We start from the raw sequence: 71,656 nt of genomic DNA on the forward strand, positions 1-71,656 counted from the left end.
ATGCATAGAGAATTGAATTCAAGTGGCAAATTCAACCTAGCTAATCCATTCATCACCAAATCACAGATCAAATCCATCCAGATATCCAAGACATATAATAAAAAAATTATGGTTTAACTCCTTTCATAAGCAGTGTTCGAGAGAAAAAAAAAGAACTCCTTTGCATAAGCTTTTCACATAGACACTGCAGCTAGTAAAAACAATTTTCTTCTCAAATCATGCATTTGCTTCCACACCAAGAGCCCTGCAGGTAAACAAGGAAAAACATTAGTAGGTAGAGACATACCTAAAGTAAACTAATCTAGTGCTGCTAGGATACATCAACTTGAACCAAGGATAAACATGTGGCATACCATAGCAAATACTGTCATTACTACGCACAATAGTATTCATAGGTAAAATAGCTTACAGCTAGAAGCCTAGAGGACTAATTCATAGGTAAGTGCTCAAAACATTGATGAATACCATACCCTAATTTATTAGTAAACTTTGCTGAAATGAAATTGGATAACTTTGTACAAGGAAGAAAATATTGCTGGTTCAGAAAAGGAAAGTGCTCAGAACTACGTAGATGCTTAGATAAATAACAAGTGTCAACCTAGGCTAACAGAAATACAGAAACAATGTGTTGCATGACAAATCTAGTTAAGGGAAACATCAATTAATTTGAGGATGGTCATAGATTAGTGTCAACAATTGTAGTCAATATCAAGCTGTAAGTTGACTGCATCATCTAAAAATCTTATTCACTGAAAGTAATCAATATCTGAAAATCAGTACATGCTAACAGAATCAAACAGTAGATGATAACTCAGTTCACTGAAAGTCATTTAAATGTAAATAGAAAAAGATATGTACTGAATTAATCACAGAAACGGATATGAACTATCTCATAGCTACCAATTCATGATTCACAAAAAAAATGACTACTCCTACTCATATATGCCAATTCATGACTGCTCATATATGCCAATTCATGATTCACAGAAAAAAAAATCTCATAGCTTTAAACATCTCATAGGTTACACTCACTTCACACTTAAAGCACCATCAACAGACTTCACTCACTTCACACAACCTTAGTTCTGAGTGAAGTCTTTGAGTGATTCCCTGACAAACTGGTACAGGTCAGGGGGCGAAGCCTAGTGGTGGCCAAACTGGGCTCCCGCACCCCTTGCCATGTGTGAAGTAACAATGAATCTGCATGTCACCATTCATGCAAGGATTTCATGCACAGTTTTCTCTCTTTCCAAATTAGTTGCCTATTCTTTAGTTTTAGCAATTGTGAAGTTTTTTAATACACTTTGATTATGCTTTCATGTGAATTGTGCCCCCCCTAATTCTACTTCACCCTATGCAAGCCTACAGCGGAGCACATTGCCCTATAAACCATCAATCTCAACGGACACATACTATGCAGCAGTACGTACGACTGCAAATGGTCCCTGCTGCCTCCCCTCTTCTGCCCTCCCTAGTCCCCACAGCTCAAAAATTTTCCACTCCCATAGTCCCATTACCTATCTCAAGCAGTACGTGTCCTCCCACCAGTGAATGATGAGCATTTTTGTTAGAGTTTTGAGATTTGAGGCTTGAGTTGCTTAATCACTTCTCAGCCCCTGCTACCATTTACCATGATGAACATCATTGGAACCAAATGCTCCTTTCACCTAGGCTACCAACGTTTGTCGACTACACAGCATGATTTGTTAATTCACAGAGTCTATCAGGCGCAATCATCTATTCAAACCATAACAAAACCTGCACATGCATCTTCTAATCTTAGCATGCAACCATCAGCTCACATCAAATTTAAGCACATTCGACCACCACAGCAAGACTAACCCAACCAAAGACAGAACCAGGAAAAAGGTCAACCAAACTACCAAAGCAACGCAACCAGTCGAATTTTCCAAAGAGGGCAAGGATGCTACCCAACCACCACCGGATGTCAACAACACACCAATCATTTTACCCAGCTCCAGTCCATTCCATTCCATTCCTTCACAAACATTCAAACTACACTGCTCGTGTGCCTCCCAACAACTAGAGTACATGTATTCACCCAAACGGCAATCTGCAATTACACATCAGGCGCACAGTAATGTAAAGCAACAACAGCTCCCAACAGCAAGCACAGAGCAACAATATAACGCAATGCAAAGCAACATTAGCTCCCAACACCTACATTTTTTATAGATGTAGTTTTACAGAACTCAGAAAACATGAGAATTGGTATATGGTACCCAGGAATACTTGAAGGGCTTGTAACACTAGTTTTAAACTTGGTATATGATTCACAAAGAATTCACAAAGAAAACGTGAGAATTGGTATATGATTCACAAAGAATTCCCATTGGCATATCTGAAAACTTTAAACATGTCATAGCTGCCAATTCATGACTGCTCATAAATGTCCTCTATCTCTATCTACTCGTCCATCCCTCCTACTCATATATGCCAATTCATGATTCACAAAAAAAGGGAAAAACACAAAGGATAAGCAGATAAGTTTTCTGCTACAGATATGTTAATTATCCACACATATAGAAGCAGCAGTAGCATACTACCGATACCACTGATACCACTAGAGAGAGCATGCTCTTATCCTAGCATGCTCTTAGGAGGAACACGCTAGGAACTTTCTGAAAGTCAATGGCTGACTTTGAGAAAATTCCTAGCATGCTCCTCCCAAGAACAAAGAATAGCTCAACTAGTGATATGTGGACCCTAGGAACAGTTAGAAATTTCTCAATAAGCTCCTGAAGTACTGCACTTGCCAATACACAAGAAAACTCGGTGCTGTATCTGAACTGTAAATAGCAGGAAGCTCGCGGCTGCTACTGAAACTGACAAAATTAAGAGAATAGCAACACTGTGGTTTTTTACTAATAAAAGTAGAAGTGTGAACGACTTACATTTTTTTCATATTCAGTACTATCATTATAGGTGTAGTAAACACAGTACAATTTACTTGCATGTGACCATCACCTATTTGAAGTTATATATGGTTTCACTTATGAATAGATCAATAACTATTCGTTCATATCAGACTGGAAGGACTTTAGTAACCGATAATTTTATTCAAGATTATTACAGAACAGTTGATTTATTTAATGTATTTCCTGTAAAAAGAACACTGCCAATTTATTGCTAATTCAAGTCATGCGAGCAAATAAGACTAATAACTCCAATCTATCTCAGATAACACAAGGCAAAGTGGTTTTCAAGAATTGGGGTTGGAGTACAAAAACATTATTTGCTAGGCAATCACCATCAAAAGCACACAAGTTCAACAACTGTGTTAGCGGCTGCTTGCTAAGGTAGTAAGATATGCAAATGAGCAGATCCCTAACATTCAATCATCGAATCAACAACCAATTTAACAGATGCACACACAAAATTTCAGGATCCACAAGAAACGGTGTGACAAGAGAAGAAGGGGAGAAACCTTAGGTAGAGCAGAGAGATCCGAGCGAAGGGCAAGAGGTGGTGACGTGTAGCCGGCAGCGTCGATGCTTCTCACGGGCGGCACAATGGGTAGCAGTAGCGGTGTCCTGGCTCGCGGATCTGCAGCTCCAAGATCCATGAAAAGCAATGGAGGTGTGGGTCAAACCCTAGCGGATCCAGAAACTACTGCAACGAAGGAGATGAGGTGCACTGACCTTCGAGACAGATGGCAATGGCGGTGGAGATGGCGACGACGGATGAGGAGCGAGGCGGCGGCGGTGGATGAGCTAGGTGGCTGCGGTGGAGGAGCAGCCTGAGAGCGACAAGCGAGGTGGAGGTATGTCGCGGCGGTGGACGGATGCCGGGGCAGGGGCGGTCGGATGCTGTGGTGGCGGCGGCCTCGCGACTGGGCGGCGTTGCGAGCGGAAGAAGACTGGGCTGGCCGGATGCTGTGGTGGCTCACAAGTCGCACGGGGAAACCCTCCCGGCCTAACGAGTCGTGGATTTCTTCCGCGCGGAAAACGCAGGGAAGCGGGCTGCGATCCGCACCTTGGTGGGCTGTCAAAGGGCGCACAAATTTGGCCCAGGGGAGGATGGCACGGGGTAGATTAGCCCAGAAAAAAGGCCAGGATGCCACTGGAAAATCTGGGCTGCCAAAGTAGGCCTAAGTGAAGTGATCATGGAAACAATTTTTTTTTTTAAAAGTGATCACGGAAACGGAACAGATCCGTCCATTTGATGATATATGGAGCGAGAAAGGCTGCTTCTTGCAAGCCCATTACAGAGGCGCAAAATAGAATTAAGCCCGAATATCCTGTTTATCCGTTCGCAACCCGCTGTCTCTGTCAGAGCCCAGTGACAACGGGCTGACAGAGACACTGACGTGTGGACCCACACTAAACCACTTCGGCACTAGCAGATGCCTGACACCCTGGCCCTCCACCGAACTCGACGTCTCTCTCCCCCCTCATCCATCTTCCTTTCTCACCTCTTGCCTTCTCGCGCTCGCCTCCGTGTCGTGTCGGCTCGCTCCGCTCTCACGTGAGATCGAGGAGGTGGTGGACTTGGGATTGTTGTGGCGTCGGCGGCGAACCGCGGGGGGCTAGGGTTTCCTGGTTCGGATCCGCGCCCTGGCCCATGGGATCCGAAGGCTTTGCTGCCGCGTGCCCCTCCGCCGCCGAGGCCTTCCTCAAGTACTACGGTGAGCTCCCCGCCGTCGAACTCGCTTGCTCGCGAGTGTTCCGGTCGATCCGTAGGTCCAGGGTTCTTTCGGTAGCCGCTTGCGGGTTTGGAGCAGATGCTTGCGGTTTTTAGGTGGGTTTAGCGGGTAACTTTTTTTTGGATTTTGGTCTTTCTTTTTGCGAATTATCACGAACCTTGTGGTTTTCAAGTTGGGAATTCTGCTAAATGGGTCGGTTCGAGTACTGAATAAGTGATCTTTAACGTTAATCGGTGGTCAATTGTCTGACTTCTTGACGAAAAATGGGTGCAAACTGATATGTTGTTCTTTACACTTCGAGGCCGTACACTTGATAATTCTTGTGCAATTCGATCATACCATCTTTCTTTGGCACCTAGAGTAGACAAAATTCTCAGGAACTAGAACCAAGCCTTGTGCATAGTACAAAAGTTTAATGTGCAGTAAACGGTTCTCGTGTTCACATTGTTAGTTCAGATTGTTTTTATTGGGGCACTATATCGACCTATTGGTTCTTTTGGCCTTTGTTTTGCTAGGTATCGTATCAGGAGGTACAAGTGGGGAGACAAGACAAGGATTGGTTGAACTTTCACTAGCTATAGATGGAATTGAAGGAATGAGGTTTGCATCTTTGAGAGTTCTTTTCATTATGATATATATCCTGCACCATAGGTGAAACTTTATGACAAGATGCATGCTTTTGTACTTCTTGCTTGCATATGTAGATTTGAAATATGAAACCTTGTCTGAGAATTAGAGAAATCTATTGACCCTTACTACTTTCTGTTTAGAATTTGGCTGAGGTGTAATTTGACTAAGATTTAAACACGAATTGAACAATATGTGAATATAAATAGTTGTTGTACTTGTCTCTCTAAAGGGGCGTACCCAGTGCAAAGAGCTCCCGCTCTGTGCGGGGTCTGGGGAAGGGTGTCAGTGGCAAGCCTTACCCTCGCCTGTGCAATGCGAGGAGACCGCGACTCGAACCCAGGACCTTCTGGTCACGGGCGATAAATCTTTTGGAGCTGATTTTCCTGTGTTAATGTTACCATCACATTGACATTTAACTGTTTTTACTTGGAAGTAAAAAAAATTATCATGGTGGTTATTCAATGTTGCAAACATCATGGCCTTTTTCATTGCTTGTCGCTCATATATCCTGACCAAGACACAAGCACACATCCTTAATCAGCCCTGATCACATAAACCTTCATAACCTCCATATCATGTGAATGTATGCTTCTCTTTTTGTATCATGTTTGGTTCTGTTTTATTTTTCTCATCCTATGTTTGCCTTTCACATGATTAAACATCCTAATATTGATGCAGGGACGTGATTTTTGCTGATATCCCAAAGCTCATTCCATTTATTGATTTGGTGAGTGATGCTTTCCAAGCTGTTTGAGATTTTTTTTGTCGATCTTTACTACATTACGTTAATTGAGAGCCTTCTTCACTACCTAATGTTAATTGAGAGCCTTCTTTTTTAGGAGGATATGGGCCTATTCAGTTGCTTCTACGATTTTGTCTTCTTCATCTGTCGTGAAAAGGGGCAAAAGAGTATCAGTAAGATCCTCTATTCTCAATGATGTCTGGACGCTACTGGTATCCTAGTATATACTTCTTATACCAATAGAACACTAACTAGGAATTCCCCTTTTCATTTGTATAGCTATTCAGAGAGCTGTAGCAGCATGGAAGATTGTTCTGAATGGAAGGTTCCGTTTGCTTGATCGATGGTGTAACTTCGTTGAGGTATAGAAATTGCTCTGCTTGGCCATGATATGACATCTCCATAATTCAACTCCAATATGTGTTGCACATTGACATTCTGCAACTTGTGATTGTTTATTAAAGTATTAGTAGTGCTCTATTCTTATCCAGTTACCCTAGAGAATAATAAAAGCAAGGTTGACATGGATATTCTATAGTTGTCATTCTACCAACATTTACTAAGACATGTCATATATATATGAAGATAAGCACTTCACTCTAGTTGAATGGCTGGCTTATGCTGTAAATTATATGGTTTGATACACGGTGACTATTGACTAAACAGAAATGTTAGAATATTGATGCACGTGGTAATTATTAGATGTTTGGTTTCCAGTTGTGCCATTCTGGCTAATACTTATGTCCTTGTCAAACCTAAATTTGTGTTGCAAGATGCATAATTTAGTTAGCACTCTCGCATATTGCAGAATGCATAGTTGCTTTAGTTATCAATTTGGCATCTTTTGCTGGGAAGAAATGTTGAAAACCTAAGGGTTGAAGTACTATAATACTGCTTTGCAACAGTTCAAATCTTTAGTCCTCAATAAACCATTAACATTATTTTTTCTCGAATATTCCATTTTTTTCCTCTTCAGAAAAGGAAATTAGCTTCATCACTTACACCCCCCTTTCCTATGATGAACAGTCATAAATACGCTTCACTGTTTTTTTCTTAGCTAAAAGCCTAAAACTATAATACTCTTTCTCAGAAGTACCAACGCCACAACATATCCGAGGATACTTGGCAGCAGCTGCTAGCTTTCAGCAGGTGTGTAAATGAAGATCTGGAAGGTTATGACCCACGAGGTACAAATTCTTTCTACATGACTACTTCGATTTTCAATTCTATATCTGCAGGCTGCAGCTGCCTTTATAGCGTAGCTCCATGCTAATTAAGAAAATTTCTTAGTTCCTGTTCCCTGTGTCTTTTTTCAGGTGCTTGGCCTGTTCTGATTGATGATTTTGTGGAGCAAATGCACAGGTTTGCTGCCACAACATGATTATATTCTCTTGCAGTTCAGTTTATATATGTTCTTCCTGTTGTCAAACATAAAGCATAATCATTAAATGGATAATGCAAGCATATAATGATTCTCACCAGTTTTCATTTTCTTTCCACTGATTGACTTTCTGCTGTCAATTTCATAGTCAGTAAATCCTTTCTTAAATTAGTCATGAAACACAAATGAGACCTGTTTTCTTCCACTACAATACCCCTTGGATTTCCCCTATTATAAATGAATAATCAAAATTTAAATTAGGGAGTGCGGAAAGGTCTGCATGTTGTCCAAGGCTAAGCTATTTTACTCATGGAAGATTTTGGGAAGATCTCAAGATCTATTTTACTCTTGTAACATTCTATTGGAGTATAGGCCTAGATGTGGCTTGCTTTGATAAACTACTAGTAGTTTTTTGTAGAATTGTTTATTTTGCAAAGCTTTGTGTGATTACTGTCTATTAGTGTCTATTCAAAACCATAGTGACAATCTATACCGGGTAGCAAGTTAAAAAAAGAAAACATTGCAGAAACCAGATTGGCTTTGTAGAAATTACAATAGGACGGGGCTCACAGAAGTTGCTGATCAGCGCTGATTCATCCATAGCTGTTGCCTGTCAGTTCTTCTTTTGAATGTGTAATGGGAAGCTTCTCGCGGGGGAAACCCTGGCTTTCGCAGAGAAAGAACGATTGGAACGTTTGTTTTATGCAATAGCTAATTAGCTATACAGTTTTAGTGAATTTATTCTTCATAATAAGCTAAGTTAGTCTTGTTGTCTCGGAGAGTAATGTTTCTTCCTAGTTGTATGCTGACTTATGTGTCTCTACTTGGAAAATGTAGAATTTATCACTCCACTGACTGCAGCAGTGCGATGGAATCACAGTGTAACATTTCCAGTACATTTCAAGGTATTATTATCATTATTATTTGGACCAGTGTTATTTTACTCAACAACAACAACAACAACAACATAGCCTTTTAGTCCCAAGCAAGTTGGGGTAGGCTAAAGTTGAAACCCACCAAGAGCCCCAAGTCACGGTTTAGACACTTCAATAGCTGCTTTTCAAGTATTTCTATTCAAACATAGATCTCTAAGTATATTCTAGGCTTTCAAATATCTTTTTATTGCCTCCCTCCATGTCAATTTCGGTCTTTCTCTATCTCTCCTTATGTTATTAGCTTGGCTTAGGACTCCACAATGCACTGGTGCCTCTGGAGGTCTCCTTTGGACATGGCCAAACCACCTCAACCTGATGTTGGACAAGCTTTTCTTTAATTGGTGCTACCTCTAGGCGATCACATATATCATTGTTCCGAACCCGGTCCATTCTTGTGTGACCGCAAATCCATCGCAACATACGCATTTATGCAACACTCAGTTGTTGAATATGTCGAATCTTTGTAGGACAACATTCTGCTCCATACAACATAGCCAGTCTAATCGTCGTTCTATAGAACTTGCATTTTAGTTTTTGTGGTACCCTCTTGTCACAGAGAATGCCAGAAGCTTTTGCCACTTGATCCACCCTGCTTTGATTCTATGGCTAACGTCCGCATCAATATCTCCATCCCTCTGTAGCATTGAGTCCTAGATACCGAAAGGTATCCTTCTTAGGCACTACTTGACGTTCCAAACTCACATCTCCCTCCTCCTTTACAACTTCGTCAAAGTCGCATCTCATGTATTCGGTTTTAGTTCTGCTCAATCTAAAATCTTTAGAGTCAAAGGTCTGTCGCCATAACTCTAGTTTCATATTTACTCCCGCTTGGCTTTCGTCCACTAACATTACATCATCAGCGAACAACATACACCAAGAGATATAACCTCATCCATTACCAAGGCAAAGAGATATGGGCTTAAGGCTGACCCTTGATGAAGTCCAATTTTAATCGGGAAGTAATATGTGTTACCATCGTTTGTTCGAACACTGATCACAACATTGTTGTACATGTCCTTGATAAGGGTCACGTACTTTGATGGGACTTTATGTTTATCCAAAGAGCACCACGTAACATTTCTTGTTATCTTATCATAAGCCTTCTCCAAGTCAATGAAAATTAAGTGGAGGTCCTTCTTCTGCTTTCTAAACCGCTCCATAACATGTTTTATTAATAAGATTGCTTCTGTGGTTGACCTTCCGGGCATGAAACTTGGTTTGTGCGTCGTTCCTCGCAGGCGCTGCTCGATGACTCTCTCCCATAACTTCATAGTGTGTCTCATCAACTTAATTCCCTGATAATTAGTATAACTTTGGATATCTCCCTTGTTCTTGTAGATTGATACCGATATGCTTATTGTCCACTCCTCAGGTATCTTGTTCGATCGAAAGATATTGTTGAACATCTTGGTTTGCCATACTATAACTATATCCTCGAGACATCTCCACACCTTGATTGGGATACCATCAGGGCCCATCGCTTTGCCTCCTTTCATCCTTTTCAAGGCTTCTTTGACCTTCGATTCTTGAATCCTCCGCACAAAGCGCCTGTTAGTGTCATCAAACGAGTCGTCCAGTTGAATGGTGGTGTTCTCGTTCTCACCATTGAACAATTTATCAAAATACTCTTGCCATCTATGTCTGATCTCATCCTCCTTCACCAAGAGCTGCTCCATCTCATCCTTTATGCACTTGACTTGGTTGAAGTCCCTTGTCTTCCTATCGCGAGCCCTAGCCATCCTATAAATGTCATTATCACATTTCTTCGTACTCAAACGTCGGTAAAGGTCCTCATAGGCCCGCCCCTTTGCCTCACTCACCGCTCGTTTTGTAGTCTTGTTTGCCACCTTGTACTTCTCTATGTTGTTTGCACACCTGTCATGATACAAGCGCTTATAGCACTCCTCCTTTTTTTAATAGCCTTTTGCACATTTTCATTCCACCACCAAGTGTCTTTCGAGTCGCATCCGCTCCCTTTGGTCACTCCAAGCACCTCTGAAGCAAACTTCCGAACGCATGTTGCCATTTTCTCCCACATGCTGTTTGCATCGCCTTCATCATTCCAAGGGCCCTCTTCAATGACCTTTTCCTTAAAGACCTTTTGATGTCCCCCTTCTAATTTCCACCTGTGTTATTTTACTATATTTTTTTATCGAGCTTCACATTACACACTGTTCTGAATCTGGTGTTACAGGGCTGGATCCTCTACCTGGATCAAAGAGGAAATGTCCTCACTTCAAGTCCAATGAAGAGGATGTAGAACTTTCAGATAGTTTTACACGTTCTGTCCATCTTACCCCAATAAAGCGACTCAAGGAAAGTCATGATGCGAGATATGGAGTGAGGGAATCCCACAAAATTACCCATTTCTCTAATAGTTCCTCAGATTACCACGAGGATATGCATTTACACAACTCAAGAGGTTGCCTTCAGAACTCCCCATGTAATGTTGAGGATGCCCTGTCGAAAGGGTTTGAGGGCTGTATTTCGATGAAATGCCCCTTCTGATGTAACCAGGAATGAATAGGTTAGTCATTCTTGTGGCAGCCCAGAAACTATACATTCCCACTAGCTCCAAAATCATCTTGTGTGTATTTAGTCAATATTTTTGAGAGGTCATATATCCGTTTGTGCCTGAATGATCGATGATCTGTAACCCGCAACGGAGTATATGCAATTCACGTCTATTACCCCCATTGAATGTATTTTTTTAATGTTTTTTACTGTATTAGCATCAGACCTGTTTTTCGAGGCATCGGTGTGAAGAGGGCAGCTGTTGGTTGTGTACTTGTGTTTGCTTGACAGCATATCCCTCCCATTCAATATCCGATAAAACAAAGCACTTTCTGAAAATTGCCGTCACAACGTTCACATCCTTAACTTTGTGATGACAGTATTGTATTACAAGATCTAAATCACTGCGAGCGTGCAGAATAATGCCATCTTTCTATGCATCTAAGATCTAAACCATTTGAAACGTTAGGAACGCATGCCCAGAAAATGATTATAAAGCAGCAATTCATACAGCTTTAACATGCTGTCATTGGCAGCAAGAACAAGTGCCAGTGAAGTTAAGCCCTAGTAACAGAAATGCTAATCCCTGAAAGTACATATATAAGTAGTAGCTTGTTTTCCCATGGAACACCAGGTTGTATGATGCACAGAAGAAGAGAAACACCGAAAATCCAATCTCAAGGAAATTGACTCTGCAAGAAAGAACAGTATCAGTAATGTATGACGTGTAGTGTCGGCCTGCCTGCTACCCTTAATAGTTTATACCAGAAAATCTTAGTTGCGAGTTTTCACCTGTCCCTTAGCCTTTTCCGGGTTTTCTGAAGCAAAGGAACGTCAGTGTCCTCGACATCATTCCCCACCTTCTTTGTCACAATCCACTGGTTGAACCCTTCTAATTCCAGCAGTCCAGTCAGTGCAGCTCTCATGCGATGCAATGTCATCACACTCTCAAACAAAATCCAAAATGGCATTATGTGTAGATTTCTGCAAAGACAAGTTGAAGTTCATTAGCTTCAGTTCTGGTGAAAGGACAGATGAGCAATGTTGTTCTAGAACTCACAATCACAAAGAAACTTACTTTGGATGTCTTATAGCTGTGACTATGGTAAGCACCATGGGAATATAGGCAACACCCCACACTGGTAAGTAGAGCTCCGGGACTGTGACTGAGATGGGGATTATGACATTGAAGAAAATACAGGCAGCCGTCGGCGCTACAACTCTCCTCACAAAGAAGAAGCTATAGAGCATATAAAACTTCTTGACGAGTGATATATCCTAGTGGAACAACAAGTGGGGCTAATTTTCAGATCTTTTCCCCCAAAGACATGATTTGCCAGAATGGAACCTGGGCGGAGATATGCTCACCTTGGCAACCAAAACATCCTTTGCCATCTTACGGAATAAGTTTGCACCACCACTAGACCACCGGAATTGCTGCCGACAGTAGGCCTTGTAAGTGGACGGCAGTTCACTCTTGACCTGTGAATTGCATAGTCAAATGATCACATCAAATATATTTACTTTTGACAACACTGTTATATGTTAAGATTCTACTCACTCTAACATCCCCAACATATACAAATTTCCAGCCCTTTAGGGTTGCTCGAACCGCCAAGTCCATGTCTTCAACTGTAGTTCGGTCCTTCCAACCTCCTGCGTCTCTTATGGCTACTGTACGCCACACTCCAGCAGTTCCTAGAATAGAAATGCCATTAGGGAGATTGTAAGGTTTTGAAATTGAAACTCTGGGGTTATTTACCCCTCTTTTCGGGAATTTGTACTCTTTAGAGGTTTAAAAAAGATGTGTACCATTAAAACTGAAGAAGGCAAAAGTTGCTGATCCTGCTTCTTGTTCAACTTTGAAGTGGTAGTCATAAAACATCTTCTGTACCCTTGTCAACAGGCTTGTGGTGTCATTCACTGCAAAATTCTGTCAATTAAGAATTGGACCGATCAGAGTGAATAAAATATTATATTGCTTGAGAAGTTTAGCATTTTTCATGTTATATTATATTTGAACAGTTCTATGCCATCTTTCTGGCATCATCATGAACCATTGGAGAATATGGAAATGTATTTTAATGTCATCATTATGCAAGGAGATGTTTATTTTCTGAGAGGCCAAAACAGTGAGGTTGTTTGTTCCAAGTTCCTTGTGCTAGTCGCAAGGACTACTTGTGCATGTTAGAGTATATTAGTAGTTTAGGATATTGTAATCCCGTATTGCCATGTGTATCGAGGAGTCATCTTGCCCACCAAAGCCTTGTACTCTATTTATACCGCCCAAGGGCTCAATGTCATACAACCCACACATTATATGCAATACTTCACATGCAACAACAACCTCGTCCTTGGAGAGTCGACGAACGGAAATGAGCTAACAGGAAATGGAGTACTTACCGAAGGACCACCGAGCTTGAACAAGTGCAACTTCCGGATTGTGCAGAAGGAATGGGACAGTTTGGAGCAGAAAATCTGGTTCAGGCTGGAAATCAGCATCAAATATGGCAATGTATTCGCTTTGCCTTGCATAGTCACATTCCATTCCTTTCTTCAGAGCTCCTGCCTTGAATCCCTTGCGGCTGGTTCTTGTGGCATACTTAATATTGACACCTTTGTTCGCCCAGTGCTCACATTCAAGCTCCACCAAATTCTGCAGCAAGAAGTAATCCCAGTCATCATATATTTTTTTTGTTAGACCCAATAAGTAATATTTTAAATTATCTAACCCACTACGATAATAAGATGGTTGAACTCTTGTGATGGCAGTTCAGATACTGAAATGGTAAGCAAGGTTTAGTTGTTCGCTATCTGAAGATAGGTTGGCAAGTAGCTGCTATGTCAACACAAATGGATAAATCTGATGGCAAGAGGACTGTCTTCTATTTGCTTGGAAGGCCATCGGTGCTTCATCAAAGGTTCCTTGTGCAGCTGTGCTTGCCAACTACTACAGCTCCATCGCACTAAACCAACCCATTCCCTAACACAATTCAATCAAACCAGATAGATCAATCAATATTCATATTTACTACTGCCACCAGAGAGGAATGGCATGGACATCATTTTCCTTTTTCATGATATAATTTACTGGCTCACATTTTTGTTTGAAACTTCACTTCCTGAAAATGGCGCTTCATGAAAAATTGCAACAATTTGGATGAACACAGATCATAAATTTTGATTCCTTGTCGTGTAAACAGATTGGACTCCATAGGAACAGTGCTTGATATGCATTATCTAGCAGGCACCCCAAATTATGAAGTGAAACTTTTTGAGAGGTGAGGAAGATCCATCCCAAAGAAGAATATGCCCACCAATCATTGAATCGTTGCCTCAGATCTATGGTTCCGAATAAACAAAGACAAGTGAACAGAAAGGCAGAGAGGGGGGCTCATGATGCTGTGAAATGTCAGGAGCCAATAGTTATTCTCATGTGGCTGTACCATATGGCGTGTGCAGATCTCGGTACCTGAAGGTTCAAGGGCCAAACTCCCCATGGTGCTCCTGACAGACTTTAATGATACTGTTAGTCCAATACCCCACATTGGTTGATATTGTTAGTTTTGGTATGGTTACTCAGTTCTAGTAACGCTGTTTTCGCTGGAATATTATCTTTACATAAACAAAGCTGCAAGCACCTAATAGACGACGACGACAACAAAGCCTTTAAGTCCTAAACAAGTTGGGGTAGGCTAGAGTTGAAACCCAACAGAAGCAATCAAGGTTCAGGCACGTGAATAGCTGTTTTCCAAGCACTCCTATCTAAGGCTAAGTCTTTGGGTATACTCCATCCTTTCATGTCTCCTTTTATTGCCTCTACCCAAGTCAACTTCAGTCTGCCTCTCTTCATGTTACTATCCTGGCTTAGGATTCCACTACACATCGGTGCCTCTGGAGGTCTCCATTGGACATGTCCAAACCATCTCAACCGGTGTTGGACAAGCTTTTCTTCAATTGGTGCTACCCCTAATCTATCGCGTATATCATCGTTCCGAACTCGATCCCTTCTTGTATGACCGCAAATCCAACGCAACATACGCATTTCCGCGACACTTATCTGTTGAACATGTCGTCTTTTCGTAGGCCAACATTCTGCACCATACAACATAGTAGGTCTAATCACCGTCCTATAAAACTTGCCTTTTAGCTTCTGTGGTACCCTTTTGTCACATAGGACACCAGATGCTTGGCGCCACTTCATCAACATTGCTTTGATTCTAACAACAGCAGCAAAACCCAGACAGCTGGGTCCGACCTGCAGTTGGCCATATGTGAGTGTATGGTCCAGATGACTATTAACCTTTGTCCTCATTCTCAGCCTCGTCTCTTCCTTCGAGTTGTTTTCTTCTACACGTTCTGCATTTACCTCATCAAAATATTTGATCATTTATCCCTACTTGGATGATGACTTGTGATTGCGAAATATTTTATCAGGTGAGGCAACCATTTCACGTTCCCTTTATGCCAAATGCTGAAGTAGCTTTCATGTAACTAATCTCATAAAAGCAGGAGCATCTGTCATGCTAGCTACTCACTTCACAATGGAAACATTCTCTCTGCACCCACTCAACCGGCCCAAATGATTAGCATGCTCCTATGAGGCTATTGCAGTTAGTCTCGTGTCAAAACTTTATCATCCTGCTGGTATTGATTCCACAACAGGTCGAGTTTGAGCACTCGTCTGCTATAACAAACCAGTTTGATGTTTCACTTGTTCTGATAGGATCTAACAGTACCAAAATTAATAGTTTCTCCACCAAACAAAGGGTTCTGTAGGAATAATCCCCAACCATGAAACAAGGAACTAGGAGAGGCAGGTTACCTTGATAAAGGGATCAGTGGAATCGTCCAGCACTTGAACTATTATCCTGTCCTTTGGCCACTGCAGCTCACATGCTGCCGCTACTGACAGCTTGTACACCTAAGAGCCCATACCACACACGGAAAAACGCACCACATCAAAATAATATTTAATCTCACAAAGCAACAAGAGGAAGAACAATTCATCAAATAATCAGTGGATGAATAGTTAAAAATTTCGATACGACATACGATTTTAGCATCTTTTTTGTGGTGGTCTGTTCTCACCTCCAGCTCATTGTACATGGGTATCTGGACCAGGACCATAGGGAAGTGGGCGCTCCCCTTCTCCTCGTCGGCGCCGTCGAGAGGCTTCCACTTGAACCTCCACTCAGGCCGCCACCCAATGGCCTTGACGCCGAGGCTGACGACGCTGTTGTACACGGCCTCCACCACCAGCATCACAGACATCACCATGCACGCCCACACCGCCACCTGCAGCACCGGCGCGATCAGCCCGGCCCGCACCGCCACCCACGCCCCGTACACATCCGCCGCCGCGGTGGACGTGCCGTCGAGGATGCCGATGAGCCAGGACACCGCCCCCTGGAAGTCGAGAGGCGCGCCCGCTGCGGAACGAAGCAGGACAAAACCAACGGGCGGCGGGCGCAGCCGCGCAGGCCATGTCAAATCACGTAGCTGTAGCGCGGCCGTCCGAGCGAGACGGGTGGGGGAGAGAGAAATAGAATGGGTGGGAGCAGCGAATGTGTGTACCGGTGAGCGGGCGGCTGAAGTCGACCGCGCCGACGGACACGGCGACCGCGACGGCGGCGGCGACGGCGAGGACGAAGAGGAGGGCCCCGCCGATTTCCCCAGCCTCCATTGGGGGTGGTGCAGTGGTTGCGGGTCGCTGACGGAAGGGGAGGTGGGGCGGAGCCGCGGGGGAGCCGAGGACGACTGCGCGATGCGCTCGATGCCACTGGGGCTTTTCTTAAGTCCACGCCACTCTTGCACTCCTTTTCTTTTGTTTTAGTTGTGTTTTGCATTGAATTATTAATTGACAGCGTGTACGCGTGTTGAGATTAAGATCTAATCATAGTTTTGTATTGTAATAGCAACTTTCTTAGTGGCTTCATTGTATTTTAGCATACGACACATCAAACAGATTATAAGAGGGAGAGATTCGGTGCAAAAGGATGGACAACAAGAATTTTATGGGAAGAGTATTGGGTTTATGAGAACAGGATGAGTAGGAAGTGAGCTGGGCTTAACTGATTATGTGGGATATGTGGTCATGCATCCATTTGCTTATGTTCCTATTTAACTCAAATTTAGGTGTATATTTTTCTTCTTAATTAAAAAATGTCAAGTTGCTCCCAAGTTGATCACAATTTCTGAAAAGAAGGTATTTGTCTTGAATTCGGATGTTACACGAGAAGTGGGAGATACTTATCCCATTATAATACCAAAAAATGTCAAGAGGCTTCCATTATAGTTGCTCCAGCAAATTATTCATCCTATCCCCAGTTTCTAAAAGTTTTAAGTAATTACTCAAAATCTATCTCCCTTTCCTTCAACCCTAGGAGATCTCTTATCTCCCCTGTCTACTTTAGAATATTGACAATTTGTTGGAGGAGAAGAAGAAAAAATTACACTACTGTCATAATAGAACATCTATATAGACTTTTATGAGATGAGAATTAGATAATCCTAGAGATGCTCTAATCTTTTAGGATTATATATGGTACATGCATTAAATGAAGAACATTCTATGGGTTATAGGCTCCGTTCACTTCGCTGAAAAAACAAGCCAAAATACTGTTCCGGCTGATTTGTTGCGAGAGGAAAACACTGTTCCAGTAAAAAAAAATAAGCTGAAAAGTACGGATTATAAGACAAGCGAACATGGCCTATAGTTTAGATTATCATTTAGGATTATATATGGTGCATGCATTAAATGAAGAACAGCCCCGTTCGCTTGTCTTAAATTTGGCTTGTTCGGCTTGTTTTTTCAGCCGGAACAGTATTTTTTTCTCACAATAATTTAGCCGGAACAGTGTTTTTCAGCCAGTTTTAGCCAAAGTTCAGACCAGCGAACGAGGTCTGGCCACGTTCGCTGGTCTGAACTTTGGCTGAAACTGGCTGAAAAACATTGTTCCGGCTGAATTGTTGTGAGAGAAAAATACTGTTCCGGCTGAAAAAACAAGCCAAACAAGCCAAATTTAAAACAAGCGAACGGAGCCCCTTCATTTAATGCATGCACCATATAATTGTGCTAGAATAAGTTTCAACTTCCAAACTACATATCTAAGAGAATCATACCCTACCTCCTCACATGTTGGTGCAGTTATTTAAGTTTTAGCTCTTGTTGGCAACTAGTACAGAGTAAATCAATGGCTCATGTAGTCAATAGAGCGAGGTTACTTTTCGGGGTTCACGTCCGCATGTGTCCCTAGCATTTCTACTTTTGACGTACTAGCCTCGTTAGGACCGGCTGGAGTACCTCGCATGTCGCATGGTGCCGTGTGGGCAGATCCAATGTACAAAGGCCGACGACAGCGTATGTACTGTTCACTTAGGTGATAAGTTATAACTTAAAATACTATTAACTGATTTGTTTTGTGAGAAAAATACTATTTATTAGTTAAAAAAGCATGATTTATAAGCTAAGCGAGACGATATTCTTCGTCAGCGCATCCGGCCTGTAAAAACTCGCTTGTGGTCCCTTCCCTATTTCGTCACAGAGGACGACGATAAAAACCAAACGGGCCATGTCCGTAATTCAGATCAGGAATCTGGTGGTCATGATGATACGAAGGAAAAGGGTCACATTTTTGCTCACCCTTTTTGTTCACGGATTGCTCATAACCTCGAATCACGTCAATGATTGGAGTGGAATGATGATCCATTTGGTAAGGATCTGCCCATTTTTTTTATACGGGAGACGCCATGGAGTTTCTGGTGAGAAATGAATATGCATCTCTTCGAGAAGCGTAAAGCGTTAGCTGGCCTGCTTGGTTGGTTTTGGAATAACAATATGCATGTATCCAGCTCTGATTTGTTTGATTTCATAATTCGACACCTGTGTTTGCCTACTTTTGTCTGTACTCTCTGAGCCCTGGGTCATAATTCGACACCTGTGTTTGCCTACTTTTGTCTTCGAGAAGCGTTAGCTGGCCTGCCCTGCCGTGTCAATGCTGAAGTGGCGAGAGTAGGTACGTGCCAAGAATATGGCCGTTGAGGGAGACTCGGAGGCGACCCCGAGGACCTCGACGGCAACGGAGGCCAGCGGCGAAATAACGTCGGGGATCTATCTCATGATGGAGATCGGCTTCTCCGTGTTGCCGGAGAGGGCCACGTTGTCGCGACCGACGGCGACCCACTGCGCAAAGGACACGAATTCATCGACCACGACGGCAAGAAGAAGATCACTGGTGTACCTAGCAAATCTTTTGCAAGGCGTCCTCGCATTCCGGTGATCTTGGAATCTCGCAGGAGTGTGGCAGATCGGCCTGTTGAAAGCAAGGTAAGCAAATGCAGTTTTTTGGTAAACAATGTTGGGACGGAGGATGACGACGACGATTGGATACCCGTCGGTGGTAGTGGTGATTGGGTTGTTTCCGATCCCGCAATAGACCTCCGTCCCATAGGTGGGAAGTCCAAGTTTTGGGCGATAGCGGACGACGACGAATCCGATGAGGAGTTCGATCAATCACCGTATACACCAAACTTGGTACGCCAAGCAGCAGTTTATGGCTTTAGAATGGAGAAGCTTGTCGAGGCAGAGATGGCTTTGCAAGACTCGTCGATCCAACGATGGGTAGAAGCATCTTCGTCCCCGGCGTCTTCGGACACTAAAGTAGTTTTGGTGCGTAATATCATCAAAGCTTGGACAGCACGACGACGGCCGTCGTTGACGCCGTGGTCCGGGAAGCTGCCACGACCGAGGGCAGTCAGCCGACGATGACGCTAGGCGATTGTACGGCAACTGCTTGTGCGGGGTCGACGAGCGACGGCTGGGGGTACTCTTGCCGAGGTCCTAGAGAGATCATCCCCATCGTCGCTGGCGAAGTCAGCGCACGAGGTCCGTGAAGATTGTTGTTCGTCATTGTTTCAAAATCAAATTCATTTGGATCCGTTTTCTGTGTCATGCAAGCAGTGGCATGCGGGATCCGTTTCCTCTGCAGGGACGGACGGACCAAGTGAACAGCGGATATGCAGGTTTGGTCTTCCTAGCAGGAACGGGTGGCCTACGTGACACTTGCGATGCGAGTCCTTGCCGCCGATCTGTTCCTAGGCACAGAGACAGGTGGGCCTTCTCCGTTTTCTGCATCATGCAAGCAGTGGCATGCGGGATCCGTTTCCTCCGTAGGGAGGTATGCAGGTTCGGTCTTCCCAGCAGGACCGGGTGTCCTACGTGACGCCTGCGATGCGAGTCCTTGCCGCCGATCCGTTCCAGGCATAGTGATAGGTGGGCCTTTTGAGACCCAACGTGGGCTTTGTGTGCTGGACAGATGCGGTCATAGAAGGGCTCGTATAGGAAAATTAGCATCACGTTTCCTGCTTGCCTCATGCAACCTTGACGAGATCAACAAGCTAACCCTAGCTGCCACTCCATCCTTTGTTCAGTCCCTCGTACATGCAAGTCGTGCGTGCGGGCATGGCGTCACCTAGGTGCAGGCGGGGTGGGCAATGATGGGGTTGGCAGTTGGAGGAAGAGGTTACGGAACCAGGCCAGCGACGGAGGGCGCACAGGTAGTGGAGGAGGTGTTGCGCGCGGTGGTCGACATGGATACGGCGCCGGCCTTATGTATCAGGAGGTAGACGATGGCGCACCTTTCAATGGTCATCGGTTCAACCCTAACCTCGGGGCTCAACCAAATTATGGCCCTGGGTGGGATTATGAATGGGGACAACGAGGACGCTTTGGCGACAATGGGGATCGAGGCCGGAACGGCGGGTTCCGACAGGGGCACAAGTATTAGCGTCCACGTACTTCATCGGAATCAACAGTGACTTTAGCCATATGGTCCACAGCAGCATCAGGTGACTCACCACTCGCCGAACCTTCAGCATCTAGCAGCATTAGGTGCCACCGCAGCATCAACAACAGATTATGCAGCAACGACAGTACGTGCAACAGCCTCTTCCACAGCAGCAGGTGCCATCATAGCTAGTATTATCACAGCAACCGGTGCCGAACCCTTAGATCCCAGGCGCGATAGCTTGAGAATCAACAGTAGTACATGTCGCAAGCTCCTCCAGTGATGACCATGTCGTCTACGGCTTTGCCGGGGATGGGGATCAATCAACGGCAAGGTGTTATTGTGGATCAGTAGCACCTAAAAGGAATGGGCACTAGGGGTGGAGCGAGGTGTTAATACTAGATCTCAAATTCTAAAAGGTTCTTCTTCGGTAGGTGGACCAACTGATGTGCAGGTTGAAAATTCAGTGGTACAAACATCGAGTGTGGGGGCTGTAGGTGCTTCACAGAAGACTAGGCACCACTAAGGTTTGCAGAAGATGTGGTGTAAAGGGTCACTTGATGTTTGAGTGCACTAGCGACGGTATTTTGTGAAATTTGTAGAAGCTCTGATCATGCCATGAGTCGATGCCCGATTCTTAAGCAGCCAAAACCAGTAGCCCAGTTGGTCGGTCAAGCGGCAGATGCACTAGCCAGTTTCCTTATTCCACATGCACCAATTCAGCCGACAAAGAGAGAATCTAGAATGGCTCTGATCTCCACTTCTGGTAAAGATTTGTCAGAAGAAGATGTTGCCACTTTTTTGCGGGTTTTGGTTTCTGACACTTTTGCTTGGGAAGTAAAACGACACAATAGCTTTGAGTTCAAGGTGCTTTTTCCTACAAAGGGTGATCTTGCAAAGATGATAAGGTTTAATGTGGAAATGAAAGAAGGTGTGACTCTCAAATTTCAAGAATTCAAGGAAGATGAGGAATATTTCGGTCATGCTCTGCCAGTGGTGTGGATGAGAGTCTTAATCTTCCGACAATTTTAAGGGAGTATTTGGTTTTGTGGGCTGTGGGAACTCTTTTTAGAGTTACTCAAGATGTGGACATGGTGACAACTAGAGCGAGTAGCTTTGGAAGGTTTGTAGTGGTAGTACTAGATCTGGAGGCAATTCCAACCAAACTAGATGTCATTATTAGTAATCGATACTTCCAGTTGCTTTTCGAAGTTGAACCTTATTTACCAAACATCGGGCTGCGAAGTATTTGGAACACCAAGAATAATGGGAATGGTGATCATGGTAGTGGGGCACCAAAGGACAGTGAGATGGAGGAGGCACAAAATCATGGCAAGGCTATCAACTCAGGTGCAAGTGCAGCAAGCTGTAGTAGTTAGTAGCAATTCAGGAAAAGAAACAAATAATCTAGAAGCACATATGGATGTTGATTTTGAAGAGGATGATTTATTAGATGAGGGGAAATGATCAGAGTGATGCGGTACGCAATTTTGTGGGAGTCAAGAGAGGTCATTCGGTGGATGTGCGAGTAGCAGCTTCTTTGGTACCTTTAGGGTCCTCAGCTCTAGCACATATGCAGCAACGTTCATCACAGTCATCAAGGTCGAGAGGCAAGTTGGTCCTAGGAAATTTAATGAAAGGGAAGGAGAAGGGGCAGCAGCAGCCGCCTTTGGTAGGGATACATGCGTCGGCCGGTTTGGGGGCTGCTAGTTGGGGTTCACAAAAAATTCATAACCAGCAGCCTTCCACACTAGTTGGAGAGTCACTTGAGGCAAGCCAGGTTGATGGGACATCAGATGGAGTGCTTGTGGGTGAGGATCAGTACCTTGGGGCCGGTCTTGAAGCCATGGTAGAGGCCAGAGTTTCAATGGATGGCAATGTATTGGGAAGTGTTATGACGATGACGGTGTTGTCTGACGTAGAGCTTACTCCTAGTGTGGCGAAGCAAGTGGAATGCGGACATGGCTGATGTACACTCTCTTGAGAAGGCAGAAAAAAGAGTTGCCATCAAAAATCTCGAGGATCCCTAAGGTAATGCTAAGGCAGTTATTAATTCAGTGGTTTCTTTTTCTAGTGATCGTATTGAGCAAAATTTAGGAGGGGTGGGGATCAGTCTGGGTGGTAATGAAAATTTAATTGCTGGTTCTATAGCTTTAATTAAAGATATAGAACAAGAGAGATTGAAACCTTCGTATGTTGGTAATTCAACTGATAAAGAATGTGAATCAGAGGAGGATGAGGTTGATCCTGATTCTTCCACCATCAGTCGACTCTGTGGCGACTTGACGGAGGAAGTGATGGACAATAGTAATGTGGGCAGTTGATGGGGTACTTGTTCACATACCCATCAAGGTGGCAAAAAATAAAAAGTTTAAGAAACTCCTTAATAGGAAGGCGTCTGCAAAGAAAAAATTGTTCTAATGAAAGGGATTTTCTGGAATTGCATAGGTCTACGTGACCTGGCTAAACATACCTTTTTACATGATGTGGCCGAATATAAAAGACTTAATTTTATAAGCTTTATCAGAAACCAACAGAAATAGTTTCTCAACTCAATGTCTAGAAAATTTCTGTGCGGGGACTGATTTTGTTTGGCATTGGCGATGTCCCCGGGGTATGTCTAGGGGATGCTAATGGGAATAAATTGAGAAAGCTTCAAAGTAGAAAGTATTATTGATGGGGATTACTACATAAAATTTGTCTTAAGAAATAAGGTAGATGATTTTCGATGGGCCCTTTTGTCGGTCTATGGCGCAGCACAGGAAGAGCACAAAGAGAACTTTTTATCAGAGTTAGTACCGTGCTTGTACTAGCTACGGGGATCTACCTTTTATAGTAGGGGGATTTCAATATAATTAGGAACCCGTCAGAAAAAAAATAATTCAAGATATAATAATAAATGGCCACTTCTCTTTAATGCCATTATCGAAACTCTAAATCTAAGGGAACTAGAAATGACGGGTAGAAAGTTCACTTGGACTAATTATGCTGAAATTCCAACCTATGAGAAATTAGATCGTATTTTGGTGACAACCGAATGGGAACAAAAAATTTCGTTGGCGACCGTCCAGGCTCTCACTCGAGAAATCTCTGATCACACACCACTCTTACTTGATGTGGGGGAACCATCTCACAGAGGCAATGCTAGGAATTTTAAATTTGAGATAGGGTGGCTGACAAGGGATGTTTTTTTTGATTTGGTAAAAGAGGTGTGGGAGTCTGAGAATAGGGGTAGAACACCCTTGGAACGGTGGCAGTCTAAGATAAGGAGGCTGCGACGTTTTCTTAGAGGTTGGGCTAGAAATTTAGTCTCCCAAAACAAGAAACATAGGCTAGACCTGATGGATAAAATAGATATCCTCAATAGAAAGGCAAAAACAAATTTGCTATCATCTCAGGAGATAGAGCTTAGATACCATCTTAAAGGGCAATTAACTAAGTTGCTAAGAGAGGAGGAGATTTATTGGCTCCAACGATCAAAAGCAACAAAGTTGTTGCAGGGAGATGATAATACTAAGTATTTTCATATGATAGCAAATGTGAGACATAGAAAAACAAAAATCACACAACTAGAACTAGGAAGAAGGAATTATTGTTGGGGATGCGAATTTGAAAGATTATATAACCGATTACTACAAAAGATTGTTTGGACCTCATTTACAGAATTCTTTCTCATTGGACGAGACTCTGAGGCATGATATACCTCAAGTGTCGGAGGAGGAGAATGAAGTATTTGTGGCTCCATTCAGTGAGGAAGAGGTCAAAATGGCAATATTTGATATGGAACATAATAAGGCACCAGGTCCGGATGGCTTTCCTGTAGAATTTTACCAATTCTTTTGGGATGTTGTCAAGCAAGATTTGATGAGTCTCTTTTATGAATTTTATATGGGGGGACTGCATATTCAAAGTTTAAATTTTGGGGTAATTACACTATTACCCAAGATCACGGATGCGACTAGGATACAACAGTACAGACCTATTTGTCTCTTAAATGTGTTCGTTTAAGGTTTTTACGAAGGTGTTAAATAATAGAATTTTGAAAGTGGCAGGTAAATTAATAGGTCCGTCTCAGACGGCTTTTATTCTAGGAAGATATATAATGGAAGATGTTGTAATACTACATGAAACAATACATGAGCTGCATAGGAAAAAGAAAGATGGAGTGATCCTAAAGCTGGATTTTGAAAAAGCATATGATAATCTTAAGTGGCCTTTTATACAACAAGTCCTCAGAATGAAAGGATTCTCACCGGTTTGGTGTGAATGGATTTCAAAAGTCATAGTCTAGAGGGAGTGTTGCAAGTAAAGGTCAATGATAATTTAGGCCATTATTTCCAAACAAGAAAAGGAGTGCGGCAAGGGGACCCGTTATCTCCAATCTTGTTTAATATAGTGGTTGACATGCTGGCTATACTCATTTCACGAGCAAAAGAGGCCAAACAAATTCATGGAGTGGTTCCGCATTTGGTCGATGAAGGACTCTCAGTCCTTCAGTATGCGGATGACACTATTATCTTTATGGACAATGATTTAGAGAGGGCCAAAAATATGAAGCTCTTGCTTTGTGCCTTTGAGCAATTATCGGGACTCAAAATCAATTTCCATAAGAGCGAATTATTTTGTTATGGAGCAGCTAATGCTAATCAATTGGACTATACACAAATTTTTGGGTGTAATGTAGGATCATTCCCTTTTAGATATCTAGGAATTCCTATGCATCATCGAAAACTAATGAATAAGGACTAGAAACATGTGGAAGAAAGATTTCAAAAGAGACTGAGTGGTTGGAGGAGTAAGATGCTTTCGGTGGGTGGAAGGCTTGTCCTCATTAACTCGGTTCTGAGTAGTCTTCCTATGGTCATGATGTCCTTCTTTGAAATACCTAGAGGAATTTTGAAAAAAATTGGATTATTTTAGATCTCGGTTCTTTTGGCAAAGCGATGAACATAAGAATAAATCTAGATTGACAAAATGGGAAGTAGTATGTACACCAAAAGACCAAGGAGGATTGGGTGTCCTAAATCTAGGTGTCCATAATAAGTGCCTCTTAAGCAAGTGGCTTTTCAAACTGATAAATGGTGATGGTGTTTGGCAAAAGTTGCTTAAAAATAAGTATTTAAGGGATAAGACTTTGACTCAGGTTCAATACATGCCCGGGGACTCTCAGTTTTGGGCTGGCCTTATGAAGGTCAAGGGTGAGTTCCTGCCGATGGGTAGGTTTGATCTAGGTGACGGATCCCAAGTGTGTTTTTGGGAGGATTCATGGATAACGCCACGCTCTTTCAAGATGCTCTTCCCATCACTATATAACATTGTGAGAAAGAAAAGTGCATCTATTAGGATGGTACTGTCTACTGACACCGTTAAATATAGCTTTCAGGAGATCTCTGATGGGGGTTAATTTGCAAGCATGGCACAATGTAGTGGCCATGGTTGCAGATGTACACTTAACAAACCAAAGGGATCGCTTTTGTGTGGGGGATGCATCAGAAAGGGTTGTTTTCAGTTAATTCCATGTACAGAGCATTATTAGGTGTACAGGCTTTACCTTAGAACACTTTAATTTGGAAACTTAAACTACCTCTCAAGATTAAAGTCTTTATGTGGTATTTATACAAAGGCGTAATCTTGACCAAGGACAATTTAGCTAGGCGACAGTGGCGAAGAGATAGGAAGTGTTGTTTCTGTTCCACTAATGAGACCATACAACATTTACTCTTTGACTGTCATTATGCTAAATTTATGTGGAGAATTGTTCTTATTTCCTTTAACCTGAAACCCCCAACTACTGTACACAATTTGTTTACAGGTTGGTTGGAAGGGTTAAATAGGATAAGGAAGTCTCAAATTCTTGTGGGTGCAAGTGCCATTTGCTGGGCTCTTTGGTTAACTCGAAATGATGTTGTGTTTGACAAGATCATAGCACCGTCTTATTTGCAGGTTATCTTCAAGGGAATATATTGGGCCAGGTACTGGACATTACTTCAGAAGGAGGAGGATCGCCACTTCATGAAGGCAGGCTGTAGGATTATTGAGACGGCCGCGATGGAGGTGTTTGCTAGACACTAGCTGGCGTTTTAGCAACAGAATTGCTCTTTAGTCTTTCCTTTTGAGAATTCTATTGTATTCATGGTTCAAAACTTCGTGTTTGAGATTCCTTAGACTTTTTTGCTCGCTTGTAATAATGAACAGCCACATGCATTAGTCGATGCAGTGGCTGGGATATTAATATATTCCCTTTTCTAAAAAAGGACAACTCCCGCACTTGATTTCGTGCCTTCATGTGAGCGTGTGGCGCATGGTGTGTTTGAACATTTTTATTGTTTGCCGTATACTAAACTAACGGGACTGACATGACATCATGACATCACGGTGACATCCATCCACTTAAGAGAAGCTTGTTAGTTGATCTCTATCCAACGATCAATTGAGCCCTTGGATCCATGCCCTGATCAAGGGTGCCCAACCCTACATGGTTGGTGGGCCCTGTCACATTGTGCTATAAAAGAAAGGTGGGGGCCGGCAGCTTAGATCATGAGGTTAAACGAGCTACAGTCGCCCCACCGACACAACCGTAATTCGATCTAAGAGAGGGTGCATAGCCAGTGACAGGAAGCACCACCGCCGACCAACATCACCATTGCACCGTCGCCCTTCGACACTGTGCCTCCATCGAGTCTTCACCAAGCGTCATGATGGCCAGCCCGTCTTCCTCGAAGGCGACTGATGGTTTGCACTTCTTCCACCCCACTTCCTCTCACTCTATCTGTTAATCCCATACTGGTAGATGTTCTAGGACTCACTGTTTGCTCCAAATACAAGTACACATGCTAGATCTATGGCTAGTGATCCTGTACTATTTCTATCAATGGTATTAGTCGCCTAACTAGACGTAGATCTAGCCTATCAGAGTAGAAAACTAAATAGCAGCATTTAGAAGGAGGTGATAGATTCATTTTGGATCTAAACAGAGGGTTCATTGAACTCTAAACCCAAATCGGGTGAAGAAAAGAAGTAAGAAAGGGTGTCGGTTTTGAAAAGGATCTCAAACCCTAACCCTAACCCGCGTAGACACCTCAAGGAAGAAGAACAATAGCTAACCCTAACCCTAGAAAACCCTAACCCTAGAAACGGATCAGACGAAGGAGAGGAGGACCTACCGTACTCTTCTGTCGCTCGTCCCCACCGCCGTCGTGTGGGTTGACTCATACCATCATGCGGGAAGGACCTCCACCGTCGCCTCATCAACGCACGGGGAGAAGCTAAGCCGCACTCACCGCCTTATGCGCGAGCCCGGCCGAGGGCACCATCACATGACCGCTCAACGATGGCGCGCTCACCCACTAGGAAGCGTGCGCTCCGATGAGGGGACCTACGACAGTGCCGGTCAGATCTAGGGTTTCAGGAGCTTCTCACCGCAGCGCGTGTGGGGATCAGGGCACCATCGCCTAGATCGCTCGACGGCGACATGCTCACCCGCTGAATTTTGAAGGTTTAAAATTTCTAGTAAAATTGCACCATCATGTTACTTTTTTTCTAGAAAGTAGATATGAGAAAAGTTCAATGCTTCTGAAAAATAGATAATGATTTTTTTCATGTTTCCGCTGCAATGTTAAAGTTTATCATCTTCTAATTAAATTCGAACCAACAGGAGAATTTAATTTGAAGAGTAGTCATTTTTAATCAGTAAATTATAATATTGTTATTTTTCTTACCAACGTTGATAATTGCAATATTATAATGTTTATTCATAATTTTTCCGTGCATTAATTCTATTTTTACCCAACGGTGATGTAGAATTAGTGTATAAGAATATTGTATGTTTTAATTTTGACCAACGTTAAATTAAAGCATGCAATTATAATGTCATATTTTCTCACTATCTCTGACGATGTTTTTCAGGACTCAACCCAATGGCATTCATCTCACACATACCACCTCTTGAAGGGAGCAACTATAGGGTATGGCGAGAGAAGTATGAGCTAGCATTTACTGCCTGTCTGAAAATGACCTAGCGCTTACCTCGCCGTGTCCTACTGAGCTAGTGGATCCGGTGAGGGAAGAAAATGAGTTTGATGCTGATTTCACTGCTCGGCAGCGAGATCATGCAAAAGTACGAATGAAGTATGATCTCGAACACAAGAAATGAGACATTTCAAACCACAAGTGCTTGATGGTGGCTAAGTCCTATAATTTCAGATGCTATAAGGGGGTCTATCATAGACTGTGATACCACCATGGAGTATCTTAAGAAGGTGAAGAATCAATTTACTGGCTCTTCAAAGGCTTATGCCAGTACATTGATCAAGAAATTGTTCAATGAAAAATATACCTGGTGGCGGTATCAAAGAGCACATATTGAAGATGAGCAACACGGCTTTCGAAGCTTGAAGCCAATGGATTTGGGGCTCAAGGATGAGTTTCTGATTCATTTGGTTTTTGCTTCCTTGCCTAAAGGAATATGAAACCTTTGTTGTTAACTACAACATGCAGCCCAACAATTAGGACATAGAAAAGCTCATCGCAATATGTGTTCAAGAAGAGGAGAGGCTGAAATCCTTATAGGGTGAATCTGCTAACCTTATGAAGGACAAGAAAAAGAACTTCAATAAGAATGCCAAACCTCAAGAAAAAGCCCCTCAGAATGACCACCATCCGAAGAACAACAATGCTCCAGTTGAAAAGGATCAGTGCAAATAGTGCAAGAAGTATAGACACTACTAGAGGGACTGTCCAGACTTCCTGAAGAGCCTTCTGAAGAGAGGTGATAAGTTTTATTACATTCATAGATGAATCCTTGTATTTAAGTTATGCAAAATCTAGTTGGTGGATTGATTCAGGTGCAACTGTTTATATTGCAAATTCATTATAGGGATTCCGTACGAGGAGGACCCTACAAAGAGGAGAAGGAAGAATTAAAGTAGCAAATGGAGTTGGAGCTCAAGTTGAAGCCATTGGAGATCTTTCTCTAGAATTAGTTGATGGTTTTCTACTTAAGCTTTTAGATGCTTCTATTTGTACCCTCTTTACGAAGAAACTTAATAAGTGTTTCACGTTTAGATGATGATGGATATGATTGTCCATTTTGGTAATGATCAAATATTAGATTGTTTATAATAATAAATGTGTAGGTCTTGCCTTCCGATAAGACAAGCTTTATTTATTATCACTTTCTGAGAATGTGAATGATGTAAGTACTGAGAATGAGAATGCTTCCTCATCTATGAATGCAACAAATAAGCAGAAGAGAATGCATGATGTATCTTCAAAATTATGGCACTGTCGTTTAGGCCATATTTCGAGGGGGAGAATAGAGTGATTGATTAAGAAATCAATTCTTTCGCCTTTAGAATTTTTAGATTTAGAACAATGCATAGATTGCATAAAAGGAAAGTACGTTAAGAAAATAAAGAAAGATACCAAATAAAGCGTAGGAATTTTAAAAATAGTTCACACAGATATCTGTGGTCCTTTTCTATGAAGAGTGTGGATAGTTATGATTCATTTATAACATTCACAGATGACTACTCACATGTTGGCCATATTTATCCAATTAAGGAAAGATTGGAAACATTGGATAAATTAAAAATATTCAAGGTTGAAGTAGAAAATTAGCACAACTTAAAGATTAAGGTAGTAAGGTACGACCGTGGGGGAGAGTACTACGGTCAACACACCCCATATGGCTAAGTTCCTGGACCCTTTGCAAGGTACTTATAAGAAAATGGCATAGTAACCCAGTATTCTACACCGAGCGAGCCTCAGCAGAATAGAGTAGCTGAAAGACGCAACCGTATCTTAATGGATATGGTGAGAAGCATGATAAGTTACTCTACCCTACCGATAAGTTTATGGATAGAGGCGTTAAAACCCGCCATTCATATACTTAATCTAGTGCCAAGTAAGTCGGTGTCCAAAATACCGTATGAGTTGTGGACAGGAAAGGAACCCTCACTAAACTATTTACGTGTGTGGGATTGTCCAGCTGAGGCAAAAGTATTTAACCCAAACATAGGGAAGCTGAACTCTAAGACAGTCAGCTACCATTTCATTGGCTATCTAAAAAATTCAAAAGGTTATCGCTTCTATTGTCCTGACAGACAAACGAAGTTTGTAGAAATAAGACATGCTGTCTTCTTGGAGGATGATATAATCAGGGGGAGCATGGTAGCATGAGAAATTAGTTTTGAAGAGAAGCGGGTATACGTGCCCACTCCTAGTCTCATGTAAGGATTCTTTTAGAATCATAATGGCCGCTTGTAGCCCATTACGACTTAGAATTACATCAGATGGATGTAAAGACGGCGTTCCTAAACGAGGATCTTGAGAAAAATATTTATATGGCACAACTGAAAAGTTTTGTTGTGGAAGGAAAAAGAACATATGGGATGTCCGCCTAAAGAAATCTATTTACAGATTAAAACAAGCTTCAAGACAGTAGTATTTGAAGTTTAATAGTACAATAAGAAAGTTTGGATTTCAAGAAAATGTAGAGGACAATTGCGTTTACACAAAGTTCAAGAATGGGAAATACATTTTTCCTAGTCTTGTATGTGGATGATATCTTGCTCACTAGCAGTGATGTTAATCTACTACTAGAAACAAAGAAGTTCTTGTCCTCAAAGTTTGATATGAGGGATCTTGGTGAAGCTTCGTTCGTCCTAGGAATAGAGATTCATCGAGATAGAGAAAAGGAGGTTTTAGGATTATCACAAAAGGCATACTTAGAAAAAAGTTCTAAAAAAATACAGTATGCAAAATTATAGGTCTTCACCTGCTCCCATAGTCAAGGGCGACAAATATGGGGAATTTTAATGTCCTAGGAACCAATATGAGATCGATCAAATGAAAGCGGTTCCATATAGTTCAGCTGTCGAAAGTTTACAGTATGCTCAAGTGTGTACTCGCCCTGACTTAGCATTTGTTACCGGATTGCTTAGCAGATATCAGAGTAATCTAGGAATAGAACACTAGAAAATAGTAAAGAAAAGTTTGCGTTACCTGCAAGGTACAAAGGGTCTTATGCTAACGTATAGAAGATTTGATTCCCTACACATAGAGGGGTATACAGATTCTGATTATACGGGAGATGAAAGAAAGTCCACGTCAGGATACTATATTCACTCTCGCAGGAGGAGCTATATCGTGGAAAAGCTCAAAGCAAACCATTACTATATCGTCCACAATGTATGCCGAGATTGTAGCATGTTATGAGGCCACAGGGCAGGTGAATTGGCTAAAGAAATTTCATACCCGGGTTGAAAGTGGTAGACGACATACATAAACCACTCAAGTTATACTACGATAATAATCCAGCAATATATTATGCTCACAACAATAAGTCAAGTAGTGCTGTCAAACATATTGACATAAAGTATTATGTTGTGAAAGACTAAAGTCCAGGATCATATAATTAGTCTTAAGCATATAAGAACAGAAAAGATGCTCACGGATCCGCTTACAAAAGGCTTACCACCCATCGTGTTCAGAGAACACTTAGCCGACATGGGTTTAAGGGAAAGCCTATGATTCTTGGACAATAAGGGCCTAGTTAAGAATATATTTCAAAACAGAAAGGTGCATTTGTAGCTGTTTAATCTAATGACAACTGACCGTGATGATGATACACGCTCTATGCACTGATCTTTGATGGAATAAGAACAAGATAAAGTAAGTTGAGTTTAAGTCATAAGGTGAGATCATGGGGGAGAATGTTAGTTGATCTCTATCGGTCAATTAGGCCCTTGGATCTGCGCCCTGATTAGGGACGTCCAATCCTACATGGTTGGTGGCCCCTCATCACACTACGCTATAAAAGAAAAGTGGGGGCCGGCGGCTTAGATCACGAGGTTGAACGAGCTACAGTCGCCCCATCGACACAACCCTAATCCGGTCTAAGAGAGGGTGCGCAGCCAATGACGGGAAGCACCGTCACCGGCCAACGCCGCCACTACACCGCCGCCCTTCGACACTACGCCTCCACCAAGTCTTCACCAAGCGCCGCGATGGTCAGCCCATCTTCCTCGAAGGCGGCCGATGGTTTGCACTTCTTTCCACCCCTCTCCCTCTCACTCTATCTGTTAATCCCATACTGGTAGATGCTATATGACTCGCTGTTTACTCCAAATACAAGTACACATGCTAGATCTATGGCTAGTGATCCTGTACTATTTCTATCAAAGCTGTTTGCGGTATACTAAACGAACGATACTGAACACGACATCACGGTGACATCGATCCACTTAAGGCATTTTTCGACGTTATCGGATTCACCTCAATCCTAGGTGTGTTGGAGTGGACTATGATAAAATTTAGTTTATGTTCTACTCCAATTCACCCTGACACATGTGGATTGATGTAAATCTGGCTACATCCAAATAAGGTCTAAGAAAACTTTTGAAAATATGGTTTCATGACTCGTGACTCACGAGAGTATGAGATGGAGAAAAGTTATGGCTTATGCTTTGTCCTTTTTGAAATTGCGTCTCTCAATCTGTTCGCTGGTTAGTTTCTAAGCTGATAAGTCCGACTGATACTAGTTTGTTGTGAGAGAAAAATATTATATCATGACTGATAAGCCCTGAACGAACAGGCTGTCTGGATGCTCAGATGGTGTTGGCACGACTCCTCCGATCCAGCTGTGGAAATGGTCGTCGCTCTTTCAAATCATGGATGCACGTAAGGATGGACAACGGGTCGGGTTCTGATCGGGTGGAGTCTCCGTGCACCCAAAACCGAAACCCGAAATCGAAACCCGAATCTGCCCCGAAAACCGATTCGGGTGGAAATCCATCACAAAAACCAAACTCGCGGATACCCGAAACCCGAACGGATACCCGAAACCCGAATGGATACCCGTAACCCGCGGATATATATACACATATTCACATGTATAAACAAGAGGCAACAAATAACTAAATATTTTCATGAGTCAACTGTAAATAAATTTAATAATCTAAGTAAATAAATTATTATTAGTATATTATAAAACATGAGTTTTAATTCCAAATGATTTATTTCGGATATCCATTGGATATCCACGGATGGAAAACCAAACCCAAAACCGAACCCGATTGGTTTCGGGGCCCCGAACCCAAAAACCGTGGGTGAAAAACCATCCCCAAACCCGAACCCGCAGAATCCCGAAACCCGCGGATATCCGCCCCAAACCCGATCCATTGACATCCTTAGATGCACGCCTCGTTGAATGAGCCATACACATACATGGTTCTGATCCGGAATGGCTTAACTATTTTACTGAAAATTTCAGGGGAAAAGAATACAATTCCACCAAACAACCCACTTCAAGATTCGTGTGGTTTAGAGTACTAGTTTAGTGGTGGACAAGAGTACTAGTGCAGTAGCGTTGCTTTTCAAAGTGTACTTCCTTTTTGCTGGGAGATTGAGGAGAGTGAGCTCCCCACGCGTTTTGTTATCTGAAATTTCTGCTAGGAAGGAAATAGGAGACGAAAAATCCACAGCCACATGCACCGTCCTCTCCAGCTCTTGGCTCTGGTGGGGTGAGGTGGGCTTCCCGCTCTAGCTCGCGACTTCACCACACCACTCGGCTGTGCTGTGTCACTGTGTGTTGGCCTTCTGCCCTTCTCCCTCCCGCGCGCCACAGCCACGCGGTCAGCCGCCGCGCCGCGAGCCACCACTGGGCACTGGCTCCACCCTCCACCGCTCGTGCGCTCCCGTCAGGTGCTCGCCATTTCCTCCATCTCCAGTCTACTTCTCTACTAGTAGTATTTCTCTTCCCGATAGCGTATATGCTTTTGGGTGTGGGGGCGCGGGCGGCGGTGACGCGGAGGGAGGCCGCAATAGCCAGCACCCAGCAGCCGTCGAGGGCTCGATCGATCGTTGCTTGTTGGGTGAGAAAGGAAATGATGAAGCGGTGATCGGAGACTGAGAGGGAGAGCCGGTGGCTTTCCGACGGTGAGTTCCCACGGAAACGATGACTCGGATGGATCGCCGCCTGCCGACAATTAGCATTGGCGTCCGTGCCACTCCTCATGCCGGGCCGGGAGTGGGCCGTGTGCGGTCCATGCTCGGTAGCGTTGGGTGGTGTACGGGCCGAATCCGGATCGGGCTAAAAAACAATCACGGTCCAATTTTGGTGGGCTGAATACCATGATGGTTCATGACTAGTTTTACCACTGGGCCTCCATTCTCTAATGTCCTCGACATCGATCAACAAAACATATGACCTCTCAAAAAAAACATATGATGGCTCAATATTGCGATTATTAATTAATTCCCCCCTGTGTGTAAAAAAATTAATTAACTCCCCCTGACCCTCAAGAAAAATTAGTTAAGTCCCCTATAAAATAAAAATTACGAAAATATTCGGGTGAAGGCGTCCGTGGGACGACTCCCGTCCCGGACGCTTCTTCCCAGGCCTGCTGCTGTCTACCTTCGTTCCTTCACTAATAATGAAAAAAATACAGAGCGACAGTTCCCCAGCTCGTATCGTGCAACGGCTGTCGCAGCGTTCCCCACCGTTACGGGCGCCTCCACCGTGCCGCCTGCCCACTCCCGTGCTCTGCTCTGCTTCGCTGTCGACGGTCACCCCGCGCTCCGCCGCTGCGCTCCGCCGCTCCTGCCGCTTGCTCCGCCACCCACCCCGCTTGACAGTGCGAACACCACCGCTCCCACGCTGTGGCCGCGCTGGCCACCGAGGTTGTTGCGTGCATGCTCGCGCCCGACGATGCCAACAAGCGCTGCTAGCGCAAAGGAGAAATGCCGGGCCCTGGCGCTGAAAGCCCTCCGGGCTCACCTCCTGCTACGGGCTATGGCTACGGCGCAACGATGCAAACGCGCGGAGGAGGCTACACCACGATACGATGCATGTTTCAAGTGTACATTTTAAATGTTTCAGATAGTTTTAGAGGTATATGTTGCAAGTGTTTTCATTCGGTTGTTGCAAAAGTAGATCGGGATGTTGCAACGTTTGTACACATACACCCTCTGTCCCATATTATTTGTCGTTTCCGGTTTTCGTGCCACAAGTTTGACTCGATTTGTAGAAAATACGTACAACATTTGTATCTCCAAATAAATTTATTAAAAAACTAGATTCAAATATCTTTCCAATGATACTAATTATGTACCATAAATATTAATATTTTGTAATATATATTTTATTAAAGTTATTTCTCGGGAAGCGAAAGCGATAGATATTTTGGGACGAAGGGAGTATGTTGCAAGTTTGTCCCGTTGTTTCACCTGTTTTTTAGACATATGTTGCAAGTGTGTTTATGTGAAGTTGCATATGTTTCACACATATGTTGCAAGCGTTTTATCTAGATGTTGCATATGTTTTTCAAGTGTTTTTTCACGTGTTTCAGACGCATATTTAAGTGTTTCATCTGTCTTTTTTTTATGTTGCAAGTGTTGTATCCGGATATTTCAAAAGTAGATCAGATGTTGCACATGATATGCGCGTGGGAATCGGGAGGGGATGCGAGCAGTCCCCGCGTGGGCGCGCGGCGCGGGCTCTCGCGTGGGCGCGGTTGACGCATACGTGGTCGAGCGTGGACGCGCGAAATTGGACTACAGCCATGGGTGTCCATCCGGCCGGGCGCGCGGAACGGGCTGTCGCGTGGGCGCGGGTGACGCATATGTGGTCGAGCGACATCCGGGCGACGCGGGCCCACGAGTGGACGCGCGAAATCGGACTACAGCCACGGGTGTCCATCCGGCCGGGCGCTAGCAGTGCCGTAAAAATTATCAATATCGTCCTACTGATTTCTCAATTCGAGCACTCTGCAACCTCTGGTACTATACTAACAGCTGGATACTTCTGCATTTTTTTGATGAAAATACTTCTGCATTGTTGGAAATTATTACAGAGATCCTAAGACATGGCGGCGGTTGCAATCGCGACCCTATCCCTCACTTCAGTTCCTTGCAAAAAGCGGCTCCGGCATGGTGCCAGCGCCTTCAACGCACAGCAATTCATTAACTCCAGCTCACACAGCTACTCTCTCACTCTAAGACCAAGACTGCCAAAACCGCGAGCCGCGAGCCGGGTCATCGTCGCGCAGGCCGGCAACGGCAGCGGCAGCTACAAGGTGGCCATCCTTGGAGCGGCGGGAGGGATCGGGCAGCCGCTCTCTCTGCTGGCCAAGATGTCCCCGCTCGTCTCGGCGCTGCACCTGTACGACATCGCCAACGTGGAGGGCGTGACCGCCGACCTCAGCCACTGCAACACCCCGGCGCAGGTCGCCGGCTTCACAGGTAAAGACGCGCTCGCGGGCTGCCTGTTGGGCGCGGACGTCGTGGTCATCCCCGCCGGCGTGCTCCGGAAGCCCGGCATGACGCGGGACGACCTGTTCAGCGTCAACGCGGGCATCGTGCGGGACCTCGTGGCGGCGGTGGCAGACCACGCGCCGGGCGCGCTGGTGCACGTCATCAGCAACCCGGTGAACTCGACGGTGCCGATCGCCGCCGAGGTGCTGAAGCAGAAGGGCGCGTACGACCCTCGCAGGCTGTTCGGCGTCACGACGCTGGACGTGGTCCGCGCCAACGCGTTCGTGGCGGCGCGGAAGGGCCTCCCGGTCGCGGACGTGGACGTGCCGGTCGTGGGCGGCCACGCGGCTGCCACCATCCTGCCGCTGCTGTCCAAGGCGCGGCCCAAGGCCGCCGCGGCGGCGTTCACGGACGAGGAGGTGGAGGAGCTCGCCGCCAGGATCCGGGACGCCGGCACCGAGGTGGTGGAGGCCAAGGCCGGCGCCGGGTCCGCCACGCTGTCCATGGCGTACGCCGCCGCGCGGTTCCTCGAGGCGTCCTTGCGCGGCCTCGACGGCCACGACGACGTGTACGAGTGCGCGTACGTGCAGTCGCAGGTGGTGCCGGAGCTCCCGTTCTTCGCGTGCAGGGTGAAGCTCGGGAGGGGCGGCGTGGAGGAGGTGCTGGCCTCCGAGCTCAGGGGGCTCACCGACTACGAGGCGCGCGAACTGGAGGATCTCAAGCCCAGGCTCAAGGCCAGCATCGACAAGGGCATCGCGTACGTGCAGCAGAACCAGGAGGCAGCGTTGAACTGAGCTGAGCCTCTGCTGCCTGCTGGGGCTGGCAGCATCAGTTTTGTACGTTGCACAGTGCACGCCCTACATTCTTTTTAAGTATGAAATCTGAATCTTAGGGAGGTTCAAATGCCGAAAACACAACGGTACTCTGCCCTCAAACGAGAAATTCAGCTCGGCTTCGTTCAAGCAGATCAACAGAACCAAATGCCTAGAACGGTCGGAACTTGACCATGTCGGTGCACCCACGATGCACCGGCGGTGGGCAGCGGACGAGCGTCCGTCCGTCTAGGCCGACGCACTGGAACACCTGGTACAGCTGCGTCTCGTTGCGCCCGTTGCGGTTGCACTCCACCATCGGCGCGGAGCCCGTCGCCGCGGCCACGGCGTCCCGGATGCTGCTTGAACACACTAAAGTTATCCCTGTTCTTGCACGACAGCGTCCCCCAGTTCCGGCGCAGGTCGCTGTCCAAGTCACTGATCTGCAGAGTGCGAGTGCCGAGTGCCGTCAGACCATGGCCATGGTGGATGGTGCAGAGTGCGAGGATATCTGTGGGTGCACCGGTACTGAATGGTAGTGCACCGTGTACGTACCTGCGACAGGTCGAGAGGTCAGAGGAGCGGTGGCGTTGCAGGAGTCCGGCCAGCAACTAGTCTTGTTGGGGTTCACGGCGTCTGGCTGGCACGCGGCGTACTCTGGCCAGAGGCCGTGGATGCCGAAGTCCGCCGCCGGCTTCCCGCCGCCCGGGAAGCAGCAGGTGGCATTTGTGTTTGTGTTGCAGTAAGAGCCGGGCCACTGTACAAGCAAGTAACCGCAGTCAAAACAGTGTGCATGTTGCATATCCAATTATGGGCTCCGTTCGCTTCGCTGAAAAAACAAGTCGAAACATTGTTCCGGCTGATTTGTTGTGAGAGAAAAACACTGTTCCGGCTGAAAAAAATAAGCTGAAAAGTACGGATTATAAGAGAAGTGAACAGGGCCATCCAAAACAATCTGCTGGACGTGGTGGCAATGGCAATCGACCGGAGATTGTAGCTACCTGCTGAACGTGGGGGAAGAAATCAAAATCGGTGGCCGCGGAGGCGATGACAAGAGGAAGCAGGAGAACGGCGACGGCGAGGGGGCAGTGGAGGGCCATGTTAGGTAGTAGTATCTCTTAAACGTAGATCAGGGGATAATTAGACTTAGATGGAGAACTGTTGACGAGGCACCGGCCGCGGCGGGCTTTTGTTCATCCGAAACGCGCGCTCAGCCGTTGATCTCCATCGAACGGTGCAGAATCAACGGACCGGAGGCCGGCCCAGGCGGGCGCGCGACTTTGCCGGCCCAGGACCAGGTTGCGGCCTTGGTGCGGGCGGCGCGTGTGCAAGGGAGCTAGGGCCGGGTGCCTTTTGGCGTTTTGGGCCGAGAACCGGCCAAGATTGAGCCCACTTTTTTTTCTCTTTTTTTCCCAGTAAATGGTTATTTCTAGAAAATGAAAAATGGCTCAAAGAAAATAGAAGAAATGTGAATTTTACCCACAATGTGAATTTTCCTGTGGGTAAAATTCACAAATTATCTTTAAGTTTTCGCTGGAAAGTTTAATGCTGATTATCTTCTAATTAAATTCGAACCAACAGGAGAATTTAATTTGAAGAGCAGTTATATTTAGAAAATTATGATTATGTTGATCCTCTAATTAAATTGAAACCAACGAGAAAATTTAATTAGAGGAGTAGTCCATTTTTGTTTATGTAAGATTATGGTATTGTCATTTTCTGACCGACGTTGATGATGATAATATTATAACGAATTTAAGTCTGAAGTTTAAATTTTTGGTAAATTTTATACCAACGTGATGAATTTTTCAGAGAGTAGTTAAGGACCAAGAAATGCTCCTGAACTAAAAGAATGTATTTTATTATTAAGTTTCCGCTGCAATGAAGTTGATTATCTTCTAATTAAATTCGAATCAACGGGAGAATTTAATTTTGAAAAGTAGTTATATGAATTTCAAGTTAATTTATGAGTTTTATGCATTAATTCTATTTTCTGCCCAACAGTGATGTAGAAGCATATTGTATGTTTTATTTTAACCGATGAGATCACTCAGCTGCATGCCAACGGGCTACAATGCTGAGGTATGTGAATGAAAAGGCTTGAGTCAAGCCAGTTCAGAACAGTTTTTATCAGTTTACTAATTTTCTGATTAAATTGGAATCAACGAAAAGATTTAATTGAAAAATAAAGTATAAGTGGGTGTTTTAGTCGTCATGACTAAGTTTTCATATAGATGTATCCCGCATGGGGAGAAGTTTTCGTATAGTAATTATGCTAGTCCATTCAGCATGGCGGGAGAAGTTTTGTGATGATTCACATGTATTGTATCCCGCATAGCGAGAGAAGTTTGGGTAGCTCTTATGTTGTCCTAGTATTGACCTTGGCACAATAGAAATGCATAGTTATGGTCAATACTAACCAAAAAATAAGAAAAGATGCAAGTGTGACTTGCAAAAGTATCGCTAATGACAGACCTCGTTGAGTTCTTAAAGTGAATTAATGAAAGTGTACTCCTGAACGGATCAAGAAATAACTTTGTTTACATGACACAATCATGTGAATGAAGTAAGTCATAAGTGTCTCCTCGTTTACAGGCTTTCTGAATAGTTATCGAAATTATGGCAGGTAAAGTTTATGCCATATTTCGAGAAGAAGAAAAATATAAAGATCAATTAAGAAAGATACTCTTCATTAAGGGTGAGATAAAGATTAATTAAGATGAATGTGACCATCGGAGTAGTATAACGGTTACAGCAATGATACCCCTAAATAGAGAAATAACTAAATTTCTGGATTTTTTAAAGTTCCGACAGAAAAATAGCTTAGTCAGTCTCAAAGATGTTAATGTGGTGCTTAAAGCGTCATATGATATTTTAACGAATTAAACCCAAAATAAGATATTTGAAGATACACTATCTTTAAAAAAAAGAAGATCCTGATGGAGCTATGGTATGTAGAGGTATGTAGACCTAAGACTTGATGAGAAGAGAGACTGTGTGCCCACTCCAGTGACTCAGGAGCAACAAGTTTCTCAATACCTGTTGATGTTGCATGACCAATACAACACCTGTTGTTAGCTCTTCGAAGAAGATGAATAATGTAAATAAGAATCTTGTTATACAGGAGCCTATAGAATCAATTGTCTCTTGACAATAAAGAGCAACAACAACCCCATATAAAAGTGCCAGTAGCTGAGGCCCTAGAAGGTCTCAAAAAATTAGTAAACCAGTTTTCTGATGACAATGAAATTTATGGTAGTAAAGAAATTCAAATAGGAGGGTGATCCTATCTCATTTGAAGAAGCCATGAGAAGCATTTACTCGTTTAAGTAGCAAGAAGCTATGAAAGCTTGAAATGAATTCGATGAATACCAACGATGTTTGGGACTTAGAAATAATTTCTAATAGAGCCAAAACAGTATGCTGCTAATAGGTCTACAAGACAAATTATGACTCTAAAGGGAATATAGGAAGATATAAAGCACAACTTGTAGCAATATGCTTTACGCAAAGAGAATGAAAAAATTACAATGAGAGTTTTATCTCTAGTCTCATGCAAGGACTTTTTTAGAATCATAATGGTGTTCATGGTACATTACGATTTAGAAATACATCAGATAGATATAAAGACGGCATTCCTAAACGAGGATTTATATAAAAACGTTTACATGGCACAACCCAAAATATTTTGTCGTGGGAGAAAAGAACATATGGGATGCCGCCTATACAAATTCATTTATGAGTTAAAAGTAAGTCTCTAGACAGTAGTATTTGAAGTTGATGAAACGATAAGAAAATTTGGGTTTTAAAGAAAATGAGAAGGACAATAGCGTTTATGCGAAGTTCAAGAATGGAGAAGAAGTAGTTTTGTCCTCAAATTTCAATGTGAATGATCTTGGTGAAGCGTTATTGGTTTTAGGAATCAAAATTCACCGAGATTGATAAAAAGGAGTATTAGGAACTATCGCTAATGCATACTTAGAAAAGATTCTAAAGAAATAAAGTATGCATGCGAGTAAACCTACGCCTGCTCCTATAGTCAAGGGATAATAGTTTTAGAAACTTTAAGTGTTCTAGGAACCGATGTGAGATCGATCAAAAAAATATGGTTCCATATGCTTCAGCTGTTGGAAGCTTGATGTGTGTACAAGTACAAGTAAGAACTTACCCTGACATAGTTTATGTATTCGGGATATTTTGGCAGAAGTCCAGTTCATATATAGATCACTGGAATTGAGTTGAGAATGTCTTGCAATTTTACAAAGTATAATAAGCCTCATGTTGAGTAAGAAAGAATATGTACTCTCAAATAGTTGAGGGTATAAAAAGTTAAGTCTTGGCGAGATGTGTAGTGAAATCCATAGCAGTTGCTAACACTCGCAGTTGGAGTATTATTGTGGAAAAGCTTCAAAGAAATAGTTGTGGTGTCATCAGTGATGTATACCATAGTATAGCTTGTCATGAGGCTTAAGGAACAGACAAAATGAGGTTAATGGAACTTGTATCTAGATTTAATAATGGTAGACAACAACAATAACCATTTAAAGTAAGTTAACTCCTAAGACAACAAGTCAAGTGTGTTGCCAAACACATTGACACTAAGGTATATGTTGTAAAGGAAAAAATCCAGAATCATGTTGAAAGCATTGATCACATAAGTACCGAGTGAGTACTTATGGATCCGCTTACAAAAGGCTAACCATACAGTGCGTTCAGAGAACACACAGTCGACATGGCTTTATAGGAAAGCCTATGATTTCTGGATACTAAGGGCCTAGTTGAGTATCTGTTTCGAAACAGAGAAGTGCGTTGTAGCTGTTTAATCTAATGGCAACAGACCGTGACGATGAGACGCGCTCTATGCACTGATCTGTGATGGAATGGAAACAAGATAAAGTAAGTAGGTTAAGTTTAAGGAATAAGGTGAGATCAATAGGGAGAATGTTAGTTTGATCTCCACCAATTGGGCCCTTGGATCAACGCTCTGATCGGAGACGTCCAACCGCTCCATGGTTGGTGGGCTCCCGTCGCACAGCACCATAAAGGGAGGTGGGAGTTGGGGCTCTAGCTACGATGTTCACCTGAGCTGCTAGACACCCCACCTCTATCCCAATGCTAACCGATCAAGAGAGGCGGTGCTGCCAGCGACGGGAAGCCGCCATCGACCTCACCGTCGCCTCTGTATCGCCACCACCGCGTCTACGCTGCTACGACAACAGAGGCTATGTCGTTGTGGCACCACGGCCGCAATTGCCCTAGGACGAGGTACATCAACAGTTCTCCATCTAAGTCTAATTATCCCCTGATCTATGCTTAGGTACTACCCCCTAACAGGCCATGCTCTTGCTCTGCTTTATGTTTCGATGCTCAGTTACACTTACACTCCGTTTGCCTCTGTGGTTCAGACAGACTTCAGTGGTGTTGGACTGCTGCCCCGCTGGTTCCTTCGCACTGGATTTATAGGCTCAGTATGCGCGTCATATGGCATTAGCACACGGTTGTTGGGAGTTTTTCTAGTATAAACAGTGTTTTAACAGTTTTTTTAGAATAAAAGTGTTTTTAACAGTTGGAGCAATACTTTAGCTTAAGCTTCGGTACGAGATCATCATGCCAGAGCGCCATTTTTGTGTGTTGGAGTTTGGAGTAGTCGTATCGTAGCTTACAGATTAGGCAAAACAGGACACGATTATTTTAGCCAGCCATACACGCAGGAACGTGAAAGAGCTGCGCGCATCTACTAAATATAAAAATATATATTATATATATGAACCACCAGGAAACGGAGGTATTTATAAAAAGAAATGGAAGCGGAGGAGAAGTTCAGGTCATCAAGTGTCCTGATCATGCCAACTAGCAGTAACACAGGTATCCATGTCCTTTGGCAATTGACTAACAGAGAGACCTCAATGAACCGGATAACTGAAACCTGGAAATGGTAACAGGTTTCCGTTCGATAAAACTTACCGAGTACCAGGAAATTGACATTTTACAACTAGCATACGGTAGGCTCCAGGTGACTGTCATGCTTTTTGTGTGTTAAAAAAACTCGGGCTATGGGGTAGACATCCCGTGAACTATTTTAGCTCAAGGTAGAAGACTTTTCACCTAGTAAAAAAAAACTCCTGAACCTGAAAATAAAAATATTAGGGATTTCTCATGCTTCTTGACAGCTACAACTAGTTTGCCTGCAGTAGAACAAACTAGAAATGAAAATATTGATTTTGTGGAGGAGGAGGAGGAGGGCGGTTCCAATCATGTCCTTAATCCTTACGATATTATTGCAGATCCAGGTTGTCGAAAACCAATTGAGGAAATGCACCCAACATTAGGGATGATGCAAAAAGGGTGTATGTCTTGTTAGGTCCATGTCAACCAAAAGGTCATGCATATTCCAAAAGGAAAATATATGGTCACAATAGGAGTTTTCATGATACATGGTTCACAAATCGTGCTTGGTTGAAATAAGTTGCTCCTTTTCTTATTAACCTTTACTTGCTTATTTTCTTATTAACCTTTTTGCTTGCTCCTTTTCTTATTAGGAGTTGTTATTGAGGACAAAGAAGTGGACGATGCGAATGCATCAGATCCAGGGCGTCACTAGACACTAGGTACTTATTTTTCAATGTTCCGTGATATTTCTTAGCTATTAATTGTATAGTTGAAGAACTTTTCTTGCAAACTTTACTTAAGAATAATTATTTTCTGTGACACACACACACACTCGATCGTGCCATGCTCGGCGACGACGCCTTCTCCTCCTCTTGTCTTGGGGGCTGCGACCCGGCAACCCGCCGAGCGCCTGAGCACCCAGGAGATCCGGCCGGGACCTGGTAGTGGTTGCGTCACTGGACCGGAAGTCCAGAGCTGGTCGGCACAGCCTCACGTCCATCATATCCTTGCCGAAGCCGGCAGCCCGGCATCGTGCCATTGGACGCCATCGCGCCAATATAGGACTTTGGCGATCTTATTGGTACCCTTGATCATCAGGGGAATAAGATGAGGAAGGAAATGTTTCACGTCTGTTTCATCATCACCAGTGGCGGACCCAGGATTTGGCCAAGATTAGGGCCAAATCTTAGCGGCCAAAAACCCAAAGCTACAACATATATATATATATATATATATATATATATATATATATATATATAGTCTTATAGACTATTTTATATGGATGTTGCAAAAATAGATCGTGATGTTGCACATGTTGCAATTGTTGTATATGTATGTTGCAAGCATCCATTCCAAGTGTTTCATCTCCTTTTTTAGACGTATGTTGCAAGTGTGCTTATTTGGATTTTGCATATGTTTCACACATATGTTGCAAGGGTATGTTCGAAATGTTTCAGTTGTTTCAATCTTACGGAGTACGTTGCAATAAGTGTTTTCATGTTGCAAGTTGCAATTATTTTATCTGCTTCAGACTTATGTTGCATTGAAGTGTTTCATGTTGCAAGTGTTTCATGTTTCAGAAATATGTTCAGAGAGTCATGGGAGAACGGTCTGGACGCCAAGAGAAGGGGCGCGACGAGCCGTGGGCCAGCGGATGGGGCACGCGACGCACCTTAGGTCTTCCGGACGAGGCGTGCTCGTCTTCATCCCGGCTCCCGAGTCCCGCCCGCGCGCGAGAGAGGAGGGGGTCAAGGGGGAGGAGCGGCAGGCGGGGGCGGGGTACGCGTGGCGGGACGAGGCAGACGGGGAAGGACCGCAGCAATACGGTGGGAGTGTAGCGCGTTTCTGCTCGGCTATTTGGTACCGTCCGATGGAATCCTATCTCATTGGACGTTCGGGTGTCAGCAATTCCTTTGAAGGATGTCTATGAGGCGCTCAAGAGTTCTGCCAAACTGCACTGTGCACCCGATTTTTTTTGCGACACAAATTCAAGTTTTTCCTTTTCCGTTAAATCCTAGAATAAATACTCGTGTCAGGTGGAGGACTTTAACCCAGATGTGGAACCTAACCAACTAATCCATGATCTAGTTCAACTTCTTTCTCATCTCAAACTATCCTTCCAATGATTTCCGTCTCCTTTCTGAGTTGTGTTATTCTTTTTCCTCCCATGATCCCTTCCGCCAAAAAGAAAAAAAAAAACTGACCTGACCAATGCACTGGAAAGACTAGGGTTGTGATTTTCAAATTCAACCCACAACATAACAAATCGTTGGAAACACCCGATTGTGTATGAATCTTGGCACTAAGACTCGAATGCTGTTGAGCAGAGTATACTCCTTATGATGATTCCACCAGCACACTAAGATGTGTGATTGCCTATGCAGATTGCAGAGTGTGTTTGACTAAAAATGACAAAGTCACATCCTTCAATACTGCCATCAGGTTACTGTGAACACAATAAGATCACCGATCACAAAGGGAAACGTACATACTATTCGAACCCGCTTTTAAAACCACATACGCACACATGCATGTATCGATCGATCTGCATGCGTTTTACAATTACAAACGACAGTCACAGTCATAAACTCGGAATCAGAAGACAGGCAACTTGACCCGGTCGGTGCACTTGGTGGGCATGGCGAGCGGGCAGTCGATGAGCTCCTTGGCGTCCCGGTCCACGCACTGGTACACCTGGAACAGCTGCGCCTCGCCGTCCGCGTCGCGGTTGCACTCCAGGTTCGCCACGAACCCGGTGCCCTGCGCGATGGCGTCCCTGACGCTGCTCACCGGGTACGTCTCGGCGTCCGACGGCACGATCCCGTCGTCCGCGAGGATCGCCGCCAGGTCGTGCTGGGCCTTGAGCTGCAGCGCGCGCGCGAAGTAGTCGTGCGGCTCCAGGTTGGAGCAGGTGCCGTGCATCTTCCACTCTTAGCTACAGAACTCGAAGCTGCGCCGGTTCTTGCACGACAGCGTCGGCCAGCTCCGGTCCAGCGACGCCACCAGGTCCCGGATCTCCCACGGGGTCAGCTCGTTGCCGTCGTCGCAGTACTCCGGCCAGCACTTGCCGCGCCGCCCCACGGTGGAGAGGAAGGCGTCGCCGAGCATCGCGCGGGCGAGGCCCTGGCGGCCACGGCACTTGGCGTAGTTGGGCCACAGCCCGTGGATGCCGAACGCCGCCGCCGGCTTCGTGTCATCCGGGAAGCAGCTGCCCTACCGCGTGTCGCAGAACGACCCCGGCCACTGCATGAATGCCAGGTGTTAGATTGATCTCTAACCTAACTAGATCTGACGGTCCAGTTGGACCCTCTGATTTGCGTCCTGGTCGGGGGCGTCCAACCCACCATGGTTTGGAGGGCCAGTGTCACCCTGCGTTATAAAAAGAGGTGGGGGCCGGCGGCTCTAATCACGAGATTGATCTGAGCCGAGCTCCCCAGCGACACCAAAAACCTAGTCCGATTTAGAGGGCGCGCAGCCAGTGACGGGAAGCCACCAGCCACGCCGCCACCGGACTCCACTGTCTTCACCGCCGGTCGCCACCGCACATCACCGACCCCGCCTTCACCGACCGTCGCTGCCTTAGCGCAGACGTCGACCACACGGCGGACACGAGCGGATCTTCTTCAACTATGGTCTTAGGTCTGACACGATCATCTTCTACCTCTCTCTTCTCTCTAGTTCTACATGCATTAGAATGGACTGCTTCTCTTATACCGAATAGAACCCTTCTACCGTCTAGATCTATGATCCTAGTGATTCAAAGAATGTAACAATGGTACCAGAGCTTCATTTAGGTATAGATCTAGCTTATCAGTTTAGATCCGTTCGGATCTGAGAAAAGGAAAGAGGGTTCGGATGAACCCGAACCCTAACCCTAACTGGGTTAAGGAAAGAAGGTTCGGTTGAATCTTAACCCTAATTGGGTTAAGGAAAGGATAAAAAGAAGAGGGTTTCGGCCTTAAGAACGTAAGAGCCGAACCCTAAACCCGTAAAAGTCTTCAATGGGGAAGAGAAACAGTAAAACCCTAACCCTAACTTCGATCCCCATCTCAAATCGGTTCAATCCGAGCACCAAAAGAGAACCAAATCCGAAGGAGAAGAAGGGGAAAGGGAGGCCTACCTCGCCGCTGCGCCGCGCCGCTGTCACGCCGGTGCGCGGGGAAAAGACGCCGAGCTGGGGGCGCTGCTCACCAGGCTCTGGCCAAAGGAGCGTCGCAGCCAGGCCGCTCGACGACAGCGCGCTCACTCGCTGGGGAGCGCGCACGTCGGCGAGGGGGCCGGCGACGACGCCGTAGCTCCATCGTTTCGCCTCGCTCGGACTCGCTCGGTTGCCGCTGTGGTGCGCTGAGGAGAGAAGTGAGAGCGACAAAGAGAGAGAGTGCAGAGGAGAAAATGAGTTAGGGTTTCAGGAGGAGGTCGGCGTCGGCGGTTTTTATTCGCCCGAAGACGCCGCGCAGCCGTCCAATGCAGACGGATGGCTCAGATCGAAAGGACCGCATCGCGGCCCAGGCAGGGCAAGCGCGTCCGCGGAGCTTTGCCGGCCTAGGCCCACGTTGCGGCCTGGGTGGCAGCTCGCGCGCTCGGAGGCGATGGACCGAGCCGGCTTTTTGCCGGTTTTGGGCCGAAACAGTAAAGAATGAGCCCGGTTTCGCAGTTTTTCTTTTTCCAAAAAATTGAAAAATGAAAATTGGCTCAAAAGAAAATAGGAAAAGTATTTTTCCCTGTGGGTAAAATTCAAAGAAATGAGTTCATTTATTCCGCTGCATATTTAAAGATGTTATTTTCATTATTAAATTCGAACCAATGGGAGAATTGAATTTTGAAAATGGTATGTTTTAATTGATCATAATATTGTTATTATTCTGACCAACGTTGATTAATGACAATATTATGATGTTTTATCTTGTATTAATTCTATTTCTGCCCAACGGTGATGTAGAGTTAATGTAGATAACAGTTGCATGTTTTAATTTTGATCAACGTTGGAACTAAGGCATGCAATTATTATTGTTATTATGTTCTCACTCTATATGAATTGTGTTTTTCAGACGGATACAACTTGATGAGTTGTATCAAAGAGATCCCCACTCTCAAAGGTGATAACTACATTGAGTGGAAGAAAAAGGTCGACCTAGCCTTTATCTTGGCTGAGGTGGACTGGGTAATCACCACACCGTGTCCCACAGAGCCTGTGGCACCGGTGAGGGAGACAAACGAGGCTGATGCCACTTGGGCAACCAGAGAGAGGGATTTTGTATCCCAAAGAATGTCCTATGACCTTGAGCATAGGAAGTGGGTCACTACCAACAAGAAGTATTTGGCTATGATAAAGAACACGATTGAGCCTGCAATTGTGGGCTCAATCTCAAAGTGTGACACCGTCACCGAGTATCTCAAAAGAATAAAGAGTTAGTTCACTGGCTCTTCAAAGACATATGCTACCTAGCTGATAAAGCAGCTGATAACAGAGAGGTACTCAGGTAATGGTGGCATTAGAGAGCACAAACTAAGGATAAGCAATTTGGCATTCAAGCTAAAACCAATGGATCTGGCTCTCAAGGATGAGTTCCTTATACATCTAATTTTTGCTTCTTTGTCAAAAGAGTTTGACACTTTTGTTGTCAACTACAACATACGGCCCGAGAAATGGGACATGGAGAGGCTCATGGCTATGTGTGTGCAAGAAGAGAAGAGAATGAAAGCTGTCAATGGTGGCTCTATCAATTATTTGAAAGACAATAAGAAAAAGAATCCTAATGCTAACTTCTCCTCAAAGTCAAAGGGAAAGGGTCCAATGCTGCATCAGCCTCAGCAAAATAAGTTTATAGTAGAGAAAGATCAATGTCTCTACTGCAAGAAGACGGGACATTATAAGAAAGATTGTCTCCGTTACCGAAAGATGATCATGGCAAAGAAAGATGAGAACATTATTACATTCATAAATGAATCCCTGTATATACAATATTCGAAATCTACTTGGTCGATTGACTCAAGTACAACTGTTCATATTGCTAATTCTTTACAGGGATTCCGTTCGACGAGGACTACGCAAAGAAGCAAAAGACACGTTAAAGTCGCAAATAGAGTCCAAGCAGAAGTTGAAGCCGTTGGCGATCTTTCTCTAGAGCCTTGCTGATGGTTTCAAACTTATACTTAGAGATGTTCTTTATGTACCCTTGTTACAGAAGAACTTGATTAGTGTTTCATATTTGGACAACGATGGATATGATTGCTATTTTGAAAATGGCAAATGTAAGATAACGTGTAATGATGCATATGTTGGTCTTGCTATCTTACAAAATGAGCTTTATTTGTTATCACTACGTGATGATGAGAATGTTGTATGCGATGATAGGGAACAGTTGCGTGCGACAATGTGAATGTATCCTCGTCTACGGATGTAAACAGGAAAAGAAAGAGAGCTCACGATGCGTTGTCAAAATTATGGTACTGTCGTTTAGGCCATATTTCGAGGGGGAGAATAGAAAGACTAGTTAAGAATGATATTCTTCCTCTATTAGAGCTCTCAGATTTAGAACAATGTAGAGAATACATTAAAGGAAAGTATAGTAAAGAAAATTAAGAAAGATGCCAAACGAAGTGCAGGAATTCTATAGATTATTCACATAGACATCTATGGTCCGTTTCCTATAAAGAGTGTGGATGGTTATGATTCATTCGTAACATTCACAGATAATTACTCCCGTTATGGCTATATTTATCCAATCAAAGAAAGAACAGAAGCATTGGACAAATTTAAGATATTTAAGGTAGAAATTGAAAACCAACACAACCTAAAGATTAAGATAGTCAGGTTCGATCATGGAGGGGAGTACTATGGTCAGCATACCTCATATGGTCAAGTTTCTAGACCTTTTATAAGGTTCTTACAGGAGAATGGCATAGTTGGCCTAGTATTCAACACCGGGCGAACCTCAACAGAATAGAGTAGCTAAAAGACGCAATCATACCCTGATGGATATGGTGCGTAGTATGATAAGTTACTCCACCTTACCTTTGAGTCTGTGGATAGAGGCGTTAAAAATTACCATTCATATTCTCAATAGAGTACCAAGTAAGTCGGTACCCAAAACACCGTATGAGTTGTGGACAGGCAGAGTACCCTCACTAAACCACTTGCATGTGTGGGGGAGCCCTGCTGAGGCTAAAATATTTAACCCAAACATTGGGAAGCTAGATCCTAAAATAATAAGTTGCCATTTCATTGGCTACCCAGAAAAATAAAAAGGTTTTATTTCTACTATCCAGATAGACATACAAAGTTTGTGGAAACGAGACGCACTGTCTTCCTAGAGGATGAAATGATGAGGGGGAGCATGGTAGCTCGAGAAATTGACCTTGAAGAGAAGCGGGTGTATGCGCCCACTCCGATAATTCATGAGTCATTTTTCTCACTACCTGCTATCGCCACACCGATAGTATAAGATACTATGGTGCCAACACCTATTGTTATTCTGTCTGTGGCAACAATGAATGATGATGAGGAACCTGTTCTTCAGGTCCTGTAGAACCTATTGCCACAAATGAGGGGGGCAACAACAGCCTCAAACAGAAGATGTGTCAAATGTGGAGGCTCCTAGAAAGTCTCAAAGAGTTAGAAAATCAGCTATTCCTGCTGATTATGAAGTATACAACACTAAGGATTTTCAAATGGAGGATGATCCCACCTCATTTGAAGAAGCCATGAGAAGTGATCATTCATCAAAGTGGCTTGAGGCCATGGAAGATGAAATGAAATCAATGAATGCCAATAAAGTTTAGGATTTAGAGATAATTCCTAAAGGAGCCAAAATAATAGGCTAGTAAATGGGTCTATAAAACAAAGCTTGACTCTTAAGGGAATATATAGAGATATAAAGCCCGACTTGTGGCAAAAGGCTTTACGCAAAGAGAAGAGATTGATTACAATGAGACCTTTTCTCCAGTCTTATGTAAGGATTCCTTCATAATCATAATGGCATTAGTGGCACATTACGATCTAGAATTACATCAGATGGATGTAAAGACGTCATTTCTCTACGGGAACTTGGAGAAAAATGTTTACATGGCACAACAGAAAGGTTTTGTCATGGAAGGAAAAGAACGAATGGGATGCCACCTAAAGAAATCCATTTATGGATTAAAACAAGCTTCAAGACAGTGGTACTTGAAGTTTGATCAGACAATAAAGAATTTTGTGTTTAAAGAGAATGTAGAGGACAATTGTGTCTATACAAAGTTTAAGAATAAGAAGTTTATCTTTCTTGTCCTATATGTGGATGATATCTTACTTGCTAGTAGTGATGTCAGTCTACTACTGGAGACAAAGAAGTTTTTATCCTCAAAATTTGATATGAAAGATCTTGGTGAAGCTTCGTTCGTTCTAGGGATCGAGATTCACCGAGATAGAAGTAAAGGGGTATTAGGACTGTCACAAAAGGCATATATAGAGAAAATCTTAAAGAAATTCAGTTGCACAAATGTAGTCCCTCACCTGCTCCTATAGTCAAGGGTGACAGATATGGGGATTTTTAATTCCCCAGGAACCAATATGAGATCGATCAAATGAAAGCGGTTCCATATGCTTCAGCTGTCGGAAGCTTGCAATATGCTCAAGTATGCACGCGCCTTGACTTGGCATTTGTTACCGGGTTACTTGACATATTCCAGAGCAATCCTGGAATAGAACACTGGAAATTAGTAAAGAAAGTCTTGCGTTATTTGCAAGGAACGAAAGGCCTCATGATGACGTATAGAAGATCTGATTCACTCCATATAGTGGGGTATTCAGATTCTGATTATGCGGGAGATGATAGAAAATCCACGTCTGGATATGTATTCACTCTCGCAGGGGGAGCTATTTCATGGAAAAGCTCAAAACAAACCATCACTACATCATCCACAATGTATGCCGAGTTTATAGCGCGTTATGAGGCAATAGGGCAGGTGAACTGGCTAAAGAAGTTCATACCCAGTTTGAAGGTGGTTGACTGACATCTATAGACCACTAAAGTTATACTGCGATAATAATCCGGCAGTATAGTATGCTCACAACAATAAGTCAAGTGGTGCTGCTAAACACATTGACATAAAGTATTATGTTGTGAAAGATAAAGTCCGGGATCAAGTCATAAGTCTTGAGCATATAAGTACTAGTAAAGATGCTCGCGGATCCGCTTACAAAAGGCTTACCACCCAACGTGTTCAGAGAACATATAGCCGGCATGGGTTTAAGAGAAAGCCTATAATTTCTGGACAAAAGAAGGCTCAAAGATAAGTATCTATTTTAGAACAGAGTAGTGTGTTGTAGCTATTAAATCTATCGACAGTGGACCGTGACGATGCGGCATGCTTTATACGCTAATATGTAATGGAATGAACAAAAGTAAATAATATGAAAGTGAAAGATGGAAAGAGATCAAGGGAGAGATTGTTAGATTGATCTCTAACCTAACTAGACCTAATGGCCTAGTTGGGCCTTTGATTCGCGCCCTGATCAGGGGCGCCCAGCCCACCATGGCTAGAGGGTCTCTGTCACCCTGCGCTATAAAAAGAGGTGGGGGGCCGGCGGCTCTAAGAACGAGGTTGATCTGAGCCGAGCTCCCCACCGACATCAAAACCCTAGTTTGATCTAGAGGGCGCGTAGCCAATGACGGGAAGCCACCAGCCGCGCCGCCACTGGACTCCACTATCTTCACCGTCGGTCGCCACCGCGCTATCACCGACCCCACCTTCACCGACCGTCGCTTGCCTTAGCGCAAACGTCGACCCTATAGCAGGACACGAGCTAATCTTCTTCCACTGTGGTCTCAGGTCTGACACGACCATCTTCTACCTCTCCCTTCTCTCTAGTTCTACATGCATTAGAATGTACTGCTTCTCTTATACCGAATAGAACCCTTCTACTGTCTAGATCATGATCCTAGTGATTCAAAGAATGTAACAGGAGGAAGTCAGGAACACATGTTAGATTAGATTATATTCGTCGTCGTCGCTGGATTAAAATCACGAGAGGCCGATCGATCGATCTTCGGTCACGCAACACGCATAATTCATCACCTGTTGAACAAGGTAGAAGATCGAACTTCTCCGCGGCGGAGGAGACGGCGAGGAGAGAGAACAACACCAAGAAGGCGATCACAAGCTTCATCCTTGCCAATTGGCGAAGATTATAGGTCTAAATAAACAAGTGCCAGTTAAATATGTTTACTTCTGTACTTGCCAGGAATATGACACAGGTTTAAGCTTCAAACAATCACAATCTGGGTACCGGGTACCTCAATGCCGGCCACTGCTTGTCTTCATATACGTTGCCCTCTGCATTCTAGGAATTTTAGGATAAATTAAAAGAGAACATAAAAGACATATGTGTCCTTATTTTATTTTCTAATAGGACGTTATCATCAACGTGATTGATGGTGATTGGTTGATAAATAGAAAATATTTAATGTAAAACTAGTTTTTGTCCTTTAGAATGCATTATATTTAAGGACAATTTTTGAATGCTAGAATACTGTATTACAGAACGGAAGAGTACGTCATATTATTTAACGCGGGAGTAGAGTAGACGAGTTAGCCAGTCCATGACTGAACATAATTTTATTACTGTGGATGTTGAGATCGCCATGATGCTGAGATCGCCACGAAGGCAACAGTGCGTGTTCTCAAATGGTAGTGTTTTTACCTGGATGTTACCACAACAGCACAAGTAGCTTTGGCATGGCCTAGAGGTGAGGGAGCTTTGTTTCCTTTGCGACCAAGCGCAAGAAACAATTGATCACATCATCGCTACATGCTCACTCACTAGGGAGCTTTGGCATTGTATCCTGCAAGTCCTCGGCCGGCAGCTCCCCCAGGCAGCAGTGACGACATTGTGTTAGTGGAGACTACGTTCTCTCTGTGACGGTCACCAACACCCCGCCATGGACTCCTTGTTCACATTGGTTTCTTGGCAAGTTTTAAAGGAACGTAACACCAGATGTTTCCGAGGATCGACGACCACGGTGAATGAACTACTTCAGATCATCAAGGCCGAGGCTGATCGTTGGATAGAAGCCGATGCGAGCGGGCTAGGGGAATTGACCGGGAGGTAGCCACGACAGGGTTCATGCCGATCCTAAGTTGTTCTTAGCAAAATGTAGCCCGTAATGTATCCCAAGATCGGCTGGCATTCCATGTAGCATAAACACTCTCTTCTTAATACAAAGATACACAACGCTTGTGTGTATTCGAGAAGAAAAAAAACAGCACAAGTAGCTGAATTGTTTTAGAAAAAGTATATTCTGCACAGTTTAAAAGTGTTAATTCTAAATTAGTATCATAAGTCAAGTGGCATGAAGTTGTCTTTTTTATTTCTCTCTATTTTTTATTTCCTTTTTACTTCTCTCTAATTTTCTTTTTCCAGTTCACAAACCATAGAAGTTGAGGTTGTACTACTCTTTTTATTTCTATCTATTTTTTTTTCTTTTTTTTAGTCCATGCAACTTTTCCCAGTTCAGAAACCCACAGAAGTTGAGGGTGTAACCGTTTCCTTTTTCAGCACAAGACAACTTTTTTTATTCCTCTCTATTTCTCTTTTTTTCTTTAGTTCAGCCAACATCGGTGCATAGAAGTTTCAAGAAAAAACATCGATCCATAGAAGTTGAGGTTGTAGCCATTTCCTTCCTTTTTCAACAAAATAGACGACTTTCCTGATTGGCAAACCTCTGCTCCAGAAATGAAATACCCATACTGCTTCGCACTTGTTTTCTCTTCAAGTGTGGCCGAGTAGCACTCTAGTAGCTTCACTAGAACATGCTTCCAAGCGAGCTCCAGCATCTTCAGTTAGCCAAAACATAGTATGGAAGCCTTGAGAATAATTGTTTGCAAGCGAGCGCCTGTCCGGTTGGTCGGACGGTGCACCTTGCACCCTGTCGGCCGGAGGTGGCGCAGTTTATCTGCGCGTCGAAAAAAAATCTCCTCGTCTGCCCCGCGTCCTAAAGCACAGGTAAGAAAAGGATCGGCCCATTCACAGGGCTACGGCCCCTGTGTGAGGGCGGGGCAGGGTTCGGGGGTTTTCTCGGTTTGCGTGAGAAGATCTTCTTCCTTAAGCACAAAGTTAGGGGGCTATCTGCCCACCGCAAGCTGAGTTTTTTTTATGCTCACCAAGAAAGTGTGCAACTTTGTACTCTTTTGTGACAGGGTGAAACCCAGAACGGTAGAAAGAGAAGTGGCCGCCCTTCAATTTCTTTTGCAGGTTTGTCAAGATGCAGACATTCATCAGTTGCAAGGTTAGCCCATTGCCTTTGTGCATAAGCATGGAAGCCCATTGCATGAGCCGCAATGAAAACCATCCGGCCCAATCAATGTCACGGCCAACGTTGACTGTGACTAGGCTTGACTCTTGAGGCCTCATCGAAGTGTTAGGTAATCTACCGCTTCCTTGTGTGAATACACAGTAAGAAAAGACGACATCGAAAAGGCTCCTTGTTGTGGTACTGTAGCCGCTGCTAGAGACAGACGCCGAATGGCTCACCTACCGCACTGTAGCCACAGCAGGGACATGCGCAGAAGTCAGTCATAATGTGTTATCTAGTCACTGTAGGAGCATGGTAGCTGTACTAAGACTAATGGATAGAGTTGTATATATAGTTTGCCACTGCAACTCAGTAAAGAGAGTTTAGATTTATCATATCCTATACAGGGCTTTGGCCAACACTGGTGTCTATGGTTGTGTGTGTATGCTCTGTTCTCCCTTTCTTCTTCTACCTCTGACCATAGTGTGTGGTCGGACAATGTCTGTTGTGCTCGCCCATAGTCGGCAAGACTGGTGAGTGATCGACTCACCTAAGCTAGTGATCATGTGGGCTAACAAGTAGTATCAGAGCCGTACAAGCGCCGTCGTCGGACTAACCGCTGGCGATGATGGATGGTTCGGAGATATGCGATAGCAATGGCACTGCTGTGGCTGCCCAACCACGACAGGAGGTCGTTGTTCGCACGGTGTGAAAGGTCAGCGGCACCAGTTGGCCGACGCTGACTCGCACCAACTATGGAGAGTGGTCGATGACCATGAAGGTCAAGCTCAGAGCCCGATGGCTCTGGAATATTGTTGACAAAGGCACCGACAATGAGGAAGATGACATGCCAGCGTTGGAGGCTATCCTCACTGCTGTACCGATAGAGTACAGGGAGCCGTTGGGGGCGAAAAGCTCTACTAAGGAGGCATGGGAGGCTATTGTGGCGATGCGCGTCGGTTCCGAATGAGCAAAGAAGGTGACGGTCCAGCTTCTGAAGCAGGAGTACGCCAACCTCAAGTTCAAGAATGGTGAAACGGATGAAGGATTTCTCCCTTCGCATGTAGACGCTCATCAGCAAGCTGAAGAGCCACGGTATCACCATCGACGAAGAGGAGGAAGTCTCCAAGTACCTCTATTCTATGCCGGCAAAGTACATCCAAATCGATCTCTCCATAGAGACGATGCTGGACTTGTCCACCCTTACCATTGATGATGTGACAGGGCATCTGTGGGCGGTGGACGAGTGTCCTGGAGCAGGCGACAACAACCAAGGACAACGACAAGCTGCTGCTGACAGAGAAGGAGTGGACTGCTTGGAGGAACTCTGGGGTAGCCTCCTCCAGCCACGGTGGTGATGGCAAGCGCCACGGCAAGGCCTCTTCGGAGAAGAAGAAGCAGGTCGACCCCAACGCCTGCCGACGTTGTGGGAAGATGGGTCATTGGACATAGGAGTGTCCAAATCACAAGCAGGTGAAGAAGGCTAAGACTCATCTGGCGCAAGCTGACTGATGATGATGAGGCCACTATCCTGATGGTGACGTTCTATGCACTGCATGACATCGAGGCTAAGGAGAAGGGAGAGATGATGATGGTGGAAGAACCTAGGAAGGCCCTGAAAGCTGTCAATCTCGACGAACTGCATGCCTAAGTCCACCTCGAATGTATGGGCGGCGAGTAGGAGCAGTGGTGGTATCTAGACTCTAGTGCCAGCAACCACATGATGGGCTCCAAGGCAGCCTTCTTCGAGCTCGACGACGATATTACCGGTACGGTGAAGTTTGATGATGGCTCAAGGGTGGCAATCTAAGGGCGCGGCACCACCATCTTCAAGTGCCAGAACTGGGGAGCACCACGCGCTAACGAATATATATTACATCCTATAGCTTGCGTTCAAGCATCATCAGCATTGGTCAGCTGGATGAGTGTGGTAGCGAGGTACTGATCAAGGATGGAGTCCTCAGGATCAGGGTCCAGAAACAACGACTTCTTGCTAAGGTGAAGAGGTCCCTGAACTGGTTGTACCTGATTGACCTAAAGGTAGAGCAGCCGGTTTGCCTGGCGGCAAGGCACATTGAGGAACTATGGTTGTGGCATGCCTGATTCGGACATTTCAGCTTTGACATGCTTGGTCGGCTAGAGAAGATGGTCCGAGGGCTACCCCACATCGAGCACAGAGGCGAGCTATGTGATAGCTTCCTGGTCGGGAAACAGAGGAGGCTGTCATTCTCAAAATCGGCCAAGTATCGCGCGGAGGACGCTCTTGAGCTCGTCCATAGTGACCTCTGTGGGCCGATCACGACAGCCACAAATGGTGGGCGACGGTACCTCCTGCTCGTGGATGATTGTAGTCGCTACATTTGGCTGCAACTCCTAACGAACAAGGACGAAGCGGCGACGGCAATCAAGAAGTTCAAGATATGCGTGGAGGCCGAGAGCGGCAAGTAGCTCCACGTGCTGAGGACTAATCGTAGCGGCGAATTCACTTCAGTGGAGTTCGCTGCATACTGCGTAGATTAAGGTGTGGTACGACACTAAATTACGTCATACTCGCCACAACAGAATGACATGGTGGAGCGACGGAACCAAACGGTGGTCGGCATGGCTCGATCCATGATGAAGGCCAAAGGCATGCCGGCAAGGTTCTAGAGTGAGGCGGTGACCACGGCGGTGTTCATCCTCAACCGCGCTCCCACCAAGGCCCTTAAGGGCAAGACGTCATTCGAGGCTTGGCATGGACGTAAGCCGAGCGTGTCCTTCCTCTAGACATTCGACTGTATCGACCACGTTAGGAAGACGAAGCCGGTCCTAACCAAGTTGGAGGACAGGAGTACACCGATGGTGTTCCTGGGCTACGCGAAGGGTACCAAGGCATACCGGCTCTATGACCCACGTGGAGACAAGGTACTTGTCTCGTGTGACGTCGTGTTCGATGAGAAGGCGACTTGAGACTAGAATAGTCCGAGCATGGGGGAAGCTGGCGGCTTCACCAGCACCTTCAGTCGTCGAGCACCTGGTCATCCGCGGTGGTGGAGATGCTGGGGAAGAGGTGCTAAGCACTCCGAAAGGGGTGCCGAGCACTCCTAGCAAGAGAGCCAAGCACTCCTGGGGCAGTGCCGAGCATTGCAGGAGTTACGACGAGCTGTCTAGGAGTAGTGCCGAGCACTAAAACCAGGGTACCGAGTACTCTAGGTGCTGTGCCGAGCACGGCGGCGAAACAGGGAACTCTATCGACGCTGATCGAGTTCGCCTCACCTCCAAGTGACATCACTGAGTTCGCGGATGCCTTCCACGAAGGTGAGGAGGTGCGGTTCCATAGGCTAGATGACATCAGTCGGTGGCACAGGGCCCTTAGGTCTGGCGGGTCAGCTGCTCAATGATCAAGAGTTGCTGCTCGTCATGTGTAGAGGAATCACCCACGTTCGCGCTGGCCGAGCGTGATGAAAACTGGCGACGGGCGATGCTAGAGGAGATGAAGGCGATCGAGGAAAACGAGACTTGGGAGCTCATCGATCCACCTCCAAGATGTCGTTCGATCAGCCTGAAGTCGGTGTCCAAGGTCAAGCGGGATGAACTCAGCGCCATTGTCAAACACAAGGAGCGCCTCGTCGCTCGAGGCTTTGTTAAGCGCGAGGGCATCGACTTAGAGGAAGTCTTTGCTACTAGCCTTGATAGCAGCAAAGGACTAGCCCGTCCATCATCTGGATGTAAAATTGGCCTTCCTTAATGGCGAGATGGCGGAGACAGTCTTCGTCAGGCAACATTCGGGTTTTGCCATCAAGGAAGCGGACACAGTGTGCTCCGACTACACAAAAAGCTCTACGGGATTGTGGCAGGGCCCACGAGCGTGGAACGACAAGCTTGACGCCACGCTAGGCGAGCTTAGGTTCCAGCGGTGCACAATCGAGCACGCGCTCTACACACGGCGACGGGGGAAGGAGGAACTCATCGGCGGCGTGTATGTGGACGACTTGATCATCACCGGCGCAGCGTGCGAAGGACATCGATAGCTTCAAGCGTGAGATAGCGGCTCATTTTCGAATGAGCGATCTCGACGCACTCTCCTACTACCTTAGCATCGAGGTGAGATAGGGGAAAGAGGAACTCACGCTCGGTCAGAGCGCGTATGCCTCAAAGCTGTTGAAGTGGAGTGTCATGGCTGAGTGCAAGTCATGCGTGACCTCGATGGAGGAACTGGCTGAAGCTGATGAAGGCCAGTATCCGCGGCGAAGGTAGATGCAACACTCTACCGGGGTATCGTCGGTGGTCTGCGCTATCTAGTCCACACGAGGCCGGACATTACGTTCGCCGTGGGCTACATTAGTCGCTTCATAGAGGATCCCAGAGAGGATCACTAGGCTACGGTGAAACGGCTACTGCGCTACAGTCAAGGGGACGGTAGATCAATGGATCGTCTTTCCCAAGACCGGCGAGAATAGGCTGCAGCTCACTATGTTCAGCGATGCAAATATGGCGGGAGACATCGACGGACGGCAGAGCACATCTGGTGTGCTCATCTTCCTCGAGTCGGCTCCAAGTTCATGTCTGTCGCTAAAATAGAAGGTGGTGGCGCTATCTACATACGAGGCAGAGTACGTAGCTACGACCACAGCGGCGTGCTAAGTTGTGTGGCTGCGCCGGCTGCTGGGCGAGCTGACCAGTACAAAAGCTCACCCACCAGCACTGATGGTGAATAACCAGCCCATCATCGCCCTCGCGAAGAATCCGGTTCTCCATGACCGGAGCAAGCACATCGACGTGAAGTTCCACTTTCTTAGAGACTGTGTCGATAGAGGGCAGATCGTCATCGAGTTTGTCGAAACTGGTCGGCAACTCGTGGACGTTCTCACCAAGCCGCTCGGACGTCTTCGACTCACGGAGCTAAAGGAGATGATCGGCATGGAGGGGGTACAAGGGATAGCAATAGGATTCAAGGAAGAATTGTTAGATAACCTACTGCTTCCTTGTGTGAACACACAATAAGGGAAGACGACGCCGAAAAGGCTCCTTACTGTGGTACTGTAGCTATTGCAGAGGCAGACGCCGAACGGCTCACCTGTTGCACTGTAGCCACAGCAGGGACAGGTGCAGATATCAGTTCTGCTGTGTTATCTAGTAACTATAGCAGCATGACAGTTGTACTAGGACTAGATGGATAGAGTTGTATATATAGTTTGCCATTGTAACTCAGTAAAGAGAGTTCAGAATTGTCATCTCCTATATAGGGCTCCGGCCAACGCTGGTGTCTCTGGCTGTGTGTGTATGCTTTGTTCTCCCTCTCTTCTTCTACCTCTAACCATAGTGTGTGGTCGGACAACGTTTGTCGTGTTCGACCGTGGTCGGCAAGACTGGTGAGTGGTCGACTCACCTGAGCCGATGATCTTGTAGGCTAACACGAAGACGATAACATCACTAGGGTGTGTGCGCGCTAAGCTAAGTTGGCAGTGATGTGAGAAGTTTAGAGAGAAGGCAACAGCGAGAGAGATGTCCCCGTCTTAGTACCATACAATCATCCCTCTCAAAAGAGTAATTAGGGCCGTTCTAGATGATGAAGCATCAGCTAGCAGGGCTTTCATTCCGTGCATTGTCTTCCTGATCGAACTTATTGTCGAGCTCATCATGGCAGTTGGCAGCAGCAGTCACGTTTTCTTCGCTGCTAATGCTATGCTAGTACAACTACAAGTAGTTCCACCAATCACTAAGGGATGTTTGGATCTGGCTACTTAAATTTAGGAGATATGTCGGAAAGATATTGCATGAGGTGTTTGGATACTAATAAAAAAATAAATTACATAATCCATCAGTACTCCACGAGACAAATTTTTAAAGCTTAATTAATCCGTCAGTAGCATATGTTACTGTAGCAAAACATGGTCAAATCATGGACTAATTAGGCTCAAAAGATTTGTCTCGTAAATTAGTCGCAAACTATGGCCCTGTTTGGTTGGGCTTTTGGCTTTGGCTTTTGGCCCCAAAAGCCAAAAGCCCAACCAAAGGGGCTGCTTTTGGAGGGTGCTTTTTCAGAAGCAGCTGCTTTTTCGTAGTTCATTTTTGAAAGCTGGTTTGACCCTGCTTTTGGCTTTTGGCTTTCTGCTTTTCGAAATTGGTGGAATAAAAAGCTCTTCCATAGTTGTTTCAAGAGAGATAAAGATAAAAGGTATATTTTATACTTGTTTAACCAAACAGCTTTCAGCTTTTCTACAGCTCACAGCCCACAGCAGCTTTTCCACAGCTCACAGCCCACAGCAGCTTTTTTCCATAGCCACAGCTCAACCAAACAGGGCCTATGTAATTAATTTTGTAATTAGTTTATATTTAATACTCCATGCATGTGTCAAACATCCGATGGGACAACGACTAAAATTTAGCAGGGACAACCAAACACCCCTTAAATCTGTTTGACGGTTCGTAGAGCCACTGTGTGCTGCTATCCGAATTAATTAAAAACCCCTCTCACCTATGGGTCTGTTCGGCAAGACTGAAAAATAAACCAAAATACTGTTTCGGTTGATTGTTGTGAGAGAAAAATACTGTTCTGAGTGAAATCGTTGTTCACTAGTTTCAGACCTGTCGGGTAGACACAATTAGTAAGTTTTTTTGACTGATAGTGATTGCAGCAGTGCTCAACTTCCACTTCTTCTGGCCCATAGAACTTCTATGATAGAATTGGTTGATTGATACTCATGAATCAGTGCTTCAATCCGTTGTTTATAAGGAGATGTACAGTATGTACAAGTAGTTTTACTATCAAGTATCAACCACAGATTCAGAGTTGAAGTTTGACACCTGAAGATAAGTATGCGCTTTCGCTAATATGATGTTATCGAATGACGAATAGCACAATCTCAAACTAAATAATACATACAGACTAAGTGGCCAATGGATAGTTTTGGGGCTGTCTTAGCCACTTTTCTATCTTTGGAATCCGAATTTGTTCATTCGGATCTACCCGATGACTCGGAGAATAAAAAGAGTAACATCCCTAGCCTCTGCTCAAAATTGTCGGACTACTCCATTTGCTTTTGGTTCCTATATATATCTTCATTCGACAAGAAAAGGTACAGCAGTTGCAGGCAAGTTTGATGACCGGGTGGGGTGAGCGCCATTTATGATCTGTTTACTTACGCGGCAATATCCTTTGCTGTCAGTATCTTCTCCGGGAGGATGATGGCAAGCCGGCAAAGGACACAGGTCCATGAAGATCATAGCACTCATCGCTTTCGGAATAATTGGGCCTGTTCTCCTCGATGACGAAGCAACGGTACTGCTTTCTGTTGTACTCATCGTGAGCTCACTATTATCGTCTTGCTAGTTATGGCCACTACCACAAGTTCTTCAGCTCCAGCTTGGATTCCTACTGTGCTTAACCTGTTTCTAGGCTGAGGCTGTTCCAACTATGCCATGCCAACAATATCTTTCATATTATGTTTTGTTCTTGTCTCGAAAATTTGTTATTATATACTTTGTTCATTTCCTGACAGAAGTCCAGTCTCGAAATAGAAAAGGCTTGATTTGGCATTACCTTAGATTAATCCACGGGAGGAGAGAGTGAAAGATCCATTCTAAACCTGTCAAACTGCACTATACAGCTATCGGCAACTTCTCTTGGAGCATTAATGGTCAAGTCATTCATTTAGCACACTTGTTGACCTCATTAGCTGTTGCTGTCTTGCTCTGGTCTTGTGGCGGCAAATAAAGGAACATCTCTGACGAATTGCACACTTTGACAGTAATAGTACCGAAATACTTGTACTGATCTGTCAGTTGGTTAGCTAGTCAATTCCTGGAGCCATATCAAATTGCAAACCTAATTAAAATCTCTGCCAAAACCCTGAAACTAGTTTCAGACCACCTGCTGCTGCTGGCTTTGTGAACTTAAATCCTTTTTTTTTCCATATCGACGATTGTAGTGCTTGACTTGGCTTCTTCTAACCAATCAGCCACAGAAATTTTAGAATTAGGTTGACGCTCGTCCATTAGTATTATCCATTCATAAATGAAGTTTGACACCTGAAGATGACTTTTTGTGAAGACTTTTCAGAAACTGCACGCTATCGACTGACTCCATGGTCTATGCACAGAGCATCAGTAAGGCGTGTCGACAAGTGGCCCGTCGCAACAGGATGTATCATCAGCTCTTCTGTATGTAGTATCAAAATGATGAAGAACATATCATTTGCATCGCTTAGAGTTTTAGTTAGCAATTTTGAAAGAAGTGTATGAACCCTGATGAATAGCTGCTGTCACGTGCTAGCAATAGAGTACTAGTTCGGTCTGATGAGTTGGGCCAGATTTATGATGGACCCTCCTAGGGCTCACCTTATCAATGGCCTTGTCGGGTACTCCGTACTCCACACGTTCTTTCATCATCTTGCTTCTTCTTCTCTTACAAATAATTTGAGCTTATTGCCAGCCAAGAGTTGACGTTTGGGGTGCTTCATGTGGGCTCAACCAAACTGTTTGTTCTTGGTGTTGAGCAGGCATAGTGTGAGCCTAGAATTTGTCATCTATGATCTGTCCTTGCTTATGTTTTCTGTTTCACGCGTAGTCGCATAAGCATCTGAATCATTTTTTTTCGAATACGCAAGGTTTGTACATAAGCATCTGAATCATATAACCAACGAGTGAAGCAACTATTATTCTTTTCTTTTCCTTGATGAAAATGGAGAGATAAGAACGTTGCTTGACTTATGGATCAAGCATTTATTGCTAACACGACCAATTGGACCGAAATTCGGATGGCGATAGAGAAAGGACAAACAAAGCCAGTCACAGCAGACGTATGTTGGGTTTTGTACACGCGCCAAATGCGGCCTGAACCTGTAAAAGAAAATGGTGTCGCGCACGGCGTAATAACGCTATCCAGTTCAGGAAACGTCCGGGGAAATTCTAAGAGGCGGTTGACTTTTTCGCCCGCTTCGAATTGATGGGGGTTTTTTTTTTTAGCAGACGCTTCGAATTGATGGTGGCCCATGCTCCTCTGAAATGGGCCTCGGCCCGTTCGCTAGAACGTTCAAACGACCATTATACAAAAAAAAAAAACATGTATATCTAACTGGCCCCAGCTGTCAGCCAGCGGGGATCGATCACCGCTGCTGGGTTTCAGACCGGTGGCGGTGGTGGACCACACGGCCGGCGGCCCAGCCCGGGCATGGGCGCGTCCGGCCACGGACGGCCCCACGCGGGCGAGCATGGCGCGCGAGGTGGCGGCCGGCGCCTTGGAGCGCGACGGGACGGGACCGTACGTACGAGCCGACCACAACGTGGCTCCGCGTCCGTTCCTCCTCGGACGGTACGGGGGTGCGCCCATACGCGCGCGGCCTTGGGCCGACGATCCCGCTCGCTCGCCGACGTCCTCTGAACGGAGACCGTACGTATGGGAGCTAGGGGCGTGCCGCGTGCGTGTGACGGTGCCTGCTTGGCGATTGCTCGCGGCGCCATGTGCGCGGCACGTCCGGGGTGACCACGTACGCGCTCGAGGTGGATCGAGCTGCCGGGCCGGCCGGGCGTCTCGCTGGGGAAGGAGTGGGGGCCTCCGAGATCCTGCTGCTGCAGGTTCTGGCTCCTGGCTCCTGGCTCCTGGCTCCGGCAAGTCCGGAGCGTGGACCGTCGACGTGTGAAGAGTCAGTCACCACAAATCCAGGGAGGAGCAGCCAGGAGCTAGAAGGGCCAGGTCGGCATGGCAAGAGACGAGACGCATGGTCACGAGTGACGTCGCTGCGAAGGATGCATCATCAGCGCATGCAGGCGCGCAGCTGTGTCTGCTGCATGCCGTACGTGTCAGAGGAGGGCTGCTGCCTGCTGGTCATCGTACCGTATTCGTACATGCATGCATGCGGTGCACCACCAGCTAGCCAGCGCCACCAGCAGCATCACTGCGTGCGTCACGCATGGGCTAGCTTGTGCGTGGTTTCCAGCCATGAGCCATCGGCTTGCCACTCCCATCCCTCTTCAAGCTGATCCTGCTATGCACCAAACAAAAGGAGACCCGGCTCCTGGTGCTTGTTAGCACACCATGGACCGATCACCCCGTGTAGATAGTACTGGACTACAGGTACATTGCACCAGCAGGAACATGCAGGCAGAGTTACATCCTGCGCTTCCATCCCAGAACCAGTGCACGCCAATGCATGTACGTTGCCGGTGCGGCATGGTCGCCTGTCGACGACGTGTCTCCGGCCGGCCAGAGCTCGATCGATCAATTCCAGGAGTTAGCTATCCGAAGTTCCGAACCCACGGGCAACCTCCTACGCTGCTGCTGCTGCTGCGTCTCGATCCATGCCTCCTCTGACAAAGACACGCACGTCACGCACACGTGTTAACGCCTGGCTCTCACGCTCACTTGACGCGCGCAACTGGCCTGTCCCTAGCTGCAGTACCAAGAACTAGAGGGCGGTTGATTTCAGATTGACTCGAGTCGTCGTACCGTCCGTCGGCGCAGTCTGTATCTGCTTGCGTTGCGTGGTCGTCGTCTCTCCATCTGGACTGGACTCGTGTGAACCCTAGCTCGCCAATTTCCATGTTTTCGGCTACCTTGCACTTCTCCCGAGTATGTCGATCGCTGATTCGCAGTTATGTTGTTTGAAGTAAATTTACTCCTGTAATTACTCCTACGTCAAGACTTTCCCGCGAACGAATTAATTAATCGGGTCATTTCCAACAAACCAACCAACCAGGCTACTAGTAGTAACGATACTACTAGTACTCTCTACCAGTCGTCTATCGATCCGTACAGAAGCCAGTACGTGTTGCTATTAGCTGCAAATAAACGGCTCGTTCGGCTGCCGTTGACGGTGACGAGTGAGTTTAGGGCATACCCCCCCCCAACCACACACACACCCCCACCCAAAGTTTGGGCTGGTTTGACTTATAAGTCATGGCTGAAAGTACTGTTGGCTGATTTGGTGTGAGAAAAAAGTAATGTTCGTTGGCTTATAAGCCATGACTTATAAGTCAAATACGACCAAGCGAACAGGCTTTAAACTCACCTAAATGTTAGACCTAGGTATCAAACATACATACCCCAAACTAAACTTTAGTCACCCTAAATGTAAGAACTAAAACTGAACAAACTTCAATTCATATTTAGATGGACTAGGATTAGTTGTTAGCCATGGCTAAAAATTAGTTAGCTAAAACATAGCCAACTAGTTGTTAGTCCATACATGTTTGGATGCTAAACTAAATTTTGGATTCTATAGATTAGAACTAGTTGTTAACCCTGATGGTTGAGTTCTATGAACCAGTGAACTAACAACTAGTTAGCTAGGACTTTGGCTAATCTTTAACCTACCTAATTGTTCTCATGTTTAGATCCTTAAGGACTAAAGTTTAGCCAGCTAATTGTTAGTCCAAGAGATCGAAACAGGACCTTAGTCATCATCCCCAACTAGTCATTAGTTCATTTGGGGTGGTCATAAGTTTATGTCTAGAGAATCTTTTCACTTTTAGCCCATGTATCCAAACACAATTGAGTAAAAGTGCTCCAACTAAATTTTAGCTCAACTAGACATATTAGTTCATCTAAACTTTGCGCCTAGGTGATCCAAACAGGCCCTTAATTATTTTCTGCTTTTGTTTTTACCATGCATCATAGTATGATGGATCGATCGAGCAGCAGCAGAGGAACACACACAATATTGAAACCGGTCGACTTTGGACGTGTTTGGTTGCACGCCATAACTCACCACGCCAAAAAGCTCGGCGACTTTGGCCGCAGCTTGGTTGCCAACCATTGGCTACCTTCTCTGTCGTTTTGTTTCTACTGTTTGTCGTTTGGCTCTATAGTGAAGTATGGCATGTGGCGGCCATTTTTTATGCCACAGCCGCGGCGCTGCCAAACATACTCCATTTGTCCTAAAATATAAGTCGTTCTCCCTTTCTGAGAAGTCAACTATTTTTTAACCTTGACTAATTATATATAAAAATTTATTAATATTTATAATACATAATTAGTATAATTAGATAGATCGTTGAATATACTTTTATAATAAACTTATTTAGAGATATAAATATTACATATATTTTCTATAAAACTAGTCAAAGTTTGACTACACACGTCCTGTAACGACCTTACGGAGGTAGTACCTGCGTGGCGAACCCGGCAGGCAACCCAACAGCCTCTTAATACTATGCATTATGGCGGCGATGACGACGCTAGGTCGCTAGGAGTCATGATTTCGGTATATTATCACCTCGTACAGTACGTGCCAAAGTACGCGCCCATTTTACAGGCAGGCCGGTCACGCTCAATCGCTGGCGCTACAGAAGAAAACGTTTTCCTATACTAGTGTACTATAGTGTCCTGCTATCTAGGAGAGGCAGCAGCCATCGCACATTGAAGCTGAGACAGAAACCAGTATCGATTTGGTGTCCGGAGACCCCAAATAATCTGCTTTGGTACCGCGACTCCAGTACTATGTAGCTTAAATACAAATTGATACTCATATCTACACGTGGACGATGCGGCCGTGGACGATGGAGGCTGCTAGAGTAGAGGGTGCCTTCAAGCATTACACAACGCACACATCGACGCTCCAATTGCAATTGCAATTGGGATTGGGATGTCCACCTGCTTCTAAAGTGAACCACTAGCGCTCTGATCTTCACAGGAGTACGTAGCGAGGCCAGAAACTTGCATTACTTCCCCTCTTCTTTGTAGGCATCGCTATATATGGTATCCCATGCTGGTTAAACTTTATTAAGATTGGCTAGCTTCGTAGAAAATATTAGCAATATTTCGTGTCTTCAAATAAGTTTGCTATAAAAATAAATTCAGCGATCCATCTGACGCCTGAAAAACAACCATGCCTAATCGTACAAAAAGAAATCGTGCTGTTGAGTGTAGTAGTACTATATAATCATTTAATTTGATGGCAGTTTCGCGCAATCTGCCGGCCGGGCGTACTACTTGGATATGCATCTCATGCTCCGGCTGCTGAGCTGAGCTGAGCTGATGAATCGCCGCATGGTCGTACTGGTACACCACACCCCATTAAATTCAATTCTCTGACCGGCTGACCACGAATAGTCTTTTTCTCTCAAACCAAATTAATCAGCAATAAATAATTTACAATACAATACGGCCTCCTAAACTGGCTGCGGGCCTTCTTCTTCTACTACTACTAGAGCAGAGGTACAGCCTAGAGGCCAGAGCCATCCATGCTGCGTGTACTGTACCAGGCTACGCAGCTGTACCTGCTAGGCCACTCCAAGCACTATCCTAGTATTCTATCAATCTCTCTCCGCTACTGCTACCGTGGCGTGCTCTTATCCTAATCACGATCGGATTTGCAGGCTTAGGCCCCGTTCGGTATTGCAAGAACGATTCCCAGGAATAATTTCGACCGGAAATTTCTATTTCATTTATATAGGTCCCATTCGGCTTATTCAATATTCAGCTTGTTTTTTCAGTTATAACAGCGTTTTTCTCTCACAATAATTTAATCAGAACAGTATTTTTCAACCAGTTTCAGCCAAGATTCACTTAGCCCAACGGGACCCTAAGCTTTTGTTCACCGAATGATCCCCGGCGTCAATCTGTTGTAACCGTACGAGCCCTTAATTAAATCACGCATTGATCAGACGATCTGGTGCGGCGTACCATCGTCAGGTTCCTTCAAGTATGATGTGGTGTCGAGCGTATGGATGCTGCGCAAACTTTGTGGAGGTGTTCTCTTCTTTTCCATTTCACACCCTGTGATGTTCAGTGTTCGATCGTTTCCAAACATCAATGTGACAATGTCTGAAACTCTAAAATGTGACAATGTCCATGTCTCTCGTATCCACGCGCTTCACCAAATAACCAGCACGAGCGGAAGTAAGGCCTCGTTAGCTTCGCTAAAAAAACAAACTGAAATATTGTTCTGGTTAAAAAAGCAAGCTGAAAAGTATGGATTATAAGACAAACGAATATTGTCTAAGAGCATCTCTCAGAGACTCTATATCCAGATCAGAGCATCTCTAAGAGCATCTCCAAGAGACTCTCTAAATGCCACGAATAGAGATTTTGGTAAAAAACTACCCTCCAACAGTTCTTCTAAATGGTTATCCAAATATAGTCATCTTCTATTCTGAATTTTTCGCTAGCCAAAAGTAGAAGACAAGAATAGCTCTCTAGGCTACGCACGAGATATTGAAAAATTGTTAGAGAGTAAAAAGGTATACAAAACGATTTTTATGCAACTGGCTTTCTAAATAATGATTTAGGCAATAAGATTTATAAAAGCTCTTGAAGATGATCTAATGCTAGTACCACTATCGCTTTGAGTATCTTTGCATTGTATAAAAAGATGAGAGAATTTTCTCATTGTCACTAAAAATTATAGCATTTTCTTTATTGCCATAAAAAATTCTAAAATTCTCTCACTGCCATCAAATAATTTATTTTATAATATAAATATTGCTAATACTTTCTATAAAACTGGTCAAAATTGAGAAAAATTGATGAGCACACATTTCATAGCGTCATTTTTTATGGGACCGAGGAGTGGTATGTCTCTCTGTGAAGAGGCCGATGTTGAATATTTTTCTGAGTATCTAAGAAATCACTAGTTTACCATATTTCTGTTTTTTATCATCCGAGTATTTGCGATCGTTCTATCCTTCTCTGCTTTTGTGATCCGATCGGTATCTAATCCGAGACAATAAAGAAAAAAATCCGACACAATCCAAGAAGCAAGCTACTTCTAGGCGTCTATACAGCTATCCAAGTGAGCCTTGTACTCCTCCTGTCCAGTGGACTCTATGTTGACTTGGCGTCGCATGGCCTTTACTCCTGCGCATTGACCTCTCCTTCTCCTTCCAGAGTACCCACCTACTGACCCACGGCTTGGCCAGCCAGGCCGCAGGCCGCAGCCGGCTCGCGCATGTGCCGGTGCTATGCACACAGCACAACACTCCTGCTGTTTCGTGGATCCATCGGTCGGTCGGTGTCCTGCTGCTCCGCACCGCACTGGCGTCGGCCTGCGGTTTGGTGCACCACATTAATACTACCTCCGTCCTACAGTGCAGGACGTTTTACCATTCGAATGATGGCCCTGTTGGTTGGGTTTAGTTTATTTTTTTATTTAAATAATATTTTTCTCTCACAGTAAATAAGCGAAAATGATATTTCAACTTATTTTCCAACGAAGCGGGGCATGTCTCAAAATATTTTACGTTATAGCTTTGCACATAGGCTACACACCCTACTCCACTCATCTGTCAAATCGTTCTCTGATGGAAGACACATGCATGGGAGGTGCATTGCGAGATGCAAGGTCCTGTTTACTTGAATTATAAGCCATTTTTTTTTAATAAATAATATTTTTTCTTATAATAAATAGCTAACAGCACAAGGGGCATAAAAAATTGATCCAGCGGATGGTATGTTGTGTGTGGCATGAGAGCAAGGACAATATTAAATGAGTATGTCAACTAAATACATAGAGCAATGACAATATTAAATGAGCATGTCAACTAAATACATAGTAACATATCGTTTCGGTTGAATTGACTTATAAATCATGGCTGCAAGTACTATTAACTGGTTTGGTGTAAGAGAAAAATACTATTGGTTGACTGATAAGTCAAAGCTTATAATCCGAATACAGGCTACCGAACAGGGCTGATAAAGTTTATAGGGATAACCAGGTCTTTTATCTGTAACCTTAGTGAACTCTACATTTACTAGTCTTTCGTTATGGAACTAACTGTGATATATATATATATTTAGTAACCAGTTACAAAATAAATTATTTTGTAGCCACCTTTATTTACGATAATTTTAT

General features: G+C 44.7%; 3 protein-coding genes and 2 pseudogenes across 4 annotated transcripts; 2 read left to right on the forward strand and 3 right to left on the reverse strand.

Annotated features, from left to right (window-relative positions):
* Window positions 1-4,396: 4,396 nt before the first annotated feature.
* LOC136550440 (defective in cullin neddylation protein AAR3-like) lies at window positions 4,397-11,050 on the forward strand. The gene is made up of 9 exons (XM_066542013.1): window positions 4,397-4,648; window positions 5,182-5,266; window positions 5,975-6,023; window positions 6,136-6,211; window positions 6,318-6,400; window positions 7,129-7,225; window positions 7,355-7,400; window positions 8,257-8,324; window positions 10,549-11,050. The coding sequence occupies exons 1-9, from the start codon at window positions 4,585-4,587 to the stop codon at window positions 10,860-10,862; spliced, it is 882 nt and encodes a 293-aa protein (XP_066398110.1). The 5' UTR covers window positions 4,397-4,584; the 3' UTR covers window positions 10,863-11,050.
* Window positions 11,051-11,188: 138 nt separating this feature from the next.
* LOC136550439 (probable glucomannan 4-beta-mannosyltransferase 7) lies at window positions 11,189-16,660 on the reverse strand. Of its 2 annotated transcripts, XM_066542011.1 has the most exons (10): window positions 16,446-16,656; window positions 15,960-16,300; window positions 15,694-15,792; window positions 13,272-13,524; window positions 12,681-12,791; window positions 12,430-12,566; window positions 12,237-12,350; window positions 11,947-12,146; window positions 11,661-11,852; window positions 11,189-11,560 (listed from the first exon to the last, which is right to left on the reverse strand). In XM_066542011.1, exons 1-10 carry the CDS (start codon window positions 16,552-16,554, stop codon window positions 11,395-11,397), a joined length of 1,722 nt encoding a protein of 573 aa, XP_066398108.1. In that variant the 5' UTR covers window positions 16,555-16,656; the 3' UTR covers window positions 11,189-11,394. The 2 variants fall into 2 exon arrangements, with proteins under 2 accessions (XP_066398108.1, XP_066398109.1); XM_066542012.1 differs by lacking the exon at window positions 11,189-11,560 and having other exon boundaries at window positions 11,670-11,852; window positions 11,947-12,108; window positions 16,446-16,660.
* A 17,456-nt stretch (window positions 16,661-34,116) lies between these two features.
* LOC136550441 (malate dehydrogenase, chloroplastic-like) lies at window positions 34,117-37,827 on the forward strand. Its single transcript, XM_066542014.1, has 2 exons — window positions 34,117-34,360; window positions 36,511-37,827. Exon 2 carries the CDS (start codon window positions 36,523-36,525, stop codon window positions 37,702-37,704), a length of 1,182 nt encoding a protein of 393 aa, XP_066398111.1. The 5' UTR covers window positions 34,117-34,360; window positions 36,511-36,522; the 3' UTR covers window positions 37,705-37,827.
* A 64-nt stretch (window positions 37,828-37,891) lies between these two features.
* LOC136550442 (ribonuclease 1-like) lies at window positions 37,892-38,954 on the reverse strand (annotated as a pseudogene).
* A 7,252-nt stretch (window positions 38,955-46,206) lies between these two features.
* On the reverse strand, window positions 46,207-53,761 carry LOC136552765 (ribonuclease 1-like; annotated as a pseudogene).
* Between the last annotated feature and the right edge of the window lie 17,895 nt (window positions 53,762-71,656).

This window comes from Miscanthus floridulus, chromosome 4 (assembly GCF_019320115.1).
Source record: "Miscanthus floridulus cultivar M001 chromosome 4, ASM1932011v1, whole genome shotgun sequence".
NCBI lineage: Eukaryota > Viridiplantae > Streptophyta > Magnoliopsida > Poales > Poaceae > Miscanthus > Miscanthus floridulus.

Excerpts from the sequence above, each read along its gene's own strand:
- LOC136550441 (XM_066542014.1), top strand. The coding sequence starts at position 36,523 with ATGGCGGCGGTTGCAATCGCGACCCTATCCCTCACTTCAGTTCCTTGC.
- LOC136550440 (XM_066542013.1), top strand. The coding sequence starts at position 4,585 with ATGGGATCCGAAGGCTTTGCTGCCGCGTGCCCCTCCGCCGCCGAGGCC. Across the intron at positions 6,212-6,317 it reads AAAGGGGCAAAAGAGTATCA|CTATTCAGAGAGCTGTAGCA; the intron begins GTAAGATCCTCT and ends TCATTTGTATAG. Across the intron at positions 6,401-7,128 it reads GATGGTGTAACTTCGTTGAG|AAGTACCAACGCCACAACAT; the intron begins GTATAGAAATTG and ends ACTCTTTCTCAG.
- LOC136550439 (XM_066542011.1), bottom strand. The coding sequence starts at position 16,554 with ATGGAGGCTGGGGAAATCGGCGGGGCCCTCCTCTTCGTCCTCGCCGTC. Across the intron at positions 11,853-11,946 it reads ACAGCTATAAGACATCCAAA|AAATCTACACATAATGCCAT; the intron begins GTAAGTTTCTTT and ends TTGTCTTTGCAG. Across the intron at positions 11,561-11,660 it reads CGGAAAAGGCTAAGGGACAG|AGTCAATTTCCTTGAGATTG; the intron begins GTGAAAACTCGC and ends TCTTTCTTGCAG.